Genomic DNA, 72,089 nt, shown 5'->3' with positions numbered 1-72,089 from the left:
TAAAGGTAAGCAACCTTTCTTTATTTGCTTATCTAGAATTTTGAATGATCCGTTCTTTTATGAATTGAAACGATAGTTTCAGTAAATGTTTTCAACTCTCTAAAAAAGTTTAATGCACTTTTCCTATGCAATGTCTCATTCATCAAATTGGAGAAGGAAACTTCGCTTCTTCGAAACTTCAAACATCGTATTCGCTGTTTACTATCAACACGAGAAATCCAAATGAAACCCTGACACGGAATATTCAGATAAGTAACATTCTGTTCTCTATACAATATCTTATTCTCTATCATTAAACTGCCATTAAATTTCATTATTTATTATTTTCATAAGATAGTAACATTATACAATAGTTAGTAATAGCAGCAAGTCATGCGGTTCTTTTCTTTGTAACTATTCCGTAGAGACGCCACATTCCTTATCAGTAGTCCGTTCTTATCAGCTTTTCACACCCATGAAAGATCTGTTGCTGAGAAAAGAGGCTATTAAGCGAATAAAATTATCTGGAAAATTGAGAGTGATTAGTTTGTAAATAAGTCCTCGATGCCATACCCTGTCAAAAGCTTTCGCGATATCGAGAAATATAGCACCTGTCGGAAGCGGCGGACCAGAATCGAAGAAAGCGGATCATAAAGGTAAGCAACCTTTCTTTATTTGCTTATCTAGAATTTTAAATGATCTGTTTTTTTCTGAATTGTAACGATAGTTTCAGTAAATGTTTTCAACTCTCTAAAAAAGTTTAATGCACTTTTCCTATGCAATGTCTCATTCATCAAATTGGAGAAGGAAACTTCGCTTCTTCGAAACTTCAAACATCGTATTCGCTGTTTACTATCAACACGAGAAATCCAAAAGAAACCCTGACACGGAATATTCAGGTAAGTAACATTCTGTTCTCTATACAATATCTTATTCTCTATCACTAAAGTGCCATTAAATTTCTTTATTTATTATTTTCATAAGATTGTAACATTATACAGTAGTTAGTAATAGCAGCAAGTCATGTGGTTCTTTTCTTCGTAACTATTCCGTAGAGACGCCACATTCCTTATCAGTAGTCCGTTCTTATCAGCTATTCACACCCATGAAAGATCTGTTGCTGTGAAAAGAGGCTATTAAGCGAATAAAATTATCTGGAAAATTGAGAGTGAATAGTTTGTAAATAAGTCCTCGATGCCATACCCTGTCAAAAGCTTTCGCGATATCGAGAAATATAGCACCGGTCGGAAGCGGCGGACCAGAATCGAAGAAAGCGGATCATAAAGGTAAGCAACCTTTCTTTATTTGCTTATCTAGAATTTTGAATGATCTGTTCTTTTCTGAATTGAAACGATAGTTTCAGTAAATGTTTTCAACTCTCTAAAAAAGTTTAATGCACTTTTCCTATGCAATGTCTCATTCATCAAATTGGAGAAGGAAACTTCGCTTCTTCGAAACTTCAAACATCGTATTCGCTGTTTACTATCAACACGAGAAATCCAAAAGAAACCCTGACACGGAATATTCAGATAAGTAACATTCTGTTCTCTATACAATATCTTATTCTCTATCACTAAAGTGCCATTAAATTTCTTTATTTATTATTTTCATAAGATAGTAACATTATACAATAGTTAGTAATAGCAGCAAGTCATGTGGTTTTTTTCTTCGTAACTATTCCGTAGAGACGCCACATTCCTTATCAGTAGTCCGTTCTTATCAGCTTTTCACACCCATGAAAGATCTGTTGCTGTGAGAAGAGGCTATTAAGCGAATAAAATTATCTGGAAAATTGAGAGTGATTAGTTTGTAAATAAGTCCTCGATGCCATACCCTGTCAAAAGCTTTCGCGATATCGAGAAATATAGCACCGGTCGGAAGCGGCGGACCAGAATCGAAGAAAGCGGATCATAAAGGTAAGCAACCTTTCTTTATTTGCTTATCTAGAATTTTGAATGATCTGTTCTTTTCTGAATTGAAACGATAGTTTCAGTAAATGTTTTCAACTCTCTAAAAAAGTTTAATGCACTTTTCCTATGCAATGTCTCATTCATCAAATTGGAGAAGGAAACTTCGCTTCTTCGAAACTTCAAACATCGTATTCGCTGTTTACTATCAACACGAGAAATCCAAAAGAAACCCTGACACGGAATATTCAGATAAGTAACATTCTGTTCTCTATACAATATCTTATTCTCTATCACTAAAGTGCTATTAAATTTCTTTATTTATTATTTTCATAAGATAGTAACATTATACAATAGTTAGTAATAGCAGCAAGTCATGTGGTTCTTTTCTTCGTAACTATTCCGTAGAGACGCCACATTCCTTATCAGTAGTCCGTTCTTATCAGCTTTTCACACCCATGAAAGATCTGTTGCTGTGAGAAGAGGCTATTAAGCGAATAAAATTATCTGGAAAATTGAGAGTGAATAGTTTGTAAATAAGTCCTCGATGCCATACCCTGTCAAAAGCTTTCGCGATATCGAGAAATATAGCACCGGTCGGAAGCGGCGGACCAGAATCGAAGAAAGCGGATCATAAAGGTAAGCAACCTTTCTTTATTTGCTTATCTAGAATTTTGAATGATCTGTTTTTTTCTGAATTGAAACGATAGTTTCAGTAAATGTTTTCAACTCTCTAAAAAAGTTTAATGCACTTTTCCTATGCAATGTCTCATTCATCAAATTGGAGAAGGAAACTTCGCTTCTTCGAAACTTCAAACATCGTATTCGCAGTTTACTATCAACACGAGAAATCCAAAAGAAACCCTGACACGGAATATTCAGATAAGTAACATTCTGTTCTCTATACAATATCTTATTCTCTATCACTAAAGTGCCATTAAATTTCTTTATTTATTATTTTCATAAGATTGTAACATTATACAATAGTTAGTAATAGCAGCAAGTCATGTGGTTCTTTTCTTCGTAACTATTCCGTAGAGACGCCACATTCCTTATCAGTAGTCCGTTCTTATCAGCTATTCACACCCATGAAATATCTCTTGCTGTGAAAAGAGGCTATTAAGCGAATAAAATTATCTGGAAAATTGAGAGTGAATAGTTTGTAAATAAGTCCTCGATGCCATACCCTGTCAAAAGCTTTCGCGATATCGAGAAATATAGCACCGGTCGGAAGCGGCGGACCAGAATCGAAGAAAGCGGATCATAAAGGTAAGCAACCTTTCTTTATTTGCTTATCTAGAATTTTGAATGATCTGTTCTTTTGTGAATTGAAACGATAGTTTCAGTAAATGTTTTCAACTCTCTAAAAAAGTTTAATGCACTTTTCCTATGCAATGTCTCATTCATCAAATTGGAGAAGGAAACTTCGCTTCTTCGAAACTTCAAACATCGTATTCGCTGTTTACTATCAACACGAGAATTCCAAAAGAAACCCTGACACGGAATATTCAGATAAGTAACATTCTGTTCTCTATACAATATCTTATTCTCTATCACTAAAGTGCCATTAAATTTCTTTATTTATTATTTTCATAAGATTGTAACATTATACAATAGTTAGTAATAGCAGCAAGTCATGTGGTTCTTTTCTTCGTAACTATTCCGTAGAGACGCCACATTCCTTATCAGTAGTCCGTTCTTATCAGCTATTCACACCCATGAAAGATCTGTTGCTGTGAAAAGAGGCTATTAAGCGAATAAAATTATCTGGAAAATTGAGAGTGAATAGTTTGTAAATAAGTCCTCGATGCCATACCCTGTCAAAAGCTTTCGCGATATCGAGAAATATAGCACCGGTCGGAAGCGGCGGACCAGAATCGAAGAAAGCGGATCATAAAGGTAAGCAACCTTTCTTTATTTGCTTATCTAGAATTTTGAATGATCTGTTCTTTTCTGAATTGAAACGATAGTTTCAGTAAATGTTTTCAACTCTCTAAAAAAGTTTAATGCACTTTTCCTATGCAATGTCTCATTCATCAAATTGGAGAAGGAAACTTCGCTTCTTCGAAACTTCAAACATCGTATTCGCTGTTTACTATCAACACGAGAAATCCAAAAGAAACCCTGACACGGAATATTCAGATAAGTAACATTCTGTTCTCTATACAATATCTTATTCTCTATCACTAAAGTGCCATTAAATTTCTTTATTTATTATTTTCATAAGATAGTAACATTATACAATAGTTAGTAATAGCAGCAAGTCATGTGGTTCTTTTCTTCGTAACTATTCCGTAGAGACGCCACATTCCTTATCAGTAGTCCGTTCTTATCAGCTATTCACACCCATGAAATATCTCTTGCTGTGAAAAGAGGCTATTAAGCGAATAAAATTATCTGGAAAATTGAGAGTGATTAGTTTGTAAATAAGTCCTCGATGCCATACCCTGTCAAAAGCTTTCGCGATATCGAGAAATATAGCACCGGTCGGAAGCGGCGGACCAGAATCGAAGAAAGCGGATCATAAAGGTAAGCAACCTTTCTTTATTTGCTTATCTAGAATTTTGAATGATCTGTTTTTTTCTGAATTGAAACGATAGTTTCAGTAAATGTTTTCAACTCTCTAAAAAAGTTTAATGCACTTTTCCTATGCAATGTCTCATTCATCAAATTGGAGAAGGAAACTTCGCTTCTTCGAAACTTCAAACATCGTATTCGCTGTTTACTATCAACACGAGAATTCCAAAAGAAACCCTGACACGGAATATTCAGATAAGTAACATTCTGTTCTCTATACAATATCTTATTCTCTATCACTAAAGTGCCATTAAATTTCTTTATTTATTATTTTCATAAGATTGTAACATTATACAATAGTTAGTAATAGCAGCAAGTCATGTGGTTCTTTTCTTCGTAACTATTCCGTAGAGACGCCACATTCCTTATCAGTAGTCCGTTCTTATCAGCTATTCACACCCATGAAAGATCTGTTGCTGTGAAAAGAGGCTATTAAGCGAATAAAATTATCTGGAAAATTGAGAGTGAATAGTTTGTAAATAAGTCCTCGATGCCATACCCTGTCAAAAGCTTTCGCGATATCGAGAAATATAGCACCGGTCGGAAGCGGCGGACCAGAATCGAAGAAAGCGGATCATAAAGGTAAGCAACCTTTCTTTATTTGCTTATCTAGAATTTTGAATGATCTGTTCTTTTCTGAATTGAAACGATAGTTTCAGTAAATGTTTTCAACTCTCTAAAAAAGTTTAATGCACTTTTCCTATGCAATGTCTCATTCATCAAATTGGAGAAGGAAACTTCGCTTCTTCGAAACTTCAAACATCGTATTCGCTATTTACTATCAACACGAGAAATCCAAAAGAAACCCTGACACGGAATATTCAGATAAGTAACATTCTGTTCTCTATACAATATCTTATTCTCTATCACTAAAGTGCCATTAAATTTCTTTATTTATTATTTTCATAAGATAGTAACATTATACAATAGTTAGTAATAGCAGCAAGTCATGTGGTTCTTTTCTTCGTAACTATTCCGTAGAGACGCCACATTCCTTATCAGTAGTCCGTTCTTATCAGCTTTTGACACCCATGAAAGATCTGTTGCTGAGAAAAGAGGCTATTAAGCGAATAAAATTATCTGGGAAATTGAGAGTGATTAGTTTGTAAATAAGTCCTCGATGCCATACCCTGTCAAAAGCTTTCGCGATATCGAGAAATATAGCACCGGTCGGAAGCGGCGGACCAGAATCGAAGAAAGCGGATCATAAAGGTAAGCAACCTTTCTTTATTTGCTTATCTAGAATTTTGAATGATCTGTTTTTTTCTGAATTGAAACGATAGTTTCAGTAAATGTTTTCAACTCTCTAAAAAAGTTTAATGCACTTTTCCTATGCAATGTCTCATTCATCAAATTGGAGAAGGAAACTTCGCTTCTTCGAAACTTCAAACATCGTATTCGCTGTTTACTATCAACACGAGAAATCCAAAAGAAACCCTGACACGGAATATTCAGGTAAGTAACATTCTGTTCTCTATACAATATCTTATTCTCTATCACTAAAGTGCCATTAAATTTCTTTATTTATTATTTTCATAAGATTGTAACATTATACAATAGTTAGTAATAGCAGCAGGTCATGTGGTTCTTTTCTTCGTAACTATTCCGTAGAGACGCCACATTCCTTATCAGTAGTCCGTTCTTATCAGCTATTCACACCCATGAAAGATCTGTTGCTGTGAAAAGAGGCTATTAAGCGAATAAAATTATCTGGAAAATTGAGAGTGAATAGTTTGTAAATAAGTCCTCGATGCCATACCCTGTCAAAAGCTTTCGCGATATCGAGAAATATAGCACCGGTCGGAAGCGGCGGACCAGAATCGAAGAAAGCGGATCATAAAGGTAAGCAACCTTTCTTTATTTGCTTATCTAGAATTTTGAATGATCTGTTCTTTTCTGAATTGAAACGATAGTTTCAGTAAATGTTTTCAACTCTCTAAAAAAGTTTAATGCACTTTTCCTATGCAATGTCTCATTCATCAAATTGGAGAAGGAAACTTCGCTTCTTCGAAACTTCAAACATCGTATTCGCTGTTTACTATCAACACGAGAAATCCAAAAGAAACCCTGACACGGAATATTCAGATAAGTAACATTCTGTTCTCTATACAATATCTTATTCTCTATCACTAAAGTGCCATTAAATTTCTTTATTTATTATTTTCATAAGATAGTAACATTATACAATAGTTAGTAATAGCAGCAAGTCATGTGGTTCTTTTCTTCGTAACTATTCCGTAGAGACGCCACATTCCTTATCAGTAGTCCGTTCTTATCAGCTTTTCACACCCATGAAAGATCTGTTGCTGTGAGAAGAGGCTATTAAGCGAATAAAATTATCTGGAAAATTGAGAGTGATTAGTTTGTAAATAAGTCCTCGATGCCATACCCTGTCAAAAGCTTTCGCGATATCGAGAAATATAGCACCGGTCGGAAGCGGCGGACCAGAATCGAAGAAAGCGGATCATAAAGGTAAGCAACCTTTCTTTATTTGCTTATCTAGAATTTTGAATGATCTGTTCTTTTCTGAATTGAAACGATAGTTTCAGTAAATGTTTTCAACTCTCTAAAAAAGTTTAATGCACTTTTCCTATGCAATGTCTCATTCATCAAATTGGAGAAGGAAACTTCGCTTCTTCGAAACTTCAAACATCGTATTCGCTGTTTACTATCAACACGAGAAATCCAAAAGAAACCCTGACACGGAATATTCAGATAAGTAACATTCTGTTCTCTATACAATATCTTATTCTCTATCACTAAAGTGCTATTAAATTTCTTTATTTATTATTTTCATAAGATAGTAACTTTATACAATAGTTAGTAATAGCAGCAAGTCATGTGGTTCTTTTCTTCGTAACTATTCCGTAGAGACGCCACATTCCTTATCAGTAGTCCGTTCTTATCTGCTTTTCACACCCATGAAAGATCTGTTGCTGTGAGAAGAGGCTATTAAGCGAATAAAATTATCTGGAAAATTGAGAGTGAATAGTTTGTAAATAAGTCCTCGATGCCATACCCTGTCAAAAGCTTTCGCGATATCGAGAAATATAGCACCGGTCGGAAGCGGCGGACCAGAATCGAAGAAAGCGGATCATAAAGGTAAGCAACCTTTCTTTATTTGCTTATCTAGAATTTTGAATGATCTGTTTTTTTCTGAATTGAAACGATAGTTTCAGTAAATGTTTTCAACTCTCTAAAAAAGTTTAATGCACTTTTCCTATGCAATGTCTCATTCATCAAATTGGAGAAGGAAACTTCGCTTCTTCGAAACTTCAAACATCGTATTCGCTGTTTACTATCAACACGAGAATTCCAAAAGAAACCCTGACACGGAATATTCAGATAAGTAACATTCTGTTCTCTATACAATATCTTATTCTCTATCACTAAAGTGCCATTAAATTTCTTTATTTATTATTTTCATAAGATTGTAACATTATACAATAGTTAGTAATAGCAGCAAGTCATGTGGTTCTTTTCTTCGTAACTATTCCGTAGAGACGCCACATTCCTTATCAGTAGTCCGTTCTTATCAGCTATTCACACCCATGAAAGATCTGTTGCTGTGAAAAGAGGCTATGAAGCGAATAAAATTATCTGGAAAATTGAGAGTGAATAGTTTGTAAATAAGTCCTCGATGCCATACCCTGTCAAAAGCTTTCGCGATATCGAGAAATATAGCACCGGTCGGAAGCGGCGGACCAGAATCGAAGAAAGCGGATCATAAAGGTAAGCAACCTTTCTTTATTTGCTTATCTAGAATTTTGAATGATCTGTTCTTTTCTGAATTGAAACGATAGTTTCAGTAAATGTTTTCAACTCTCTAAAAAAGTTTAATGCACTTTTCCTATGCAATGTCTCATTCATCAAATTGGAGAAGGAAACTTCGCTTCTTCGAAACTTCAAACATCGTATTCGCTGTTTACTATCAACACGAGAAATCCAAAAGAAACCCTGACACGGAATATTCAGATAAGTAACATTCTGTTCTCTATACAATATCTTATTCTCTATCACTAAAGTGCCATTAAATTTCTTTATTTATTATTTTCATAAGATAGTAACATTATACAATAGTTAGTAATAGCAGCAAGTCATGTGGTTCTTTTCTTCGTAACTATTCCGTAGAGACGCCACATTCCTTATCAGTAGTCCGTTCTTATCAGCTTTTGACACCCATGAAAGATCTGTTGCTGAGAAAAGAGGCTATTAAGCGAATAAAATTATCTGGAAAATTGAGAGTGATTAGTTTGTAAATAAGTCCTCGATGCCATACCCTGTCAAAAGCTTTCGCGATATCGAGAAATATAGCACCGGTCGGAAGCGGCGGACCAGAATCGAAGAAAGCGGATCATAAAGGTAAGCAACCTTTCTTTATTTGCTTATCTAGAATTTTGAATGATCTGTTCTTTTCTGAATTGAAACGATAGTTTCAGTAAATGTTTTCAACTCTCTAAAAAAGTTTAATGCACTTTTCCTATGCAATGTCTCATTCATCAAATTGGAGAAGGAAACTTCGCTTCTTCGAAACTTCAAACATCGTATTCGCTATTTACTATCAACACGAGAAATCCAAAAGAAACCCTGACACGGAATATTCAGATAAGTAACATTCTGTTCTCTATACAATATCTTATTCTCTATCACTAAAGTGCCATTAAATTTCTTTATTTATTATTTTCATAAGATAGTAACATTATACAATAGTTAGTAATAGCAGCAAGTCATGTGGTTCTTTTCTTCGTAACTATTCCGTAGAGACGCCACATTCCTTATCAGTAGTCCGTTCTTATCAGCTTTTGACACCCATGAAAGATCTGTTGCTGAAAAAAGAGGCTATTAAGCGAATAAAATTATCTGGGAAATTGAGAGTGATTAGTTTGTAAATAAGTCCTCGATGCCATACCCTGTCAAAAGCTTTCGCGATATCGAGAAATATAGCACCGGTCGGAAGCGGCGGACCAGAATCGAAGAAAGCGGATCATAAAGGTAAGCAACCTTTCTTTATTTGCTTATCTAGAATTTTGAATGATCTGTTTTTTTCTGAATTGAAACGATAGTTTCAGTAAATGTTTTCAACTCTCTAAAAAAGTTTAATGCACTTTTCCTATGCAATGTCTCATTCATCAAATTGGAGAAGGAAACTTCGCTTCTTCGAAACTTCAAACATCGTATTCGCTGTTTACTATCAACACGAGAAATCCAAAAGAAACCCTGACACGGAATATTCAGGTAAGTAACATTCTGTTCTCTATACAATATCTTATTCTCTATCACTAAAGTGCCATTAAATTTCTTTATTTATTATTTTCATAAGATTGTAACATTATACAATAGTTAGTAATAGCAGCAGGTCATGTGGTTCTTTTCTTCGTAACTATTCCGTAGAGACGCCACATTCCTTATCAGTAGTCCGTTCTTATCAGCTATTCACACCCATGAAAGATCTGTTGCTGTGAAAAGAGGCTATTAAGCGAATAAAATTATCTGGAAAATTGAGAGTGAATAGTTTGTAAATAAGTCCTCGATGCCATACCCTGTCAAAAGCTTTCGCGATATCGAGAAATATAGCACCGGTCAGAAGCGGCGGACCAGAATCGAAGAAAGCGGATCATAAAGTTAAGCAACCTTTCTTTATTTGCTTATCTAGAATTTTGAATGATCTGTTCTTTTCTGAATTGAAACGATAGTTTCAGTAAATGTTTTCAACTCTCTAAAAAAGTTTAATGCACTTTTCCTATGCAATGTCTCATTCATCAAATTGGAGAAGGAAACTTCGCTTCTTCGAAACTTCAAACATCGTATTCGCTGTTTACTATCAACACGAGAAATCCAAAAGAAACCCTGACACGGAATATTCAGATAAGTAACATTCTGTTCTCTATACAATATCTTATTCTCTATCACTAAAGTGCCATTAAATTTCTTTATTTATTATTTTCATAAGATAGTAACATTATACAATAGTTAGTAATAGCAGCAAGTCATGTGGTTCTTTTCTTCGTAACTATTCCGTAGAGACGCCACATTCCTTATCAGTAGTCCGTTCTTATCAGCTTTTCACACCCATGAAAGATCTGTTGCTGTGAGAAGAGGCTATTAAGCGAATAAAATTATCTGGAAAATTGAGAGTGATTAGTTTGTAAATAAGTCCTCGATGCCATACCCTGTCAAAAGCTTTCGCGATATCGAGAAATATAGCACCGGTCGGAAGCGGCGGACCAGAATCGAAGAAAGCGGATCATAATGGTAAGCAACCTTTCTTTATTTGCTTATCTAGAATTTTGAATGATCTGTTCTTTTCTGAATTGAAACGATAGTTTCAGTAAATGTTTTCAACTCTCTAAAAAAGTTTAATGCACTTTTCCTATGCAATGTCTCATTCATCAAATTGGAGAAGGAAACTTCGCTTCTTCGAAACTTCAAACATCGTATTCGCTGTTTACTATCAACACGAGAAATCCAAAAGAAACCCTGACACGGAATATTCAGATAAGTAACATTCTGTTCTCTATACAATATCTTATTCTCTATCACTAATGTGCTATTAAATTTCTTTATTTATTATTTTCATAAGATAGTAACTTTATACAATAGTTAGTAATAGCAGCAAGTCATGTGGTTCTTTTCTTCGTAACTATTCCGTAGAGACGCCACATTCCTTATCAGTAGTCCGTTCTTATCAGCTTTTCACACCCATGAAAGATCTGTTGCTGTGAGAAGAGGCTATTAAGCGAATAAAATTATCTGGAAAATTGAGAGTGAATAGTTTGTAAATAAGTCCTCGATGCCATACCCTGTCAAAAGCTTTCGCGATATCGAGAAATATAGCACCGGTCGGAAGCGGCGGACCAGAATCGAAGAAAGCGGATCATAAAGGTAAGCAACCTTTCTTTATTTGCTTATCTAGAATTTTGAATGATCTGTTTTTTTCTGAATTGAAACGATAGTTTCAGTAAATGTTTTCAACTCTCTAAAAAAGTTTAATGCACTTTTCCTATGCAATGTCTCATTCATCAAATTGGAGAAGGAAACTTCGCTTCTTCGAAACTTCAAACATCGTATTCGCTGTTTACTATCAACACGAGAATTCCAAAAGAAACCCTGACACGGAATATTCAGATAAGTAACATTCTGTTCTCTATACAATATCTTATTCTCTATCACTAAAGTGCCATTAAATTTCTTTATTTATTATTTTCATAAGATTGTAACATTATACAATAGTTAGTAATAGCAGCAAGTCATGTGGTTCTTTTCTTCGTAACTATTCCGTAGAGACGCCACATTCCTTATCAGTAGTCCGTTCTTATCAGCTATTCACACCCATGAAAGATCTGTTGCTGTGAAAAGAGGCTATTAAGCGAATAAAATTATCTGGAAAATTGAGAGTGAATAGTTTGTAAATAAGTCCTCGATGCCATACCCTGTCAAAAGCTTTCGCGATATCGAGAAATATAGCACCGGTCGGAAGCGGCGGACCAGAATCGAAGAAAGCGGATCATAAAGGTAAGCAACCTTTCTTTATTTGCTTATCTAGAATTTTGAATGATCTGTTCTTTTCTGAATTGAAACGATAGTTTCAGTAAATGTTTTCAACTCTCTAAAAAAGTTTAATGCACTTTTCCTATGCAATGTCTCATTCATCAAATTGGAGAAGGAAACTTCGCTTCTTCGAAACTTCAAACATCGTATTCGCTGTTTACTATCAACACGAGAAATCCAAAAGAAACCCTGACACGGAATATTCAGATAAGTAACATTCTGTTCTCTATACAATATCTTATTCTCTATCACTAAAGTGCCATTAAATTTCTTTATTTATTATTTTCATAAGATAGTAACATTATACAATAGTTAGTAATAGCAGCAAGTCATGTGGTTCTTTTCTTCGTAACTATTCCGTAGAGACGCCACATTCCTTATCAGTAGTCCGTTCTTATCAGCTTTTGACACCCATGAAAGATCTGTTGCTGAGAAAAGAGGCTATTAAGCGAATAAAATTATCTGGAAAATTGAGAGTGATTAGTTTGTAAATAAGTCCTCGATGCCATACCCTGTCAAAAGCTTTCGCGATATCGAGAAATATAGCACCGGTCGGAAGCGGCGGACCAGAATCGAAGAAAGCGGATCATAAAGGTAAGCAACCTTTCTTTATTTGCTTATCTAGAATTTTGAATGATCTGTTTTTTTCTGAATTGAAACGATAGTTTCAGTAAATGTTTTCAACTCTCTAAAAAAGTTTAATGCACTTTTCCTATGCAATGTCTCATTCATCAAATTGGAGAAGGAAACTTCGCTTCTTCGAAACTTCAAACATCGTATTCGCTGTTTACTATCAACACGAGAAATCCAAAAGAAACCCTGACACGGAATATTCAGATAAGTAACATTCTGTTCTCTATACAATATCTTATTCTCTATCACTAAAGTGCCATTAAATTTCTTTATTTATTATTTTCATAAGATTGTAACATTATACAATAGTTAGTAATAGCAGCAAGTCATGTGGTTCTTTTCTTCGTAACTATTCCGTAGAGACGCCACATTCCTTATCAGTAGTCCGTTCTTATCAGCTTTTCACACCCATGAAAGATCTGTTGCTGAGAAAAGAGGCTATTAAGCGAATAAAATTATCTGGAAAATTGAGAGTGATTAGTTTGTAAATAAGTCCTCGATGCCATACCCTGTCAAAAGCTTTCGCGATATCGAGAAATATAGCACCGGTCGGAAGCGGCGGACCAGAATCGAAGAAAGCGGATCGTAAAGGTAAGCAACCTTTCTTTATTTGCTTATCTAGAATTTTGAATGATCTGTTTTTTTCTGAATTGAAACGATAGTTTCAGTAAATGTTTTCAACTCTCTAAAAAAGTTTAATGCACTTTTCCTATGCAATGTCTCATTCATCAAATTGGAGAAGGAAACTTCGCTTCTTCGAAACTTCAAACATCGTATTCGCTGTTTACTATCAACACGAGAAATCCAAAAGAAACCCTGACACGGAATATTCAGATAAGTAACATTCTGTTCTCTATACAATATCTTATTCTCTATCACTAAAGTGCCATTAAATTTCTTTATTTATTATTTTCATAAGATTGTAACATTATACAATAGTTAGTAATAGCAGCAAGTCATGTGGTTCTTTTCTTCGTAACTATTCCGTAGAGACGCCACATTCCTTATCAGTAGTCCGTTCTTATCAGCTATTCACACCCATGAAAAATCTGTTGCTGTGAAAAGAGGCTATTAAGCGAATAAAATTATCTGGAAAATTGAGAGTGAATAGTTTGTAAATAAGTCCTCGATGCCATACCCTGTCAAAAGCTTTCGCGATATCGAGAAATATAGCACCGGTCGGAAGCGGCGGACCAGAATCGAAGAAAGCGGATCATAAAGGTAAGCAACCTTTCTTTATTTGCTTATCTAGAATTTTGAATGATCTGTTTTTTTCTGAATTGAAACGATAGTTTCAGTAAATGTTTTCAACTCTCTAAAAAAGTTTAATGCACTTTTCCTATGCAATGTCTCATTCATCAAATTGGAGAAGGAAACTTCGCTTCTTCGAAACTTCAAACATCGTATTCGCTGTTTACTATCAACACGAGAAATCCAAAAGAAACCCTGACACGGAATATTCAGGTAAGTAACATTCTGTTCTCTATACAATATCTTATTCTCTATCACTAAAGTGCCATTAAATTTCTTTATTTATTATTTTCATAAGATTGTAACATTATACAATAGTTAGTAATAGCAGCAGGTCATGTGGTTCTTTTCTTCGTAACTATTCCGTAGAGACGCCACATTCCTTATCAGTAGTCCGTTCTTATCAGCTATTCACACCCATGAAAGATCTGTTGCTGTGAAAAGAGGCTATTAAGCGAATAAAATTATCTGGAAAATTGAGAGTGAATAGTTTGTAAATAAGTCCTCGATGCCATACCCTGTCAAAAGCTTTCGCGATATCGAGAAATATAGCACCGGTCGGAAGCGGCGGACCAGAATCGAAGAAAGCGGATCATAATGGTAAGCAACCTTTCTTTATTTGCTTATCTAGAATTTTGAATGATCTGTTCTTTTCTGAATTGAAACGATAGTTTCAGTAAATGTTTTCAACTCTCTAAAAAAGTTTAATGCACTTTTCCTATGCAATGTCTCATTCATCAAATTGGAGAAGGAAACTTCGCTTCTTCGAAACTTCAAACATCGTATTCGCTGTTTACTATCAACACGAGAAATCCAAAAGAAACCCTGACACGGAATATTCAGATAAGTAACATTCTGTTCTCTATACAATATCTTATTCTCTATCACTAAAGTGCTATTAAATTTCTTTATTTATTATTTTCATAAGATAGTAACTTTATACAATAGTTAGTAATAGCAGCAAGTCATGTGGTTCTTTTCTTCGTAACTATTCCGTAGAGACGCCACATTCCTTATCAGTAGTCCGTTCTTATCAGCTTTTCACACCCATGAAAGATCTGTTGCTGTGAGAAGAGGCTATTAAGCGAATAAAATTATCTGGAAAATTGAGAGTGAATAGTTTGTAAATAAGTCCTCGATGCCATACCCTGTCAAAAGCTTTCGCGATATCGAGAAATATAGCACCGGTCGGAAGCGGCGGACCAGAATCGAAGAAAGCGGATCATAAAGGTAAGCAACCTTTCTTTATTTGCTTATCTAGAATTTTGAATGATCTGTTTTTTTCTGAATTGAAACGATAGTTTCAGTAAATGTTTTCAACTCTCTAAAAAAGTTTAATGCACTTTTCCTATGCAATGTCTCATTCATCAAATTGGAGAAGGAAACTTCGCTTCTTCGAAACTTCAAACATCGTATTCGCTGTTTACTATCAACACGAGAATTCCAAAAGAAACCCTGACACGGAATATTCAGATAAGTAACATTCTGTTCTCTATACAATATCTTATTCTCTATCACTAAAGTGCCATTAAATTTCTTTATTTATTATTTTCATAAGATTGTAACATTATACAATAGTTAGTAATAGCAGCAAGTCATGTGGTTCTTTTCTTCGTAACTATTCCGTAGAGACGCCACATTCCTTATCAGTAGTCCGTTCTTATCAGCTATTCACACCCATGAAAGATCTGTTGCTGTGAAAAGAGGCTATTAAGCGAATAAAATTATCTGGAAAATTGAGAGTGAATAGTTTGTAAATAAGTCCTCGATGCCATACCCTGTCAAAAGCTTTCGCGATATCGAGAAATATAGCACCGGTCGGAAGCGGCGGACCAGAATCGAAGAAAGCGGATCATAAAGGTAAGCAACCTTTCTTTATTTGCTTATCTAGAATTTTGAATGATCTGTTCTTTTCTGAATTGAAACGATAGTTTCAGTAAATGTTTTCAACTCTCTAAAAAAGTTTAATGCACTTTTCCTATGCAATGTCTCATTCATCAAATTGGAGAAGGAAACTTCGCTTCTTCGAAACTTCAAACATCGTATTCGCTGTTTACTATCAACACGAGAAATCCAAAAGAAACCCTGACACGGAATATTCAGATAAGTAACATTCTGTTCTCTATACAATATCTTATTCTCTATCACTAAAGTGCCATTAAATTTCTTTATTTATTATTTTCATAAGATAGTAACATTATACAATAGTTAGTAATAGCAGCAAGTCATGTGGTTCTTTTCTTCGTAACTATTCCGTAGAGACGCCACATTCCTTATCAGTAGTCCGTTCTTATCAGCTTTTGACACCCATGAAAGATCTGTTGCTGAGAAAAGAGGCTATTAAGCGAATAAAATTATCTGGAAAATTGAGAGTGATTAGTTTGTAAATAAGTCCTCGATGCCATACCCTGTCAAAAGCTTTCGCGATATCGAGAAATATAGCACCGGTCGGAAGCGGCGGACCAGAATCGAAGAAAGCGGATCATAAAGGTAAGCAACCTTTCTTTATTTGCTTATCTAGAATTTTGAATGATCTGTTTTTTTCTGAATTGAAACGATAGTTTCAGTAAATGTTTTCAACTCTCTAAAAAAGTTTAATGCACTTTTCCTATGCAATGTCTCATTCATCAAATTGGAGAAGGAAACTTCGCTTCTTCGAAACTTCAAACATCGTATTCGCTGTTTACTATCAACACGAGAAATCCAAAAGAAACCCTGACACGGAATATTCAGATAAGTAACATTCTGTTCTCTATACAATATCTTATTCTCTATCACTAAAGTACCATTAAATTTCTTTATTTATTATTTTCATAAGATTGTAACATTATACAATAGTTAGTAATAGCAGCAAGTCATGTGGTTCTTTTCTTCGTAACTATTCCGTAGAGACGCCACATTCCTTATCAGTAGTCCGTTCTTATCAGCTTTTCACACCCATGAAAGATCTGTTGCTGAGAAAAGAGGCTATTAAGCGAATAAAATTATCTGGAAAATTGAGAGTGATTAGTTTGTAAATAAGTCCTCGATGCCATACCCTGTCAAAAGCTTTCGCGATATCGAGAAATATAGCACCGGTCGGAAGCGGCGGACCAGAATCGAAGAAAGCGGATCGTAAAGGTAAGCAACCTTTCTTTATTTGCTTATCTAGAATTTTGAATGATCTGTTTTTTTCTGAATTGAAACGATAGTTTCAGTAAATGTTTTCAACTCTCTAAAAAAGTTTAATGCACTTTTCCTATGCAATGTCTCATTCATCAAATTGGAGAAGGAAACTTCGCTTCTTCGAAACTTCAAACATCGTATTCGCTGTTTACTATCAACACGAGAAATCCAAAAGAAACCCTGACACGGAATATTCAGATAAGTAACATTCTGTTCTCTATACAATATCTTATTCTCTATCACTAAAGTGCCATTAAATTTCTTTATTTATTATTTTCATAAGATTGTAACATTATACAATAGTTAGTAATAGCAGCAAGTCATGTGGTTCTTTTCTTCGTAACTATTCCGTAGAGACGCCACATTCCTTATCAGTAGTCCGTTCTTATCAGCTATTCACACCCATGAAAGATCTGTTGCTGTGAAAAGAGGCTATTAAGCGAATAAAATTATCTGGAAAATTGAGAGTGAATAGTTTGTAAATAAGTCCTCGATGCCATACCCTGTCAAAAGCTTTCGCGATATCGAGAAATATAGCACCGGTCGGAAGCGGCGGACCAGAATCGAAGAAAGCGGATCATAAAGGTAAGCAACCTTTCTTTATTTGCTTATCTAGAATTTTGAATGATCTGTTTTTTTCTGAATTGAAACGATAGTTTCAGTAAATGTTTTCAACTCTCTAAAAAAGTTTAATGCACTTTTCCTATGCAATGTCTCATTCATCAAATTGGAGAAGGAAACTTCGCTTCTTCGAAACTTCAAACATCGTATTCGCTGTTTACTATCAACACGAGAAATCCAAAAGAAACCCTGACACGGAATATTCAGGTAAGTAACATTCTGTTCTCTATACAATATCTTATTCTCTATCACTAAAGTGCCATTAAATTTCTTTATTTATTATTTTCATAAGATTGTAACATTATACAATAGTTAGTAATAGCAGCAGGTCATGTGGTTCTTTTCTTCGTAACTATTCCGTAGAGACGCCAAATTCCTTATCAGTAGTCCGTTCTTATCAGCTATTCACACCCATGAAAGATCTGTTGCTGTGAAAAGAGGCTATTAAGCGAATAAAATTATCTGGAAAATTGAGAGTGAATAGTTTGTAAATAAGTCCTCGATGCCATACCCTGTCAAAAGCTTTCGCGATATCGAGAAATATAGCACCGGTCGGAAGCGGCGGACCAGAATCGAAGAAAGCGGATCATAAAGGTAAGCAACCTTTCTTTATTTGCTTATCTAGAATTTTGAATGATCTGTTCTTTTCTGAATTGAAACGATAGTTTCAGTAAATGTTTTCAACTCTCTAAAAAAGTTTAATGCACTTTTCCTATGCAATGTCTCATTCATCAAATTGGAGAAGGAAACTTCGCTTCTTCGAAACTTCAAACATCGTATTCGCTGTTTACTATCAACACGAGAAATCCAAAAGAAACCCTGACACGGAATATTCAGATAAGTAACATTCTGTTCTCTATACAATATCTTATTCTCTATCACTAAAGTGCCATTAAATTTCTTTATTTATTATTTTCATAAGATAGTAACATTATACAATAGTTAGTAATAGCAGCAAGTCATGTGGTTCTTTTCTTCGTAACTATTCCGTAGAGACGCCACATTCCTTATCAGTAGTCCGTTCTTATCAGCTTTTCACACCCATGAAAGATCTGTTGCTGTGAGAAGAGGCTATTAAGCGAATAAAATTATCTGGAAAATTGAGAGTGATTAGTTTGTAAATAAGTCCTCGATGCCATACCCTGTCAAAAGCTTTCGCGATATCGAGAAATATAGCACCGGTCGGAAGCGGCGGACCAGAATCGAAGAAAGCGGATCATAAAGGTAAGCAACCTTTCTTTATTTGCTTATCTAGAATTTTGAATGATCTGTTCTTTTCTGAATTGAAACGATAGTTTCAGTAAATGTTTTCAACTCTCTAAAAAAGTTTAATGCACTTTTCCTATGCAATGTCTCATTCATCAAATTGGAGAAGGAAACTTCGCTTCTTCGAAACTTCAAACATCGTATTCGCTGTTTACTATCAACACGAGAAATCCAAAAGAAACCCTGACACGGAATATTCAGATAAGTAACATTCTGTTCTCTATACAATATCTTATTCTCTATCACTAAAGTGCTATTAAATTTCTTTATTTATTATTTTCATAAGATAGTAACTTTATACAATAGTTAGTAATAGCAGCAAGTCATGTGGTTCTTTTCTTCGTAACTATTCCGTAGAGACGCCACATTCCTTATCAGTAGTCCGTTCTTATCAGCTTTTCACACCCATGAAAGATCTGTTGCTGTGAGAAGAGGCTATTAAGCGAATAAAATTATCTGGAAAATTGAGAGTGAATAGTTTGTAAATAAGTCCTCGATGCCATACCCTGTCAAAAGCTTTCGCGATATCGAGAAATATAGCACCGGTCGGAAGCGGCGGACCAGAATCGAAGAAAGCGGATCATAAAGGTAAGCAACCTTTCTTTATTTGCTTATCTAGAATTTTGAATGATCTGTTTTTTTCTGAATTGAAACGATAGTTTCAGTAAATGTTTTCAACTCTCTAAAAAAGTTTAATGCACTTTTCCTATGCAATGTCTCATTCATCAAATTGGAGAAGGAAACTTCGCTTCTTCGAAACTTCAAACATCGTATTCGCTGTTTACTATCAACACGAGAATTCCAAAAGAAACCCTGACACGGAATATTCAGATAAGTAACATTCTGTTCTCTATACAATATCTTATTCTCTATCACTAAAGTGCCATTAAATTTCTTTATTTATTATTTTCATAAGATTGTAACATTATACAATAGTTAGTAATAGCAGCAAGTCATGTGGTTCTTTTCTTCGTAACTATTCCGTAGAGACGCCACATTCCTTATCAGTAGTCCGTTCTTATCAGCTATTCACACCCATGAAAGATCTGTTGCTGTGAAAAGAGGCTATTAAGCGAATAAAATTATCTGGAAAATTGAGAGTGAATAGTTTGTAAATAAGTCCTCGATGCCATACCCTGTCAAAAGCTTTCGCGATATCGAGAAATATAGCACCGGTCGGAAGCGGCGGACCAGAATCGAAGAAAGCGGATCATAAAGGTAAGCAACCTTTCTTTATTTGCTTATCTAGAATTTTGAATGATCTGTTCTTTTCTGAATTGAAACGATAGTTTCAGTAAATGTTTTCAACTCTCTAAAAAAGTTTAATGCACTTTTCCTATGCAATGTCTCATTCATCAAATTGGAGAAGGAAACTTCGCTTCTTCGAAACTTCAAACATCGTATTCGCTGTTTACTATCAACACGAGAAATCCAAAAGAAACCCTGACACGGAATATTCAGATAAGTAACATTCTGTTCTCTATACAATATCTTATTCTCTATCACTAAAGTGCCATTAAATTTCTTTATTTATTATTTTCATAAGATAGTAACATTATACAATAGTTAGTAATAGCAGCAAGTCATGTGGTTCTTTTCTTCGTAACTATTCCGTAGAGACGCCACATTCCTTATCAGTAGTCCGTTCTTATCAGCTTTTGACACCCATGAAAGATCTGTTGCTGAGAAAAGAGGCTATTAAGCGAATAAAATTATCTGGAAAATTGAGAGTGATTAGTTTGTAAATAAGTCCTCGATGCCATACCCTGTCAAAAGCTTTCGCGATATCGAGAAATATAGCACCGGTCGGAAGCGGCGGACCAGAATCGAAGAAAGCGGATCATAAAGGTAAGCAACCTTTCTTTATTTGCTTATCTAGAATTTTGAATGATCTGTTTTTTTCTGAATTGAAACGATAGTTTCAGTAAATGTTTTCAACTCTCTAAAAAAGTTTAATGCACTTTTCCTATGCAATGTCTCATTCATCAAATTGGAGAAGGAAACTTCGCTTCTTCGAAACTTCAAACATCGTATTCGCTGTTTACTATCAACACGAGAAATCCAAAAGAAACCCTGACACGGAATATTCAGATAAGTAACATTCTGTTCTCTATACAATATCTTATTCTCTATCACTAAAGTGCCATTAAATTTCTTTATTTATTATTTTCATAAGATTGTAACATTATACAATAGTTAGTAATAGCAGCAAGTCATGTGGTTCTTTTCTTCGTAACTATTCCGTAGAGACGCCACATTCCTTATCAGTAGTCCGTTCTTATCAGCTTTTCACACCCATGAAAGATCTGTTGCTGAGAAAAGAGGCTATTAAGCGAATAAAATTATCTGGAAAATTGAGAGTGATTAGTTTGTAAATAAGTCCTCGATGCCATACCCTGTCAAAAGCTTTCGCGATATCGAGAAATATAGCACCGGTCGGAAGCGGCGGACCAGAATCGAAGAAAGCGGATCGTAAAGGTAAGCAACCTTTCTTTATTTGCTTATCTAGAATTTTGAATGATCTGTTTTTTTCTGAATTGAAACGATAGTTTCAGTAAATGTTTTCAACTCTCTAAAAAAGTTTAATGCACTTTTCCTATGCAATGTCTCATTCATCAAATTGGAGAAGGAAACTTCGCTTCTTCGAAACTTCAAACATCGTATTCGCTGTTTACTATCAACACGAGAAATCCAAAAGAAACCCTGACACGGAATATTCAGATAAGTAACATTCTGTTCTCTATACAATATCTTATTCTCTATCACTAAAGTGCCATTAAATTTCTTTATTTATTATTTTCATAAGATTGTAACATTATACAATAGTTAGTAATAGCAGCAAGTCATGTGGTTCTTTTCTTCGTAACTATTCCGTAGAGACGCCACATTCCTTATCAGTAGTCCGTTCTTATCAGCTATTCACACCCATGAAAGATCTGTTGCTGTGAAAAGAGGCTATTAAGCGAATAAAATTATCTGGAAAATTGAGAGTGAATAGTTTGTAAATAAGTCCTCGATGCCATACCCTGTCAAAAGCTTTCGCGATATCGAGAAATATAGCACCGGTCGGAAGCGGCGGACCAGAATCGAAGAAAGCGGATCATAAAGGTAAGCAACCTTTCTTTATTTGCTTATCTAGAATTTTGAATGATCTGTTCTTTTGTGAATTGAAACGATAGTTTCAGTAAATGTTTTCAACTCTCTAAAAAAGTTTAATGCACTTTTCCTATGCAATGTCTCATTCATCAAATTGGAGAAGGAAACTTCGCTTCTTCGAAACTTCAAACATCGTATTCGCTGTTTACTATCAACACGAGAAATCCAAAAGAAACCCTGACACGGAATATTCAGATAGGTAACATTCTGTTCTCTATACAATATCTTATTCTCTATCATTAAAGTGCCATTAAATTTCTTTATTTATTATTTTAATAAGATAGTAACATTATACAATAGTTAGTAATAGCAGCAAGTCATGTGGTTCTTTTCTTCGTAACTATTCCGTAGAGACGCCACATTCCTTATCAGTAGTCCGTTCTTATCAGCTTTTCACACCCATGAAAGATCTGTTGCTGAGAAAAGAGGCTATTAAGCGAATAAAATTATCTGGAAAATTGAGAGTGATTAGTTTGTAAATAAGTCCTCGATGCCATACCCTGTCAAAAGCTTTCGCGATATCGAGAAATATAGCACCGGTCGGAAGCGGCGGACCAGAATCGAAGAAAGCGGATCATAAAGGTAAGCAACCTTTCTTTATTTGCTTATCTAGAATTTTGAATGATCTGTTTTTTTCTGAATTGAAACGATAGTTTCAGTAAATGTTTTCAACTCTCTAAAAAAGTTTAATGCACTTTTCCTATGCAATGTCTCATTCATCAAATTGGAGAAGGAAACTTCGCTTCTTCGAAACTTCAAACATCGTATTCGCTGTTTACTATCAACACGAGAAATCCAAAAGAAACCCTGACACGGAATATTCAGATAAGTAACATTCTGTTCTCTATACAATATCTTATTCTCTATCACTAAAGTGCCATTAAATTTCTTTATTTATTATTCTCATAAGATTGTAACATTATACAATAGTTAGTAATAGCAGCAAGTCATGTGGTTCTTTTCTTCGTAACTATTCCGTAGAGACGCCACATTCCTTATCAGTAGTCCGTTCTTATCAGCTATTCACACCCATGAAAGATCTGTTGCTGTGAAAAGAGGCTATTAAGCGAATAAAATTATCTGGAAAATTGAGAGTGAATAGTTTGTAAATAAGTCCTCGATGCCATACCCTGTCAAAAGCTTTCGCGATATCGAGAAATATAGCACCGGTCGGAAGCGGCGGACCAGAATCGAAGAAAGCGGATCATAAAGGTAAGCAACCTTTCTTTATTTGCTTATCTAGAATTTTGAATGATCTGTTCTTTTGTGAATTGAAACGATAGTTTCAGTAAATGTTTTCAACTCTCTAAAAAAGTTTAATGCACTTTTCCTATGCAATGTCTCATTCATCAAATTGGAGAAGGAAACTTCGCTTCTTCGAAACTTCAAACATCGTATTCGCTGTTTACTATCAACACGAGAATTCCAAAAGAAACCCTGACACGGAATATTCAGATAAGTAACATTCTGTTCTCTATACAATATCTTATTCTCTATCACTAAAGTGCCATTAAATTTCTTTATTTATTATTTTCATAAGATTGTAACATTATACAATAGTTAGTAATAGCAGCAAGTCATGTGGTTCTTTTCTTCGTAACTATTCCGTAGAGACGCCACATTCCTTATCAGTAGTCCGTTCTTATCAGCTATTCACACCCATGAAAGATCTGTTGCTGTGAAAAGAGGCTATTAAGCGAATAAAATTATCTGGAAAATTGAGAGTGAATAGTTTGTAAATAAGTCATCGATGCCATACCCTGTCAAAAGCTTTCGCGATATCGAGAAATATAGCACCGGTCGGAAGCGGCGGACCAGAATCGAAGAAAGCGGATCATAAAGGTAAGCAACCTTTCTTTATTTGCTTATCTAGAATTTTGAATGATCTGTTCTTTTCTGAATTGAAACGATAGTTTCAGTAAATGTTTTCAACTCTCTAAAAAAGTTTAATGCACTTTTCCTATGCAATGTCTCATTCATCAAATTGGAGAAGGAAACTTCGCTTCTTCGAAACTTCAAACATCGTATTCGCTGTTTACTATCAACACGAGAAATCCAAAAGAAACCCTGACACGGAATATTCAGATAAGTAACATTCTGTTCTCTATACAATATCTTATTCTCTATCACTAAAGTGCCATTAAATTTCTTTATTTATTATTTTCATAAGATAGTAACATTATACAATAGTTAGTAATAGCAGCAAGTCATGTGGTTCTTTTCTTCGTAACTATTCCGTAGAGACGCCACATTCCTTATCAGTAGTCCGTTCTTATCAGCTTTTGACACCCATGAAAGATCTGTTGCTGAGAAAAGAGGCTATTAAGCGAATAAAATTATCTGGAAAATTGAGAGTGATTAGTTTGTAAATAAGTCCTCGATGCCATACCCTGTCAAAAGCTTTCGCGATATCGAGAAATATAGCACCGGTCGGAAGCGGCGGACCAGAATCGAAGAAAGCGGATCATAAAGGTAAGCAACCTTTCTTTATTTGCTTATCTAGAATTTTGAATGATCTGTTTTTTTCTGAATTGAAACGATAGTTTCAGTAAATGTTTTCAACTCTCTAAAAAAGTTTAATGCACTTTTCCTATGCAATGTCTCATTCATCAAATTAGAGAAGGAAACTTCGCTTCTTCGAAACTTCAAACATCGTATTCGCTGTTTACTATCAACACGAGAAATCCAAAAGAAACCCTGACACGGAATATTCAGATAAGTAACATTCTGTTCTCTATACAATATCTTATTCTCTATCACTAAAGTACCATTAAATTTCTTTATTTATTATTTTCATTAGATTGTAACATTATACAATAGTTAGTAATAGCAGCAAGTCATGTGGTTCTTTTCTTCGTAACTATTCCGTAGAGACGCCACATTCCTTATCAGTAGTCCGTTCTTATCAGCTTTTCACACCCATGAAAGATCTGTTGCTGAGAAAAGAGGCTATTAAGCGAATAAAATTATCTGGAAAATTGAGAGTGATTAGTTTGTAAATAAGTCCTCGATGCCATACCCTGTCAAAAGCTTTCGCGATATCGAGAAATATAGCACCGGTCGGAAGCGGCGGACCAGAATCGAAGAAAGCGGATCATAAAGGTAAGCAACCTTTCTTTATTTGCTTATCTAGAATTTTGAATGATCTGTTTTTTTCTGAATTGAAACGATAGTTTCAGTAAATGTTTTCAACTCTCTAAAAAAGTTTAATGCACTTTTCCTATGCAATGTCTCATTCATCAAATTGGAGAAGGAAACTTCGCTTCTTCGAAACTTCAAACATCGTATTCGCTGTTTACTATCAACACGAGAAATCCAAAAGAAACCCTGACACGGAATATTCAGATAAGTAACATTCTGTTCTCTATACAATATCTTATTCTCTATCACTAAAGTGCCATTAAATTTCTTTATTTATTATTCTCATAAGATTGTAACATTATACAATAGTTAGTAATAGCAGCAAGTCATGTGGTTCTTTTCTTCGTAACTATTCCGTAGAGACGCCACATTCCTTATCAGTAGTCCGTTCTTATCAGCTATTCACACCCATGAAAGATCTGTTGCTGTGAAAAGAGGCTATTAAGCGAATAAAATTATCTGGAAAATTGAGAGTGAATAGTTTGTAAATAAGTCCTCGATGCCATACCCTGTCAAAAGCTTTCGCGATATCGAGAAATATAGCACCGGTCGGAAGCGGCGGACCAGAATCGAAGAAAGCGGATCATAAAGGTAAGCAACCTTTCTTTATTTGCTTATCTAGAATTTTGAATGATCTGTTCTTTTGTGAATTGAAACGATAGTTTCAGTAAATGTTTTCAACTCTCTAAAAAAGTTTAATGCACTTTTCCTATGCAATGTCTCATTCATCAAATTGGAGAAGGAAACTTCGCTTCTTCGAAACTTCAAACATCGTATTCGCTGTTTACTATCAACACGAGAATTCCAAAAGAAACCCTGACACGGAATATTCAGATAAGTAACATTCTGTTCTCTATACAATATCTTATTCTCTATCACTAAAGTGCCATTAAATTTCTTTATTTATTATTTTCATAAGATTGTAACATTATACAATAGTTAGTAATAGCAGCAAGTCATGTGGTTCTTTTCTTCGTAACTATTCCGTAGAGACGCCACATTCCTTATCAGTAGTCCGTTCTTATCAGCTATTCACACCCATGAAAGATCTGTTGCTGTGAAAAGAGGCTATTAAGCGAATAAAATTATCTGGAAAATTGAGAGTGAATAGTTTGTAAATAAGTCATCGATGCCATACCCTGTCAAAAGCTTTCGCGATATCGAGAAATATAGCACCGGTCGGAAGCGGCGGACCAGAATCGAAGAAAGCGGATCATAAAGGTAAGCAACCTTTCTTTATTTGCTTATCTAGAATTTTGAATGATCTGTTCTTTTCTGAATTGAAACGATAGTTTCAGTAAATGTTTTCAACTCTCTAAAAAAGTTTAATGCACTTTTCCTATGCAATGTCTCATTCATCAAATTGGAGAAGGAAACTTCGCTTCTTCGAAACTTCAAACATCGTATTCGCTGTTTACTATCAACACGAGAAATCCAAAAGAAACCCTGACACGGAATATTCAGATAAGTAACATTCTGTTCTCTATACAATATCTTATTCTCTATCACTAAAGTGCCATTAAATTTCTTTATTTATTATTTTCATAAGATAGTAACATTATACAATAGTTAGTAATAGCAGCAAGTCATGTGGTTCTTTTCTTCGTAACTATTCCGTAGAGACGCCACATTCCTTATCAGTAGTCCGTTCTTATCAGCTTTTGACACCCATGAAAGATCTGTTGCTGAGAAAAGAGGCTATTAAGCGAATAAAATTATCTGGAAAATTGAGAGTGATTAGTTTGTAAATAAGTCCTCGATGCCATACCCTGTCAAAAGCTTTCGCGATATCGAGAAATATAGCACCGGTCGGAAGCGGCGGACCAGAATCGAAGAAAGCGGATCATAAAGGTAAGCAACCTTTCTTTATTTGCTTATCTAGAATTTTGAATGATCTGTTTTTTTCTGAATTGAAACGATAGTTTCAGTAAATGTTTTCAACTCTCTAAAAAAGTTTAATGCACTTTTCCTATGCAATGTCTCATTCATCAAATTAGAGAAGGAAACTTCGCTTCTTCGAAACTTCAAACATCGTATTCGCTGTTTACTATCAACACGAGAAATCCAAAAGAAACCCTGACACGGAATATTCAGATAAGTAACATTCTGTTCTCTATACAATATCTTATTCTCTATCACTAAAGTACCATTAAATTTCTTTATTTATTATTTTCATTAGATTGTAACATTATACAATAGTTAGTAATAGCAGCAAGTCATGTGGTTCTTTTCTTCGTAACTATTCCGTAGAGACGCCACATTCCTTATCAGTAGTCCGTTCTTATCAGCTTTTCACACCCATGAAAGATCTGTTGCTGAGAAAAGAGGCTATTAAGCGAATAAAATTATCTGGAAAATTGAGAGTGATTAGTTTGTAAATAAGTCCTCGATGCCATACCCTGTCAAAAGCTTTCGCGATATCGAGAAATATAGCACCGGTCGGAAGCGGCGGACCAGAATCGAAGAAAGCGGATCATAAAGGTAAGCAACCTTTCTTTATTTGCTTATCTAGAATTTTGAATGATCTGTTTTTTTCTGAATTGAAACGATAGTTTCAGTAAATGTTTTCAACTCTCTAAAAAAGTTTAATGCACTTTTCCTATGCAATGTCTCATTCATCAAATTGGAGAAGGAAACTTCGCTTCTTCGAAACTTCAAACATCGTATTCGCTGTTTACTATCAACACGAGAAATCCAAAAGAAACCCTGACACGGAATATTCAGATAAGTAACATTCTGTTCTCTATACAATATCTTATTCTCTATCACTAAAGTGCCATTAAATTTCTTTATTTATTATTTTCATAAGATTGTAACATTATACAATAGTTAGTAATAGCAGCAAGTCATATGGTTCTTTTCTTCGTAACTATTCCGTAGAGACGCCACATTCCTTATCAGTAGTCCGTTCTTATCAGCTATTCACACCCATGAAAGATCTGTTGCTGTGAAAAGAGGCTATTAAGCGAATAAAATTATCTGGAAAATTGAGAGTGAATAGTTTGTAAATAAGTCCTCGATGCCATACCCTGTCAAAAGCTTTCGCGATATCGAGAAATATAGCACCGGTCGGAAGCGGCGGACCAGAATCGAAGAAAGCGGATTATAAAGGTAAGCAACCTTTCTTTATTTGCTTATCTAGAATTTTGAATGATCTGTTCTTTTGTGAATTGAAACGATAGTTTCAGTAAATGTTTTCAACTCTCTAAAAAAGTTTAATGCACTTTTCCTATGCAATGTCTCATTCATCAAATTGGAGAAGGAAACTTCGCTTCTTCGAAACTTCAAACATCGTATTCGCTGTTTACTATCAACACGAGAAATCCAAAGGAAAGCCTGACACGGAATATTCAGATAGGTAACATTCTGTTCTCTATACAATATCTTATTCTCTATCATTAAAGTGCCATTAAATTTCTTTATTTATTATTTTCATAAGATAGTAACATTATACAATAGTTAGTAATAGCAGCAAGTCATGTGGTTCTTTTCTTCGTAACTATTCCGTAGAGACGCCACATTCCTTATCAGTAGTCCGTTCTTATCAGCTTTTCACACCCATGAAAGATCTGTTGCTGAGAAAAGAGGCTATTAAGCGAATAAAATTATCTGGAAAATTGAGAGTGATTAGTTTGTAAATAAGTCCTCGATGCCATACCCTGTCAAAAGCTTTCGCGATATCGAGAAATATAGCACCGGTCGGAAGCGGCGGACCAGAATCGAAGAAAGCGGATCATAAAGGTAAGCAACCTTTCTTTATTTGCTTATCTAGAATTTTGAATGATCTGTTTTTTTCTGAATTGAAACGATAGTTTCAGTAAATGTTTTCAACTCTCTAAAAAAGTTTAATGCACTTTTCCTATGCAAAGTCTCATTCATCAAATTGGAGAAGGAAACTTCGCTTCTTCGAAACTTCAAACATCGTATTCGCTGTTTACTATCAACACGAGAAATCCAAAAGAAACCCTGACACGGAATATTCAGATAAGTAACATTCTGTTCTCTATACAATATCTTATTCTCTATCACTAAAGTGCCATTAAATTTCTTTATTTATTATTTTCATAAGATTGTAACATTATACAATAGTTAGTAATAGCAGCAAGTCATGTGGTTCTTTTCTTCGTAACTATTCCGTAGAGACGCCACATTCCTTATCAGTAGTCCGTTCTTATCAGCTATTCACACCCATGAAAGATCTGTTGCTGTGAAAAGAGGCTATTAAGCGAATAAAATTATCTGGAAAATTGAGAGTGAATAGTTTGTAAATAAGTCCTCGATGCCATACCCTGTCAAAAGCTTTCGCGATATCGAGAAATATAGCACCGGTCGGAAGCGGCAGACCAGAATCGAAGAAAGCGGATCATAAAGGTAAGCAACCTTTCTTTATTTGCTTATCTAGAATTTTGAATGATCTGTTCTTTTGTGAATTGAAACGATAGTTTCAGTAAATGTTTTCAACTCTCTAAAAAAGTTTAATGCACTTTTCCTATGCAATGTCTCATTCATCAAATTGGAGAAGGAAACTTCGCTTCTTCGAAACTTCAAACATCGTATTCGCTGTTTACTATCAACACGAGAAATCCAAAAGAAACCCTGACACGGAATATTCAGATAAGTAACATTCTGTTCTCTATACAATATCTTATTCTCTATCACTAAAGTGCCATTAAATTTCTTTATTTATTATTTTCATAAGATTGTAACATTATACAATAGTTAGTAATAGCAGCAAGTCATGTGGTTCTTTTCTTCGTAACTATTCCGTAGAGACGCCACATTCCTTATCAGTAGTCCGTTCTTATCAGCTTTTCACACCCATGAAAGATCTGTTGCTGAGAAAAGAGGCTATTAAGCGAATAAAATTATCTGGAAAATTGAGAGTGATTAGTTTGTAAATAAGTCCTCGATGCCATACCCTGTCAAAAGCTTTCGCGATATCGAGAAATATAGCACCGGTCGGAAGCGGCGGACCAGAATCGAAGAAAGCGGATCGTAAAGGTAAACAACCTTTCTTTATTTGCTTATCTAGAATTTTGAATGATCTGTTTTTTTCTGAATTGAAACGATAGTTTCAGTAAATGTTTTCAACTCTCTAAAAAAGTTTAATGCACTTTTCCTATGCAATGTCTCATTCATCAAATTGGAGAAGGAAACTTCGCTTCTTCGAAACTTCAAACATCGTATTCGCTGTTTACTATCAACACGAGAAATCCAAAAGAAACCCTGACACGGAATATTCAGATAAGTAACATTCTGTTCTCTATACAATATCTTATTCTCTATCACTAAAGTGCCATTAAATTTCTTTATTTATTATTTTCATAAGATTGTAACATTATACAATAGTTAGTAATAGCAGCAAGTCATGTGGTTCTTTTCTTCGTAACTATTCCGTAGAGACGCCACATTCCTTATCAGTAGTCCGTTCTTATCAGCTATTCACACCCATGAAAGATCTGTTGCTGTGAAAAGAGGCTATTAAGCGAATAAAATTATCTGGAAAATTGAGAGTGAATAGTTTGTAAATAAGTCCTCGATGCCATACCCTGTCAAAAGCTTTCGCGATATCGAGAAATATAGCACCGGTCGGAAGCGGCGGACCAGAATCGAAGAAAGCGGATCATAAAGGTAAGCAACCTTTCTTTATTTGCTTATCTAGAATTTTGAATGATCTGTTCTTTTGTGAATTGAAACGATAGTTTCAGTAAATGTTTTCAACTCTCTAAAAAAGTTTAATGCACTTTTCCTATGCAATGTCTCATTCATCAAATTGGAGAAGGAAACTTCGCTTCTTCGAAACTTCAAACATCGTATTCGCTGTTTACTATCAACACGAGAAATCCAAAAGAAACCCTGACACGGAATATTCAGATAGGTAACATTCTGTTCTCTATACAATATCTTATTCTCTATCATTAAAGTGCCATTAAATTTCTTTATTTATTATTTTAATAAGATAGTAACATTATACAATAGTTAGTAATAGCAGCAAGTCATGTGGTTCTTTTCTTCGTAACTATTCCGTAGAGACGCCACATTCCTTATCAGTAGTCCGTTCTTATCAGCTTTTCACACCCATGAAAGATCTGTTGCTGAGAAAAGAGGCTATTAAGCGAATAAAATTATCTGGAAAATTGAGAGTGAGTAGTTTGTAAATAAGTCCTCGATGCCATACCCTGTCAAAAGCTTTCGCGATATCGAGAAATATAGCACCGGTCGGAAGCGGCGGACCAGAATCGAAGAAAGCGGATCATAAAGGTAAGCAACCTTTCTTTATTTGCTTATCTAGAATTTTGAATGATCTGTTTTTTTCTGAATTGAAACGATAGTTTCAGTAAATGTTTTCAACTCTCTAAAAAAGTTTAATGCACTTTTCCTATGCAATGTCTCATTCATCAAATTGGAGAAGGAAACTTCGCTTCTTCGAAACTTCAAACATCGTATTCGCTGTTTACTATCAACACGAGAAATCCAAAAGAAACCCTGACACGGAATATTCAGATAAGTAACATTCTGTTCTCTATACAATATCTTATTCTCTATCACTAAAGTGCCATTAAATTTCTTTATTTATTATTTTCATAAGATTGTAACATTATACAATAGTTAGTAATAGCAGCAAGTCATGTGGTTCTTTTCTTCGTAACTATTCCGTAGAGACGCCACATTCCTTATCAGTAGTCCGTTCTTATCAGCTATTCACACCCATGAAAGATCTGTTGCTGTGAAAAGAGGCTATTAAGCGAATAAAATTATCTGGAAAATTGAGAGTGATTAGTTTGTAAATAAGTCCTCGATGCCATACCCTGTCAAAAGCTTTCGCGATATCGAGAAATATAGCACCGGTCGGAAGCGGCGGACCAGAATCGAAGAAAGCGGATCATAAAGGTAAGCAACCTTTCTTTATTTGCTTATCTAGAATTTTGAATGATCTGTTCTTTTGTGAATTGAAACGATAGTTTCAGTAAATGTTTTCAACTCTCTAAAAAAGTTTAATGCACTTTTCCTATGCAATGTCTCATTCATCAAATTGGAGAAGGAAACTTCGCTTCTTCGAAACTTCAAACATCGTATTCGCTGTTTACTATCAACACGAGAATTCCAAAAGAAACCCTGACACGGAATATTCAGATAAGTAACATTCTGTTCTCTATACAATATCTTATTCTCTATCACTAAAGTGCCATTAAATTTCTTTATTTATTATTTTCATAAGATTGTAACATTATACAATAGTTAGTAATAGCAGCAAGTCATGTGGTTCTTTTCTTCGTAACTATTCCGTAGAGACGCCACATTCCTTATCAGTAGTCCGTTCTTATCAGCTATTCACACCCATGAAAGATCTGTTGCTGTGAAAAGAGGCTATTAAGCGAATAAAATTATCTGGAAAATTGAGAGTGAATAGTTTGTAAATAAGTCCTCGATGCCATACCCTGTCAAAAGCTTTCGCGATATCGAGAAATATAGCACCGGTCGGAAGCGGCGGACCAGAATCGAAGAAAGCGGATCATAAAGGTAAGCAACCTTTCTTTATTTGCTTATCTAGAATTTTGAATGATCTGTTCTTTTCTGAATTGAAACGATAGTTTCAGTAAATGTTTTCAACTCTCTAAAAAAGTTTAATGCACTTTTCCTATGCAATGTCTCATTCATCAAATTGGAGAAGGAAACTTCGCTTCTTCGAAACTTCAAACATCGTATTCGCTGTTTACTATCAACACGAGAAATCCAAAAGAAACCCTGACACGGAATATTCAGATAAGTAACATTCTGTTCTCTATACAATATCTTATTCTCTATCACTAAAGTGCCATTAAATTTCTTTATTTATTATTTTCATAAGATAGTAACATTATACAATAGTTAGTAATAGCAGCAAGTCATGTGGTTCTTTTCTTCGTAACTATTCCGTAGAGACGCCACATTCCTTATCAGTAGTCCGTTCTTATCAGCTTTTGACACCCATGAAAGATCTGTTGCTGAGAAAAGAGGCTATTAAGCGAATAAAATTATCTGGAAAATTGAGAGTGATTAGTTTGTAAATAAGTCCTCGATGCCATACCCTGTCAAAAGCTTTCGCGATATCGAGAAATATAGCACCGGTCGGAAGCGGCGGACCAGAATCGAAGAAAGCGGATCATAAAGGTAAGCAACCTTTCTTTATTTGCTTATCTAGAATTTTGAATGATCTGTTCTTTTCTGAATTGAAACGATAGTTTCAGTAAATGTTTTCAACTCTCTAAAAAAGTTTAATGCACTTTTCCTATGCAATGTCTCATTCATCAAATTGGAGAAGGAAACTTCGCTTCTTCGAAACTTCAAACATCGTATTCGCTGTTTACTATCAACACGAGAAATCCAAAAGAAACCCTGACACGGAATATTCAGATAAGTAACATTCTGTTCTCTATACAATATCTTATTCTCTATCACTAAAGTGCCATTAAATTTCTTTATTTATTATTTTCATAAGATAGTAACATTATACAATAGTTAGTAATAGCAGCAAGTCATGTGGTTCTTTTCTTCGTAACTATTCCGTAGAGACGCCACATTCCTTATCAGTAGTCCGTTCTTATCAGCTTTTGACACCCATGAAAGATCTGTTGCTGAGAAAAGAGGCTATTAAGCGAATAAAATTATCTGGAAAATTGAGAGTGATTAGTTTGTAAATAAGTCCTCGATGCCATACCCTGTCAAAAGCTTTCGCGATATCGAGAAATATAGCACCGGTCGGAAGCGGCGGACCAGAATCGAAGAAAGCGGATCATAAAGGTAAGCAACCTTTCTTTATTTGCTTATCTAGAATTTTGAATGATCTGTTTTTTTCTGAATTGAAACGATAGTTTCAGTAAATGTTTTCAACTCTCTAAAAAAGTTTAATGCACTTTTCCTATGCAATGTCTCATTCATCAAATTGGAGAAGGAAACTTCGCTTCTTCGAAACTTCAAACATCGTATTCGCTGTTTACTATCAACACGAGAAATCCAAAAGAAACCCTGACACGGAATATTCAGATAAGTAACATTCTGTTCTCTATACAATATCTTATTCTCTATCACTAAAGTACCATTAAATTTCTTTATTTATTATTTTCATTAGATTGTAACATTATACAATAGTTAGTAATAGCAGCAAGTCATGTGGTTCTTTTCTTCGTAACTATTCCGTAGAGACGCCACATTCCTTATCAGTAGTCCGTTCTTATCAGCTTTTCACACCCATGAAAGATCTGTTGCTGAGAAAAGAGGCTATTAAGCGAATAAAATTATCTGGAAAATTGAGAGTGATTAGTTTGTAAATAAGTCCTCGATGCCATACCCTGTCAAAAGCTTTCGCGATATCGAGAAATATAGCACCGGTCGGAAGCGGCGGACCAGAATCGAAGAAAGCGGATCATAAAGGTAAGCAACCTTTCTTTATTTGCTTATCTAGAATTTTGAATGATCTGTTTTTTTCTGAATTGAAACGATAGTTTCAGTAAATGTTTTCAACTCTCTAAAAAAGTTTAATGCATTTTTCCTATGCAATGTCTCATTCATCAAATTGGAGAAGGAAACTTCGCTTCTTCGAAACTTCAAACATCGTATTCGCTGTTTACTATCAACACGAGAAATCCAAAAGAAACCCTGACACGGAATATTCAGATAAGTAACATTCTGTTCTCTATACAATATCTTATTCTCTATCACTAAAGTGCCATTAAATTTCTTTATTTATTATTTTCATAAGATTGTAACATTATACAATAGTTAGTAATAGCAGCAAGTCATGTGGTTCTTTTCTTCGTAACTATTCCGTAGAGACGCCACATTCCTTATCAGTAGTCCGTTCTTATCAGCTATTCACACCCATGAAAGATCTGTTGCTGTGAAAAGAGGCTATTAAGCGAATAAAATTATCTGGAAAATTGAGAGTGAATAGTTTGTAAATAAGTCCTCGATGCCATACCCTGTCAAAAGCTTTCGCGATATCGAGAAATATAGCACCGGTCGGAAGCGGCGGACCAGAATCGAAGAAAGCGGATTATAAAGGTAAGCAACCTTTCTTTATTTGCTTATCTAGAATTTTGAATGATCTGTTCTTTTGTGAATTGAAACGATAGTTTCAGTAAATGTTTTCAACTCTCTAAAAAAGTTTAATGCACTTTTCCTATGCAATGTCTCATTCATCAAATTGGAGAAGGAAACTTCGCTTCTTCGAAACTTCAAACATCGTATTCGCTGTTTACTATCAACACGAGAAATCCAAAGGAAAGCCTGACACGGAATATTCAGATAGGTAACATTCTGTTCTCTATACAATATCTTATTCTCTATCATTAAAGTGCCATTAAATTTCTTTATTTATTATTTTCATAAGATAGTAACATTATACAATAGTTAGTAATAGCAGCAAGTCATGTGGTTCTTTTCTTCGTAACTATTCCGTAGAGACGCCACATTCCTTATCAGTAGTCCGTTCTTATCAGCTTTTCACACCCATGAAAGATCTGTTGCTGAGAAAAGAGGCTATTAAGCGAATAAAATTATCTGGAAAATTGAGAGTGATTAGTTTGTAAATAAGTCCTCGATGCCATACCCTGTCAAAAGCTTTCGCGATATCGAGAAATATAGCACCGGTCGGAAGCGGCGGACCAGAATCGAAGAAAGCGGATCATAAAGGTAAGCAACCTTTCTTTATTTGCTTATCTAGAATTTTGAATGATCTGTTTTTTTCTGAATTGAAACGATAGTTTCAGTAAATGTTTTCAACTCTCTAAAAAAGTTTAATGCACTTTTCCTATGCAAAGTCTCATTCATCAAATTGGAGAAGGAAACTTCGCTTCTTCGAAACTTCAAACATCGTATTCGCTGTTTACTATCAACACGAGAAATCCAAAAGAAACCCTGACACGGAATATTCAGATAAGTAACATTCTGTTCTCTATACAATATCTTATTCTCTATCACTAAAGTGCCATTAAATTTCTTTATTTATTATTTTCATAAGATTGTAACATTATACAATAGTTAGTAATAGCAGCAAGTCATGTGGTTCTTTTCTTCGTAACTATTCCGTAGAGACGCCACATTCCTTATCAGTAGTCCGTTCTTATCAGCTATTCACACCCATGAAAGATCTGTTGCTGTGAAAAGAGGCTATTAAGCGAATAAAATTATCTGGAAAATTGAGAGTGAATAGTTTGTAAATAAGTCCTCGATGCCATACCCTGTCAAAAGCTTTCGCGATATCGAGAAATATAGCACCGGTCGGAAGCGGCAGACCAGAATCGAAGAAAGCGGATCATAAAGGTAAGCAACCTTTCTTTATTTGCTTATCTAGAATTTTGAATGATCTGTTCTTTTGTGAATTGAAACGATAGTTTCAGTAAATGTTTTCAACTCTCTAAAAAAGTTTAATGCACTTTTCCTATGCAATGTCTCATTCATCAAATTGGAGAAGGAAACTTCGCTTCTTCGAAACTTCAAACATCGTATTCGCTGTTTACTATCAACACGAGAAATCCAAAAGAAACCCTGACACGGAATATTCAGATAAGTAACATTCTGTTCTCTATACAATATCTTATTCTCTATCATTAAAGTGCCATTAAATTTCTTTATTTATTATTTTCATAAGATAGTAACATTATACAATAGTTAGTAATAGCAGCAAGTCATGTGGTTCTTTTCTTCGTAACTATTCCGTAGAGACGCCACATTCCTTATCAGTAGTCCGTTCTTATCAGCTTTTCACACCCATGAAAGACCTGTTGCTGAGAAAAGAGGCTATTAAGCGAATAAAATTATCTGGAAAATTGAGAGTGATTAGTTTGTAAATAAGTCCTCGATGCCGTACCCTGTCAAAAGCTTTCGCGATATCGAGAAATATAGCACCGGTCGGAAGCGGCGGACCAGAATCGAAGAAAGCGGATCATAAAGGTAAGCAACCTTTCTTTATTTGCTTATCTAGAATTTTGAATGATCTGTTTTTTTCTGAATTGGAACGATAGTTTCAGTAAATGTTTTCAACTCTCTAAAAAGTTTAATGCACTTTTCCTATGCAATGTCTCATTCATCAAATTGGAGAAGGAAACTTCGCTTCTTCGAAACTTCAAACATCGTATTCGCTGTTTACTATCAACACGAGAAATCCAAAGGAAACCCTGACACGGAATATTCAGATAAGTAACATTCTGTTCTCTATACAATATCTTATTCTCTATCATTAAAGTGCCATTAAATTTCTTTATTTATTATTTTCATAAGATAGTAACATTATACAATAGTTAGTAATAGCAGCAAGTCATGTGGTTCTTTTCTTCGTAACTATTCCGTAGAGACGCCATATTCCTTATCAGTAGTCCGTTCTTATCAGCTTTTCACACCCATGAAAGATCTGTTGCTGAGAAAAGAGGCTATTAAGCGAATAAAATTATCTGGAAAATTGAGAGTGATTAGTTTGTAAATAAGTCCTCGATGCCATACCCTGTCAAAAGCTTTCGCGATATCGAGAAATATAGCACCGGTCGGAAGCGGCGGACCAGAATCGAAGAAAGCGGATCATAAAGGTAAGCAACCTTTCTTTATTTGCTTATCTAGAATTTTGAATGATCTGTTTTTTTCTGAATTGAAACGATAGTTTCAGTAAATGTTTTCAACTCTCTAAAAAAGTTTAATGCACTTTTCCTATGCAAAGTCTCATTCATCAAATTGGAGAAGGAAACTTCGCTTCTTCGAAACTTCAAACATCGTATTCGCTGTTTACTATCAACACGAGAAATCCAAAAGAAACCCTGACACGGAATATTCAGATAAGTAACATTCTGTTCTCTATACAATATCTTATTCTCTATCACTAAAGTGCCATTAAATTTCTTTATTTATTATTTTCATAAGATTGTAACATTATACAATAGTTAGTAATAGCAGCAAGTCATGTGGTTCTTTTCTTCGTAACTATTCCGTAGAGACGCCACATTCCTTATCAGTAGTCCGTTCTTATCAGCTATTCACACCCATGAAAGATCTGTTGCTGTGAAAAGAGGCTATTAAGCGAATAAAATTATCTGGAAAATTGAGAGTGAATAGTTTGTAAATAAGTCCTCGATGCCATACCCTGTCAAAAGCTTTCGCGATATCGAGAAATATAGCACCGGTCGGAAGCGGCGGACCAGAATCGAAGAAAGCGGATCATAAAGGTAAGCAACCTTTCTTTATTTGCTTATCTAGAATTTTGAATGATCTGTTCTTTTGTGAATTGAAACGATAGTTTCAGTAAATGTTTTCAACTCTCTAAAAAAGTTTAATGCACTTTTCCTATGCAATGTCTCATTCATCAAATTGGAGAAGGAAACTTCGCTTCTTCGAAACTTCAAAAATCGTATTCGCTGTTTACTATCAACACGAGAAATCCAAAAGAAACCCTGACACGGAATATTCAGATAAGTAACATTCTGTTCTCTATACAATATCTTATTCTCTATCATTAAAGTGCCATTAAATTTCTTTATTTATTATTTTCATAAGATAGTAACATTATACAATAGTTAGTAATAGCAGCAAGTCATGTGGTTCTTTTCTTCGTAACTATTCCGTAGAGACGCCACATTCCTTATCAGTAGTCCGTTCTTATCAGCTTTTCACACCCATGAAAGATCTGTTGCTGAGAAAAGAGGCTATTAAGCGAATAAAATTATCTGGAAAATTGAGAGTGATTAGTTTGTAAATAAGTCCTCGATGCCATACCCTGTCAAAAGCTTTCGCGATATCGAGAAATATAGCACCGGTCGGAAGCGGCGGACCAGAATCGAAGAAAGCGGATCATAAAGGTAAGCAACCTTTCTTTATTTGCTTATCTAGAATTTTGAATGATCTGTTTTTTTCTGAATTGAAACGATAGTTTCAGTAAATGTTTTCAACTCTCTAAAAAAGTTTAATGCACTTTTCCTATGCAATGTCTCATTCATCAAATTGGAGAAGGAAACTTCGCTTCTTCGAAACTTCAAACATCGTATTCGCTGTTTACTATCAACACGAGAAATCCAAAAGAAACCCTGACACGGAATATTCAGATAAGTAACATTCTGTTCTCTATACAATATCTTATTCTCTATCACTAAAGTGCCATTAAATTTCTTTATTTATTATTTTCATAAGATTGTAACATTATACAATAGTTAGTAATAGCAGCAAGTCATGTGGTTCTTTTCTTCGTAACTATTCCGTAGAGACGCCACATTCCTTATCAGTAGTCCGTTCTTATCAGCTATTCACACCCATGAAAGATGTGTTGCTGTGAAAAGAGGCTATTAAGCGAATAAAATTATCTGGAAAATTGAGAGTGAATAGTTTGTAAATAAGTCCTCGATGCCATACCCTGTCAAAAGCTTTCGCGATATCGAGAAATATAGCACCGGTCGGAAGCGGCAGACCAGAATCGAAGAAAGCGGATCATAAAGGTAAGCAACCTTTCTTTATTTGCTTATCTAGAATTTTGAATGATCTGTTCTTTTGTGAATTGAAACGATAGTTTCAGTAAATGTTTTCAACTCTCTAAAAAAGTTTAATGCACTTTTCCTATGCAATGTCTCATTCATCAAATTGGAGAAGGAAACTTCGCTTCTTCGAAACTTCAAACATCGTATTCGCTGTTTACTATCAACACGAGAAATCCAAAAGAAACCCTGACACGGAATATTCAGATAAGTAACATTCTGTTCTCTATACAATATCTTATTCTCTATCATTAAAGTGCCATTAAATTTCTTTATTTATAATTTTCATAAGATAGTAACATTATACAATAGTTAGTAATAGCAGCAAGTCATGTGGTTCTTTTCTTCGTAACTATTCCGTAGAGACGCCACATTCCTTATCAGTAGTCCGTTCTTATCAGCTTTTCACACCCATGAAAGATCTGTTGCTGAGAAAAGAGGCTATTAAGCGAATAAAATTATCTGGAAAATTGAGAGTGATTAGTTTGTAAATAAGTCCTCGATGCCATACCCTGTCAAAAGCTTTCGCGATATCGAGAAATATAGCACCGGTCGGAAGCGGCGGACCAGAATCGAAGAAAGCGGATCATAAAGGTAAGCAACCTTTCTTTATTTGCTTATCTAGAATTTTGAATGATCTGTTTTATTCTGAATTGAAACGATAGTTTCAGTAAATGTTTTCAACTCTCTAAAAAAGTTTAATGCACTTTTCCTATGCAATGTCTCATTCATCAAATTGGAGAAGGAAACTTCGCTTCTTCGAAACTTCAAACATCGTATTCGCTGTTTACTATCAACACGAGAAATCCAAAAGAAACCCTGACACGGAATATTCAGATAAGTAACATTCTGTTCTCTATACAATATCTTATTCTCTATCACTAAAGTGCCATTAAATTTCTTTATTTATTATTTTCATAAGATTGTAACATTATACAATAGTTAGTAATAGCAGCAAGTCATGTGGTTCTTTTCTTCGTAACTATTCCGTAGAGACGCCACATTCCTTATCAGTAGTCCGTTCTTATCAGCTTTTCACACCCATGAAAGATATGTTGCTGAGAAAAGAGGCTATTAAGCGAATAAAATTATCTGGAAAATTGAGAGTGATTAGTTTGTAAATAAGTCCTCGATCCCATACCCTGTCAAAAGCTTTCGCGATATCGAGAAATATAGCACCGGTCGGAAGCGGCGGACCAGAATCGAAGAAAGCGGATCATAAAGGTAAGCAACCTTTCTTTATTTGCTTATCTAGAATTTTGAATGATCTGTTTTTTTCTGAATTGAAACGATAGTTTCAGTAAATGTTTTCAACTCTCTAAAAAAGTTTAATGCACTTTTCCTATGCAATGTCTCATTCATCAAATTGGAGAAGGAAACTTCGCTTCTTCGAAACTTCAAACATCGTATTCGCTGTTTACTATCAACACGAGAAATCCAAAAGAAACCCTGACACGGAATATTCAGATAAGTAACATTCTGTTCTCTATACAATATCTTATTCTCTATCACTAAAGTGCCATTAAATTTCTTTATTTATTATTTTCATAAGATTGTAACATTATACAATAGTTAGTAATAGCAGCAAGTCATGTGGTTCTTTTCTTCGTAACTATTCCGTAGAGACGCCACATTCCTTATCAGTAGTCCGTTCTTATCAGCTATTCACACCCATGAAAGATCTGTTGCTGTGAAAAGAGGCTATTAAGCGAATAAAATTATCTGGAAAATTGAGAGTGAATAGTTTGTAAATAAGTCCTCGATGCCATACCCTGTCAAAAGCTTTCGCGATATCGAGAAATATAGCACCGGTCGGAAGCGGCGGACCAGAATCGAAGAAAGCGGATCATAAAGGTAAGCAACCTTTCTTTATTTGCTTATCTAGAATTTTGAATGATCTGTTCTTTTGTGAATTGAAACGATAGTTTCATTAAATGTTTTCAACTCTCTAAGAAAGTTTAATGCACTTTTCCTATGCAATGTCTCATTCATCAAATTGGAGAAGGAAACTTCGCTTCTTCGAAACTTCAAACATCGTATTCGCTGTTTACTATCAACACGAGAAATCCAAAAGAAACCCTGACACGGAATATTCAGATAAGTAACATTCTGTTCTCTATACAATATCTTATTCTCTATCACTAAAGTGCCATTAAATTTCTTTATTTATTATTTTCATAAGATTGTAACATTATACAATAGTTAGTAATAGCAGCAAGTCATGTGGTTCTTTTCTTCGTAACTATTCCGTAGAGACGCCACATTCCTTATCAGTAGTCCGTTCTTATCAGCTATTCACACCCATGAAAGATCTGTTGCTGTGAAAAGAGGCTATTAAGCGAATAAAATTATCTGGAAAATTGAGAGTGAATAGTTTGTAAATAAGTCCTCGATGCCATACCCTGTCAAAAGCTTTCGCGATATCGAGAAATATAGCACCGGTCGGAAGCGGCGGACCAGAATCGCAGAAAGCGGATCATAAAGGTAAGCAACCTTTCTTTATTTGCTTATCTAGAATTTTGAATGATCTGTTCTTTTGTGAATTGAAACGATAGTTTCAGTAAATGTTTTCAACTCTCTAAAAAAGTTTAATGCACTTTTCCTATGCAATGTCTCATTCATCAAATTGGAGAAGGAAACTTCGCTTCTTCGAAACTTCAAAAATCGTATTCGCTGTTTACTATCAACACGAGAAATCCAAAAGAAACCCTGACACGGAATATTCAGATAAGTAACATTCTGTTCTCTATACAATATCTTATTCTCTATCATTAAAGTGCCATTAAATTTCTTTATTTATTATTTTCATAAGATAGTAACATTATACAATAGTTAGTAATAGCAGCAAGTCATGTGGTTCTTTTCTTCGTAACTATTCCGTAGAGACGCCACATTCCTTATCAGTAGTCCGTTCTTATCAGCTTTTCACACCCATGAAAGATCTGTTGCTGAGAAAAGAGGCTATTAAGCGAATAAAATTATCTGGAAAATTGAGAGTGATTAGTTTGTAAATAAGTCCTCGATGCCATACCCTGTCAAAAGCTTTCGCGATATCGAGAAATATAGCACCGGTCGGAAGCGGCGGACCAGAATCGAAGAAAGCGGATCATAAAGGTAAGCAACCTTTCTTTATTTGCTTATCTAGAATTTTGAATGATCTGTTTTTTTCTGAATTGAAACGATAGTTTCAGTAAATGTTTTCAACTCTCTAAAAAAGTTTAATGCACTTTTCCTATGCAATGTCTCATTCATCAAATTGGAGAAGGAAACTTCGCTTCTTCGAAACTTCAAACATCGTATTCGCTGTTTACTATCAACACGAGAAATCCAAAAGAAACCCTGACACGGAATATTCAGATAAGTAACATTCTGTTCTCTATACAATATCTTATTCTCTATCACTAAAGTGCCATTAAATTTCTTTATTTATTATTTTCATAAGATTGTAACATTATACAATAGTTAGTAATAGCAGCAAGTCATGTGGTTCTTTTCTTCGTAACTATTCCGTAGAGACGCCACATTCCTTATCAGTAGTCCGTTCTTATCAGCTATTCACACCCATGAAAGATGTGTTGCTGTGAAAAGAGGCTATTAAGCGAATAAAATTATCTGGAAAATTGAGAGTGAATAGTTTGTAAATAAGTCCTCAATGCCATACCCTGTCAAAAGCTTTCGCGATATCGAGAAATATAGCACCGGTCGGAAGCGGCGGACCAGAATCGAAGAAAGCGGATCATAAAGGTAAGCAACCTTTCTTTATTTGCTTATCTAGAATTTTGAATGATCTGTTCTTTTGTGAATTGAAACGATAGTTTCAGTAAATGTTTTCAACTCTCTAAAAAAGTTTAATGCACTTTTCCTATGCAATGTCTCATTCATCAAATTGGAGAAGGAAACTTCGCTTCTTCGAAACTTCAAACATCGTATTCGCTGTTTACTATCAACACGAGAAATCCAAAAGAAACCCTGACACGGAATATTCAGATAAGAAACATTCTGTTCTCTATACAATATCTTATTCTCTATCATTAAAGTGCCATTAAATTTCTTTATTTATTATTTTCATAAGATAGTAACATTATACAATAGTTAGTAATAGCAGCAAGTCATGTGGTTCTTTTCTTCGTAACTATTCCGTAGAGACGCCACATTCCTTATCAGTAGTCCGTTCTTATCAGCTTTTCACACCCATGAAAGATCTGTTGCTGAGAAAAGAGGCTATTAAGCGAATAAAATTATCTGGAAAATTGAGAGTGATTAGTTTGTAAATAAGTCCTCGATGCCATACCCTGTCAAAAGCTTTCGCGATATCGAGAAATATAGCACCGGTCGGAAGCGGCGGACCAGAATCGAAGAAAGCGGATCATAAAGGTAAGCAACCTTTCTTTATTTGCTTATCTAGAATTTTGAATGATCTGTTTTTTTCTGAATTGAAACGATAGTTTCAGTAAATGTTTTCAACTCTCTAAAAAAGTTTAATGCACTTTTCCTATGCAATGTCTCATTCATCAAATTGGAGAAGGAAACTTCGCTTCTTCGAAACTTCAAACATCGTATTCGCTGTTTACTATCAACACGAGAAATCCAAAAGAAACCCTGACACGGAATATTCAGATAAGTAACATTCTGTTCTCTATACAATATCTTATTCTCTATCACTAAAGTGCCATTAAATTTCTTTATTTATTATTTTCATAAGATTGTAACATTATACAATGGTTAGTAATAGCAGCAAGTCATGTGGTTCTTTTCTTCGTAACTATTCCGTAGAGACGCCACATTCCTTATCAGTAGTCCGTTCTTATCAGCTATTCACACCCATGAAAGATGTGTTGCTGTGAAAAGAGGCTATTAAGCGAATAAAATTATCTGGAAAATTGAGAGTGAATAGTTTGTAAATAAGTCCTCAATGCCATACCCTGTCAAAAGCTTTCGCGATATCGAGAAATATAGCACCGGTCGGAAGCGGCGGACCAGAATCGAAGAAAGCGGATCATAAAGGTAAGCAACCTTTCTTTATTTGCTTATCTAGAATTTTGAATGATCTGTTCTTTTGTGAATTGAAACGATAGTTTCAGTAAATGTTTTCAACTCTCTAAAAAAGTTTAATGCACTTTTCCTATGCAATGTCTCATTCATCAAATTGGAGAAGGAAACTTCGCTTCTTCGAAACTTCAAACATCGTATTCGCTGTTTACTATCAACACGAGAAATCCAAAAGAAACCCTGACACGGAATATTCAGATAAGTAACATTCTGTTCTCTATACAATATCTTATTCTCTATCATTAAAGTGCCATTAAATTTCTTTATTTATTATTTTCATAAGATAGTAACATTATACAATAGTTAGTAATAGCAGCAAGTCATGTGGTTCTTTTCTTCGTAACTATTCCGTAGAGACGCCACATTCCTTATCAGTAGTCCGTTCTTATCAGCTTTTCACACCCATGAAAGATCTGTTGCTGAGAAAAGAGGCTATTAAGCGAATAAAATTATCTGGAAAATTGAGAGTGATTAGTTTGTAAATAAGTCCTCGATGCCATACCCTGTCAAAAGCTTTCGCGATATCGAGAAATATAGCACCGGTCGGAAGCGGCGGACCAGAATCGAAGAAAGCGGATCATAAAGGTAAGCAACCTTTCTTTATTTGCTTATCTAGAATTTTGAATGATCTGTTTTATTCTGAATTGAAACGATAGTTTCAGTAAATGTTTTCAACTCTCTAAAAAAGTTTAATGCACTTTTCCTATGCAATGTCTCATTCATCAAATTGGAGAAGGAAACTTCGCTTCTTCGAAACTTCAAACATCGTATTCGCTGTTTACTATCAACACGAGAAATCCAAAAGAAACCCTGACACGGAATATTCAGATAAGTAACATTCTGTTCTCTATACAATATCTTATTCTCTATCACTAAAGTGCCATTAAATTTCTTTATTTATTATTTTCATAAGATTGTAACATTATACAATAGTTAGTAATAGCAGCAAGTCATGTGGTTCTTTTCTTCGTAACTATTCCGTAGAGACGCCACATTCCTTATCAGTAGTCCGTTCTTATCAGCTATTCACACCCATGAAAGATCTGTTGCTGTGAAAAGAGGCTATTAAGCGAATAAAATTATCTGGAAAATTGAGAGTGAATAGTTTGTAAATAAGTCCTCGATGCCATACCCTGTCAAAAGCTTTCGCGATATCGAGAAATATAGCACCGGTCGGAAGCGGCGGACCAGAATCGAAGAAAGCGGATCATAAAGGTAAGCAATCTTTCTTTATTTGCTTATCTAGAATTTTGAATGATCTGTTCTTTTGTGAATTGAAACGATAGTTTCAGTAAATGTTTTCAACTCTCTAAAAAAGTTTAATGCACTTTTCCTATGCAATGTCTCATTCATCAAATTGGAGAAGGAAACTTCGCTTCTTCGAAACTTCAAACATCGTATTCGCTGTTTACTATCAACACGAGAAATCCAAAAGAAACCCTGACACGGAATATTCAGATAAGTAACATTCTGTTCTCTATACAATATCTTATTCTCTATCATTAAAGTGCCATTAAATTTCTTTATTTATTATTTTCATAAGATAGTAACATTATACAATAGTTAGTAAAAGCAGCAAGTCATGTGGTTCTTTTCTTCGTAACTATTCCGTAGAGACGCCACATTCCTTATCAGTAGTCCGTTCTTATCAGCTTTTCACACCCATGAAAGATCTGTTGCTGAGAAAAGAGGCTATTAAGCGAATAAAATTATCTAGAAAATTGAGAGTGATTAGTTTGTAAATAAGTCCTCGATCCCATACCCTGTCAAAAGCTTTCGCGATATCGAGAAATATAGCACCGGTCGGAAGCGGCGGACCAGAATCGAAGAAAGCGGATCATAAAGGTAAGCAACCTTTCTTTATTTGCTTATCTACAATTTTGAATGATCTGTTTTTTTCTGAATTGAAACGATAGTTTCAGTAAATGTTTTCAACTCTCTAAAAAAGTTTAATGCACTTTTCCTATGCAATGTCTCATTCATCAAATTGGAGAAGGAAACTTCGCTTCTTCGAAACTTCAAACATCGTATTCGCTGTTTACTATCAACACGAGAAATCCAAAAGAAACCCTGACACGGAATATTCAGATAAGTAACATTCTGTTCTCTATACAATATCTTATTCTCTATCACTAAAGTGCCATTAAATTTCTTTATTTATTATTTTCATAAGATTGTAACATTATACAATAGTTAGTAATAGCAGCAAGTCATGTGGTTCTTTTCTTCGTAACTATTCCGTAGAGACGCCACATTCCTTATCAGTAGTCCGTTCTTATCAGCTATTCACACCCATGAAAGATCTGTTGCTGTGAAAAGAGGCTATTAAGCGAATAAAATTATCTGGAAAATTGAGAGTGAATAGTTTGTAAATAAGTCCTCGATGCCATACCCTGTCAAAAGCTTTCGCGATATCGAGAAATATAGCACCGGTCGGAAGCGGCGGACCAGAATCGAAGAAAGCGGATCATAAAGGTAAGCAACCTTTCTTTATTTGCTTATCTAGAATTTTGAATGATCTGTTCTTTTGTGAATTGAAACGATAGTTTCAGTAAATGTTTTCAACTCTCTAAAAAAGTTTAATGCACTTTTCCTATGCAATGTCTCATTCATCAAATTGGAGAAGGAAACTTCGCTTCTTCGAAACTTCAAACATCGTATTCGCTGTTTACTATCAACACGAGAAATCCAAAAGAAACCCTGACACGGAATATTCAGATAAGTAACATTCTGTTCTCTATACAATATCTTATTCTCTATCACTAAAGTGCCATTAAATTTCTTTATTTATTATTTTCATAAGATTGTAACATTATACAATAGTTAGTAATAGCAGCAAGTCATGTGGTTCTTTTCTTCGTAACTATTCCGTAGAGACGCCACATTCCTTATCAGTAGTCCGTTCTTATCAGCTATTCACACCCATGAAAGATGTGTTGCTGTGAAAAGAGGCTATTAAGCGAATAAAATTATCTGGAAAATTGAGAGTGAATAGTTTGTAAATAAGTCCTCAATGCCATACCCTGTCAAAAGCTTTCGCGATATCGAGAAATATAGCACCGGTCGGAAGCGGCGGACCAGAATCGAAGAAAGCGGATCATAAAGGTAAGCAACCTTTCTTTATTTGCTTATCTAGAATTTTGAATGATCTGTTCTTTTGTGAATTGAAACGATAGTTTCAGTAAATGTTTTCAACTCTCTAAAAAAGTTTAATGCACTTTTCCTATGCAATGTCTCATTCATCAAATTGGAGAAGGAAACTTCGCTTCTTCGAAACTTCAAACATCGTATTCGCTGTTTACTATCAACACGAGAAATCCAAAAGAAACCCTGACACGGAATATTCAGATAAGTAACATTCTGTTCTCTATACAATATCTTATTCTCTATCATTAAAGTGCCATTAAATTTCTTTATTTATTATTTTCATAAGATAGTAACATTATACAATAGTTAGTAATAGCAGCAAGTCATGTGGTTCTTTTCTTCGTAACTATTCCGTAGAGACGCCACATTCCTTATCAGTAGTCCGTTCTTATCAGCTTTTCACACCCATGAAAGATCTGTTGCTGAGAAAAGAGGCTATTAAGCGAATAAAATTATCTGGAAAATTGAGAGTGATTAGTTTGTAAATAAGTCCTCGATGCCATACCCTGTCAAAAGCTTTCGCGATATCGAGAAATATAGCACCGGTCGGAAGCGGCGGACCAGAATCGAAGAAAGCGGATCATAAAGGTAAGCAACCTTTCTTTATTTCCTTATCTAGAATTTTGAATGATCTGTTTTTTTCTGAATTGAAACGATAGTTTCAGTAAATGTTTTCAACTCTCTAAAAAAGTTTAATGCACTTTTCCTATGCAATGTCTCATTCATCAAATTGGAGAAGGAAACTTCGCTTCTTCGAAACTTCAAACATCGTATTCGCTGTTTACTATCAACACGAGAAATCCAAAAGAAACCCTGACACGGAATATTCAGATAAGTAACATTCTGTTCTCTATACAATATCTTATTCTCTATCACTAAAGTGCCATTAAATTTCTTTATTTATTATTTTCATAAGATTGTAACATTATACAATGGTTAGTAATAGCAGCAAGTCATGTGGTTCTTTTCTTCGTAACTATTCCGTAGAGACGCCACATTCCTTATCAGTAGTCCGTTCTTATCAGCTATTCACACCCATGAAAGATGTGTTGCTGTGAAAAGAGGCTATTAAGCGAATAAAATTATCTGGAAAATTGAGAGTGAATAGTTTGTAAATAAGTCCTCAATGCCATACCCTGTCAAAAGCTTTCGCGATATCGAGAAATATAGCACCGGTCGGAAGCGGCGGACCAGAATCGAAGAAAGCGGATCATAATGGTAAGCAACCTTTCTTTATTTGCTTATCTAGAATTTTGAATGATCTGTTCTTTTGTGAATTGAAACGATAGTTTCAGTAAATGTTTTCAACTCTCTAAAAAAGTTTAATGCACTTTTCCTATGCAATGTCTCATTCATCAAATTGGAGAAGGAAACTTCGCTTCTTCGAAACTTCAAACATCGTATTCGCTGTTTACTATCAACACGAGAAATCCAAAAGAAACCCTGACACGGAATATTCAGATAAGTAACATTCTGTTCTCTATACAATATCTTATTCTCTATCATTAAAGTGCCATTAAATTTCTTTATTTATTATTTTCATAAGATAGTAACATTATACAATAGTTAGTAATAGCAGCAAGTCATGTGGTTCTTTTCTTCGTAACTATTCCGTAGAGACGCCACATTCCTTATCAGTAGTCCGTTCTTATCAGCTTTTCACACCCATGAAAGATCTGTTGCTGAGAAAAGAGGCTATTAAGCGAATAAAATTATCTGGAAAATTGAGAGTGATTAGTTTGTAAATAAGTCCTCGATGCCATACCCTGTCAAAAGCTTTCGCGATATCGAGAAATATAGCACCGGTCGGAAGCGGCGGACCAGAATCGAAGAAAGCGGATCATAAAGGTAAGCAACCTTTCTTTATTTGCTTATCTAGAATTTTGAATGATCTGTTTTATTCTGAATTGAAACGATAGTTTCAGTAAATGTTTTCAACTCTCTAAAAAAGTTTAATGCACTTTTCCTATGCAATGTCTCATTCATCAAATTGGAGAAGGAAACTTCGCTTCTTCGAAACTTCAAACATCGTATTCGCTGTTTACTATCAACACGAGAAATCCAAAAGAAACCCTGACACGGAATATTCAGATAAGTAACATTCTGTTCTCTATACAATATCTTATTCTCTATCACTAAAGTGCCATTAAATTTCTTTATTTATTATTTTCATAAGATTGTAACATTATACAATAGTTAGTAATAGCAGCAAGTCATGTGGTTCTTTTCTTCGTAACTATTCCGTAGAGACGCCACATTCCTTATCAGTAGTCCGTTCTTATCAGCTATTCACACCCATGAAAGATCTGTTGCTGTGAAAAGAGGCTATTAAGCGAATAAAATTATCTGGAAAATTGAGAGTGAATAGTTTGTAAATAAGTCCTCGATGCCATACCCTGTCAAAAGCTTTCGCGATATCGAGAAATATAGCACCGGTCGGAAGCGGCGGACCAGAATCGAAGAAAGCGGATCATAAAGGTACGCAATCTTTCTTTATTTGCTTATCTAGAATTTTGAATGATCTGTTCTTTTGTGAATTGAAACGATAGTTTCAGTAAATGTTTTCAACTCTCTAAAAAAGTTTAATGCACTTTTCCTATGCAATGTCTCATTCATCAAATTGGAGAAGGAAACTTCGCTTCTTCGAAACTTCAAACATCGTATTCGCTGTTTACTATCAACACGAGAAATCCAAAAGAAACCCTGACACGGAATATTCAGATAAGTAACATTCTGTTCTCTATACAATATCTTATTCTCTATCATTAAAGTGCCATTAAATTTCTTTATTTATTATTTTCATAAGATAGTAACATTATACAATAGTTAGTAATAGCAGCAAGTCATGTGGTTCTTTTCTTCGTAACTATTCCGTAGAGACGCCACATTCCTTATCAGTAGTCCGTTCTTATCAGCTTTTCACACCCATGAAAGATCTGTTGCTGAGAAAAGAGGCTATTAAGCGAATAAAATTATCTGGAAAATTGAGAGTGATTAGTTTGTAAATAAGTCCTCGATCCCATACCCTGTCAAAAGCTTTCGCGATATCGAGAAATATAGCACCGGTCGGAAGCGGCGGACCAGAATCGAAGAAAGCGGATCATAAAGGTAAGCAACCTTTCTTTATTTGCTTATCTACAATTTTGAATGATCTGTTTTTTTCTGAATTGAAACGATAGTTTCAGTAAATGTTTTCAACTCTCTAAAAAAGTTTAATGCACTTTTCCTATGCAATGTCTCATTCATCAAATTGGAGAAGGAAACTTCGCTTCTTCGAAACTTCAAACATCGTATTCGCTGTTTACTATCAACACGAGAAATCCAAAAGAAACCCTGACACGGAATATTCAGATAAGTAACATTCTGTTCTCTATACAATATCTTATTCTCTATCACTAAAGTGCCATTAAATTTCTTTATTTATTATTTTCATAAGATTGTAACATTATACAATAGTTAGTAATAGCAGCAAGTCATGTGGTTCTTTTCTTCGTAACTATTCCGTAGAGACGCCACATTCCTTATCAGTAGTCCGTTCTTATCAGCTATTCACACCCATGAAAGATCTGTTGCTGTGAAAAGAGGCTATTAAGCGAATAAAATTATCTGGAAAATTGAGAGTGAATAGTTTGTAAATAAGTCCTCGATGCCATACCCTGTCAAAAGCTTTCGCGATATCGAGAAATATAGCACCGGTCGGAAGCGGCGGACCAGAATCGAAGAAAGCGGATCATAAAGGTAAGCAATCTTTCTTTATTTGCTTATCTAGAATTTTGAATGATCTGTTCTTTTGTGAATTGAAACGATAGTTTCAGTAAATGTTTTCAACTCTCTAAAAAAGTTTAATGCACTTTTCCTATGCAATGTCTCATTCATCAAATTGGAGAAGGAAACTTCGCTTCTTCGAAACTTCAAACATCGTATTCGCTGTTTACTATCAACACGAGAAATCCAAAAGAAACCCTGACACGGAATATTCAGATAAGTAACATTCTGTTCTCTATACAATATCTTATTCTCTATCATTAAAGTGCCATTAAATTTCTTTATTTATTATTTTCATAAGATAGTAACATTATACAATAGTTAGTAATAGCAGCAAGTCATGTGGTTCTTTTCTTCGTAACTATTCCGTAGAGACGCCACATTCCTTATCAGTAGTCCGTTCTTATCAGCTTTTCACACCCATGAAAGATCTGTTGCTGAGAAAAGAGGCTATTAAGCGAATAAAATTATCTAGAAAATTGAGAGTGATTAGTTTGTAAATAAGTCCTCGATCCCATACCCTGTCAAAAGCTTTCGCGATATCGAGAAATATAGCACCGGTCGGAAGCGGCGGACCAGAATCGAAGAAAGCGGATCATAAAGGTAAGCAACCTTTCTTTATTTGCTTATCTACAATTTTGAATGATCTGTTTTTTTCTGAATTGAAACGATAGTTTCAGTAAATGTTTTCAACTCTCTAAAAAAGTTTAATGCACTTTTCCTATGCAATGTCTCATTCATCAAATTGGAGAAGGAAACTTCGCTTCTTCGAAACTTCAAACATCGTATTCGCTGTTTACTATCAACACGAGAAATCCAAAAGAAACCCTGACACGGAATATTCAGATAAGTAACATTCTGTTCTCTATACAATATCTTATTCTCTATCACTAAAGTGCCATTAAATTTCTTTATTTATTATTTTCATAAGATTGTAACATTATACAATAGTTAGTAATAGCAGCAAGTCATGTGGTTCTTTTCTTCGTAACTATTCCGTAGAGACGCCACATTCCTTATCAGTAGTCCGTTCTTATCAGCTATTCACACCCATGAAAGATCTGTTGCTGTGAAAAGAGGCTATTAAGCGAATAAAATTATCTGGAAAATTGAGAGTGAATAGTTTGTAAATAAGTCCTCGATGCCATACCCTGTCAAAAGCTTTCGCGATATCGAGAAATATAGCACCGGTCGGAAGCGGCGGACCAGAATCGAAGAAAGCGGATCATAAAGGTAAGCAACCTTTCTTTATTTGCTTATCTAGAATTTTGAATGATCTGTTCTTTTGTGAATTGAAACGATAGTTTCAGTAAATGTTTTCAACTCTCTAAAAAAGTTTAATGCACTTTTCCTATGCAATGTCTCATTCATCAAATTGGAGAAGGAAACTTCGCTTCTTCGAAACTTCAAACATCGTATTCGCTGTTTACTATCAACACGAGAAATCCAAAAGAAACCCTGACACGGAATATTCAGATAAGTAACATTCTGTTCTCTATACAATATCTTATTCTCTATCACTAAAGTGCCATTAAATTTCTTTATTTATTATTTTCATAAGATTGTAACATTATACAATAGTTAGTAATAGCAGCAAGTCATGTGGTTCTTTTCTTCGTAACTATTCCGTAGAGACGCCACATTCCTTATCAGTAGTCCGTTCTTATCAGCTATTCACACCCATGAAAGATGTGTTGCTGTGAAAAGAGGCTATTAAGCGAATAAAATTATCTGGAAAATTGAGAGTGAATAGTTTGTAAATAAGTCCTCAATGCCATACCCTGTCAAAAGCTTTCGCGATATCGAGAAATATAGCACCGGTCGGAAGCGGCGGACCAGAATCGAAGAAAGCGGATCATAAAGGTAAGCAACCTTTCTTTATTTGCTTATCTAGAATTTTGAATGATCTGTTCTTTTGTGAATTGAAACGATAGTTTCAGTAAATGTTTTCAACTCTCTAAAAAAGTTTAATGCACTTTTCCTATGCAATGTCTCATTCATCAAATTGGAGAAGGAAACTTCGCTTCTTCGAAACTTCAAACATCGTATTCGCTGTTTACTATCAACACGAGAAATCCAAAAGAAACCCTGACACGGAATATTCAGATAAGTAACATTCTGTTCTCTATACAATATCTTATTCTCTATCATTAAAGTGCCATTAAATTTCTTTATTTATTATTTTCATAAGATAGTAACATTATACAATAGTTAGTAATAGCAGCAAGTCATGTGGTTCTTTTCTTCGTAACTATTCCGTAGAGACGCCACATTCCTTATCAGTAGTCCGTTCTTATCAGCTTTTCACACCCATGAAAGATCTGTTGCTGAGAAAAGAGGCTATTAAGCGAATAAAATTATCTGGAAAATTGAGAGTGATTAGTTTGTAAATAAGTCCTCGATGCCATACCCTGTCAAAAGCTTTCGCGATATCGAGAAATATAGCACCGGTCGGAAGCGGCGGACCAGAATCGAAGAAAGCGGATCATAAAGGTAAGCAACCTTTCTTTATTTCCTTATCTAGAATTTTGAATGATCTGTTTTTTTCTGAATTGAAACGATAGTTTCAGTAAATGTTTTCAACTCTCTAAAAAAGTTTAATGCACTTTTCCTATGCAATGTCTCATTCATCAAATTGGAGAAGGAAACTTCGCTTCTTCGAAACTTCAAACATCGTATTCGCTGTTTACTATCAACACGAGAAATCCAAAAGAAACCCTGACACGGAATATTCAGATAAGTAACATTCTGTTCTCTATACAATATCTTATTCTCTATCACTAAAGTGCCATTAAATTTCTTTATTTATTATTTTCATAAGATTGTAACATTATACAATGGTTAGTAATAGCAGCAAGTCATGTGGTTCTTTTCTTCGTAACTATTCCGTAGAGACGCCACATTCCTTATCAGTAGTCCGTTCTTATCAGCTATTCACACCCATGAAAGATCTGTTGCTGAGAAAAGAGGCTATTAAGCGAATAAAATTATCTGGAAAATTGAGAGTGATTAGTTTGTAAATAAGTCCTCGATGCCATACCCTGTCAAAAGCTTTCGCGATATCGAGAAATATAGCACCGGTCGGAAGCGGCGGACCAGAATCGAAGAAAGCGGATCATAAAGGTAAGCAACCTTTCTTTATTTCCTTATCTAGAATTTTGAATGATCTGTTTTTTTCTGAATTGAAACGATAGTTTCAGTAAATGTTTTCAACTCTCTAAAAAAGTTTAATGCACTTTTCCTATGCAATGTCTCATTCATCAAATTGGAGAAGGAAACTTCGCTTCTTCGAAACTTCAAACATCGTATTCGCTGTTTACTATCAACACGAGAAATCCAAAAGAAACCCTGACACGGAATATTCAGATAAGTAACATTCTGTTCTCTATACAATATCTTATTCTCTATCACTAAAGTGCCATTAAATTTCTTTATTTATTATTTTCATAAGATTGTAACATTATACAATGGTTAGTAATAGCAGCAAGTCATGTGGTTCTTTTCTTCGTAACTATTCCGTAGAGACGCCACATTCCTTATCAGTAGTCCGTTCTTATCAGCTATTCACACCCATGAAAGATGTGTTGCTGTGAAAAGAGGCTATTAAGCGAATAAAATTATCTGGAAAATTGAGAGTGATTAGTTTGTAAATAAGTCCTCGATGCCATACCCTGTCAAAAGCTTTCGCGATATCGAGAAATATAGCACCGGTCGGAAGCGGCGGACCAGAATCGAAGAAAGCGGATCATAAAGGTAAGCAACCTTTCTTTATTTGCTTATCTAGAATTTTGAATGATCTGTTTTATTCTGAATTGAAACGATAGTTTCAGTAAATGTTTTCAACTCTCTAAAAAAGTTTAATGCACTTTTCCTATGCAATGTCTCATTCATCAAATTGGAGAAGGAAACTTCGCTTCTTCGAAACTTCAAACATCGTATTCGCTGTTTACTATCAACACGAGAAATCCAAAAGAAACCCTGACACGGAATATTCAGATAAGTAACATTCTGTTCTCTATACAATATCTTATTCTCTATCACTAAAGTGCCATTAAATTTCTTTATTTATTATTTTCATAAGATTGTAACATTATACAATAGTTAGTAATAGCAGCAAGTCATGTGGTTCTTTTCTTCGTAACTATTCCGTAGAGACGCCACATTCCTTATCAGTAGTCCGTTCTTATCAGCTATTCACACCCATGAAAGATCTGTTGCTGTGAAAAGAGGCTATTAAGCGAATAAAATTATCTGGAAAATTGAGAGTGAATAGTTTGTAAATAAGTCCTCGATGCCATACCCTGTCAAAAGCTTTCGCGATATCGAGAAATATAGCACCGGTCGGAAGCGGCGGACCAGAATCGAAGAAAGCGGATCATAAAGGTAAGCAATCTTTCTTTATTTGCTTATCTAGAATTTTGAATGATCTGTTCTTTTGTGAATTGAAACGATAGTTTCAGTAAATGTTTTCAACTCTCTAAAAAAGTTTAATGCACTTTTCCTATGCAATGTCTCATTCATCAAATTGGAGAAGGAAACTTCGCTTCTTCGAAACTTCAAACATCGTATTCGCTGTTTACTATCAACACGAGAAATCCAAAAGAAACCCTGACACGGAATATTCAGATAAGTAACATTCTGTTCTCTATACAATATCTTATTCTCTATCATTAAAGTGCCATTAAATTTCTTTATTTATTATTTTCATAAGATAGTAACATTATACAATAGTTAGTAATAGCAGCAAGTCATGTGGTTCTTTTCTTCGTAACTATTCCGTAGAGACGCCACATTCCTTATCAGTAGTCCGTTCTTATCAGCTTTTCACACCCATGAAAGATCTGTTGCTGAGAAAAGAGGCTATTAAGCGAATAAAATTATCTGGAAAATTGAGAGTGATTAGTTTGTAAATAAGTCCTCGATCCCATACCCTGTCAAAAGCTTTCGCGATATCGAGAAATATAGCACCGGTCGGAAGCGGCGGACCAGAATCGAAGAAAGCGGATCATAAAGGTAAGCAACCTTTCTTTATTTGCTTATCTACAATTTTGAATGATCTGTTTTTTTCTGAATTGAAACGATAGTTTCAGTAAATGTTTTCAACTCTCTAAAAAAGTTTAATGCACTTTTCCTATGCAATGTCTCATTCATCAAATTGGAGAAGGAAACTTCGCTTCTTCGAAACTTCAAACATCGTATTCGCTGTTTACTATCAACACGAGAAATCCAAAAGAAACCCTGACACGGAATATTCAGATAAGTAACATTCTGTTCTCTATACAATATCTTATTCTCTATCACTAAAGTGCCATTAAATTTCTTTATTTATTATTTTCATAAGATTGTAACATTATACAATAGTTAGTAATAGCAGCAAGTCATGTGGTTCTTTTCTTCGTAACTATTCCGTAGAGACGCCACATTCCTTATCAGTAGTCCGTTCTTATCAGCTATTCACACCCATGAAAGATCTGTTGCTGTGAAAAGAGGCTATTAAGCGAATAAAATTATCTGGAAAATTGAGAGTGAATAGTTTGTAAATAAGTCCTCGATGCCATACCCTGTCAAAAGCTTTCGCGATATCGAGAAATATAGCACCGGTCGGAAGCGGCGGACCAGAATCGAAGAAAGCGGATCATAAAGGTAAGCAACCTTTCTTTATTTGCTTATCTAGAATTTTGAATGATCTGTTCTTTTGTGAATTGAAACGATAGTTTCAGTAAATGTTTTCAACTCTCTAAAAAAGTTTAATGCACTTTTCCTATGCAATGTCTCATTCATCAAATTGGAGAAGGAAACTTCGCTTCTTCGAAACTTCAAACATCGTATTCGCTGTTTACTATCAACACGAGAAATCCAAAAGAAACCCTGACACGGAATATTCAGATAAGTAACATTCTGTTCTCTATACAATATCTTATTCTCTATCACTAAAGTGCCATTAAATTTCTTTATTTATTATTTTCATAAGATTGTAACATTATACAATAGTTAGTAATAGCAGCAAGTCATGTGGTTCTTTTCTTCGTAACTATTCCGTAGAGACGCCACATTCCTTATCAGTAGTCCGTTCTTATCAGCTATTCACACCCATGAAAGATCTGTTGCTGTGAAAAGAGGCTATTAAGCGAATAAAATTATCTGGAAAATTGAGAGTGAATAGTTTGTAAATAAGTCCTCGATGCCATACCCTGTCAAAAGCTTTCGCGATATCGAGAAATATAGCACCGGTCGGAAGCGGCGGACCAGAATCGCAGAAAGCGGATCATAAAGGTAAGCAACCTTTCTTTATTTGCTTATCTAGAATTTTGAATGATCTGTTCTTTTGTGAATTGAAACGATAGTTTCAGTAAATGTTTTCAACTCTCTAAAAAAGTTTAATGCACTTTTCCTATGCAATGTCTCATTCATCAAATTGGAGAAGGAAACTTCGCTTCTTCGAAACTTCAAACATCGTATTCGCTGTTTACTATCAACACGAGAAATCCAAAAGAAACCCTGACACGGAATATTCAGATAAGTAACATTCTGTTCTCTATACAATATCTTATTCTCTATCACTAAAGTGCCATTAAATTTCTTTATTTATTATTTTCATAAGATTGTAACATTATACAATAGTTAGTAATAGCAGCAAGTCATGTGGTTCTTTTCTTCGTAACTATTCCGTAGAGACGCCACATTCCTTATCAGTAGTCCGTTCTTATCAGCTATTCACACCCATGAAAGATGTGTTGCTGTGAAAAGAGGCTATTAAGCGAATAAAATTATCTGGAAAATTGAGAGTGAATAGTTTGTAAATAAGTCCTCAATGCCATACCCTGTCAAAAGCTTTCGCGATATCGAGAAATATAGCACCGGTCGGAAGCGGCGGACCAGAATCGAAGAAAGCGGATCATAAAGGTAAGCAACCTTTATTTATTTGCTTATCTAGAATTTTGAATGATCTGTTCTTTTGTGAATTGAAACGATAGTTTCAGTAAATGTTTTCAACTCTCTAAAAAAGTTTAATGCACTTTTCCTATGCAATGTCTCATTCATCAAATTGGAGAAGGAAACTTCGCTTCTTCGAAACTTCAAACATCGTATTCGCTGTTTACTATCAACACGAGAAATCCAAAAGAAACCCTGACACGGAATATTCAGATAAGTAACATTCTGTTCTCTATACAATATCTTATTCTCTATCACTAAAGTGCCATTAAATTTCTTTATTTATTATTTTCATAAGATAGTAACATTATACAATAGTTAGTAATAGCAGCAAGTCATGTGGTTCTTTTCTTCGTAACTATTCCGTAGAGACGCCACATTCCTTATCAGTAGTCCGTTCTTATCAGCTTTTCACACCCATGAAAGATCTGTTGCTGAGAAAAGAGGCTATTAAGCGAATAAAATTATCTGGAAAATTGAGAGTGATTAGTTTGTAAATAAGTCCTCGATGCCATACCCTGTCAAAAGCTTTCGCGATATCGAGAAATATAGCACCGGTCGGAAGCGGCGGACCAGAATCGAAGAAAGCGGATCATAAAGGTAAGCAACCTTTCTTTATTTGCTTATCTAGAATTTTGAATGATCTGTTTTATTCTGAATTGAAACGATAGTTTCAGTAAATGTTTTCAACTCTCTAAAAAAGTTTAATGCACTTTTCCTATGCAATGTCTCATTCATCAAATTGGAGAAGGAAACTTCGCTTCTTCGAAACTTCAAACATCGTATTCGCTGTTTACTATCAACACGAGAAATCCAAAAGAAACCCTGACACGGAATATTCAGATAAGTAACATTCTGTTCTCTATACAATATCTTATTCTCTATCACTAAAGTGCCATTAAATTTCTTTATTTATTATTTTCATAAGATTGTAACATTATACAATAGTTAGTAATAGCAGCAAGTCATGTGGTTCTTTTCTTCGTAACTATTCCGTAGAGACGCCACATTCCTTATCAGTAGTCCGTTCTTATCAGCTATTCACACCCATGAAAGATCTGTTGCTGTGAAAAGAGGCTATTAAGCGAATAAAATTATCTGGAAAATTGAGAGTGAATAGTTTGTAAATAAGTCCTCGATGCCATACCCTGTCAAAAGCTTTCGCGATATCGAGAAATATAGCACCGGTCGGAAGCGGCGGACCAGAATCGAAGAAAGCGGATCATAAAGGTAAGCAACCTTTCTTTATTTGCTTATCTAGAATTTTGAATGATCTGTTCTTTTGTGAATTGAAACGATAGTTTCAGTAAATGTTTTCAACTCTCTAAAAAAGTTTAATGCACTTTTCCTATGCAATGTCTCATTCATCAAATTGGAGAAGGAAACTTCGCTTCTTCGAAACTTCAAACATCGTATTCGCTGTTTACTATCAACACGAGAAATCCAAAAGAAACCCTGACACGGAATATTCAGATAAGTAACATTCTGTTCTCTATACAATATCTTATTCTCTATCACTAAAGTGCCATTAAATTTCTTTATTTATTATTTTCATAAGATTGTAACATTATACAATAGTTAGTAATAGCAGCAAGTCATGTGGTTCTTTTCTTCTTAACTATTCCGTAGAGACGCCACATTCCTTATCAGTAGTCCGTTCTTATCAGCTATTCACACCCATGAAAGATCTGTTGCTGTGAAAAGAGGCTATTAAGCGAATAAAATTATCTGGAAAATTGAGAGTGAATAGTTTGTAAATAAGTCCTCGATGCCATACCCTGTCAAAAGCTTTCGCGATATCGAGAAATATAGCACCGGTCGGAAGCGGCGGACCAGAATCGAAGAAAGCGGATCATAAAGGTAAGCAACCTTTCTTTATTTGCTTATCTAGAATTTTGAATGATCTGTTCTTTTGTGAATTGAAACGATAGTTTCAGTAAATATTTTCAACTCTCTAAAAAAGTTTAATGCACTTTTCCTATGCAATGTCTCATTCATCAAATTGGAGAAGGAAACTTCGCTTCTTCGAAACTTCAAACATCGTATTCGCTGTTTACTATCAACACGAGAAATCTAAAAGAAACCCTGACACGGAATATTCAGATAAGTAACATTCTGTTCTCTATACAATATCTTATTCTCTATCATTAAAGTGCCATTAAATTTCTTTATTTATTATTTTCATAAGATAGTAACATTATACAATAGTTAGTAATAGCAGCAAGTCATGTGGTTCTTTTCTTCGTAACTATTCCGTAGAGACGCCACATTCCTTATCAGTAGTCCGTTCTTATCAGCTTTTCACACCCATGAAAGATCTGTTGCTGAGAAAAGAGGCTATTAAGCGAATAAAATTATCTGGAAAATTGAGAGTGATTAGTTTGTAAATAATTCCTCGATGCCATACCCTGTCAAAAGCTTTCGCGATATCGAGAAATATAGCACCGGTCGGAAGCGGCGGACCAGAATCGAAGAAAGCGGATCATAAAGGTAAGCAACCTTTCTTTATTTGCTTATCTAGAATTTTGAATGATCTGTTTTTTTCTGAATTGAAACGATAGTTTCAGTAAATGTTTTCAACTCTCTAAAAAAGTTTAATGCACTTTTCCTATGCAATGTCTCATTCATCAAATTGGAGAAGGAAACTTCGCTTCTTCGAAACTTCAAACATCGTATTCGCTGTTTACTATCAACACGAGAAATCCAAAAGAAACCCTGACACGGAATATTCAGATAAGTAACATTCTGTTCTCTATACAATATCTTATTCTCTATCACTAAAGTGCCATTAAATTTCTTTATTTATTATTTTCATAAGATTGTAACATTATACAATAGTTAGTAATAGCAGCAAGTCATGTGGTTCTTTTCTTCGTAACTATTCCGTAGAGACGCCACATTCCTTATCAGTAGTCCGTTCTTATCAGCTTTTCACACCCATGAAAGACCTGTTGCTGAGAAAAGAGGCTATTAAGCGAATAAAATTATCTGGAAAATTGAGAGTGATTAGTTTGTAAATAAGTCCTCGATGCCATACCCTGTCAAAAGCTTTCGCGATATCGAGAAATATAGCACCGGTCGGAAGCGGCGGACCAGAATCGAAGAAAGCGGATCATAAAGGTAAGCAACCTTTCTTTATTTGCTTATCTAGAATTTTGAATGATCTGTTTTTTTCTGAATTGAAACGATAGTTTCAGTAAATGTTTTCAACTCTCTAAAAAAGTTTAATGCACTTTTCCTATGCAATGTCTCATTCATCAAATTGGAGAAGGAAACTTCGCTTCTTCGAAACTTCAAACATCGTATTCGCTGTTTACTATCAACACGAGAAATCCAAAGGAAACCCTGACACGGAATATTCAGATAAGTAACATTCTGTTCTCTATACAATATCTTATTCTCTATCACTAAAGTGCCATTAAATTTCTTTATTTATTATTTTCATAAGATAGTAACATTATACAATAGTTAGTAATAGCAGCAAGTCATGTGGTTCTTTTCTTCGTAACTATTCCGTAGAGACGCCACATTCCTTATCAGTAGTCCGTTCTTATCAGCTATTCACACCCATGAAAGATCTGTTGCTGTGAAAAGAGGCTATTAAGCGAATAAAATTATCTGGAAAATTGAGAGTGAATAGTTTGTAAATAAGTCCTCGATGCCATACCCTGTCAAAAGCTTTCGCGATATCGAGAAATATAGCACCGGTCGGAAGCGGCGGACCAGATTCGAAGAAAGCGGATCATAAAGGTAAGCAACCTTTCTTTATTTGCTTATCTAGAATTTTGAATGATCTGTTCTTTTGTGAATTGAAACGATAGTTTCAGTAAATGTTTTCAACTCTCTAAAAAAGTTTAATGCACTTTTCCTATGCAATGTCTCATTCATCAAATTGGAGAAGGAAACTTCGCTTCTTCGAAACTTCAAACATCGTATTCGCTGTTTACTATCAACACGAGAAATCCAAAAGAAACCCTGACACGGAATATTCAGATAGGTAACATTCTGTTCTCTATACAATATCTTATTCTCTATCATTAAAGTGCCATTAAATTTCTTTATTTATTATTTTCATAAGATAGTAACATTATACAATAGTTAGTAATAGCAGCAAGTCATGTGGTTCTTTTCTTCGTAACTATTCCGTAGAGACGCCACATTCCTTATCAGTAGTCCGTTCTTATCAGCTTTTCACACCCATGAAAGATCTGTTGCTGAGAAAAGAGGCTATTAAGCGAATAAAATTATCTGGAAAATTGAGAGTGATTAGTTTGTAAATAAGTCCTCGATGCCATACCCTGTCAAAAGCTTTCGCGATATCGAGAAATATAGCACCGGTCGGAAGCGGCGGACCAGAATCGAAGAAAGCGGATCATAAAGGTAAGCAACCTTTCTTTATTTGCTTATCTAGAATTTTGAATGATCTGTTTTTTTCTGAATTGAAACGATAGTTTCAGTAAATGTTTTCAACTCTCTAAAAAAGTTTAATGCACTTTTCCTATGCAATGTCTCATTCATCAAATTGGAGAAGGAAACTTCGCTTCTTCGAAACTTCAAACATCGTATTCGCTGTTTACTATCAACACGAGAAATCCAAAGGAAACCCTGACACGGAATATTCAGATAAGTAACATTCTGTTCTCTATACAATATCTTATTCTCTATCACTAAAGTGCCATTAAATTTCTTTATTTATTATTTTCATAAGATTGTAACATTATACAATAGTTAGTAATAGCAGCAAGTCATGTGGTTCTTTTCTTCGTAACTATTCCGTAGAGACGCCACATTCCTTATCAGTAGTCCGTTCTTATCAGCTATTCACACCCATGAAAGATCTGTTGCTGTGAAAAGAGGCTATTAAGCGAATAAAATTATCTGGAAAATTGAGAGTGAATAGTTTGTAAATAAGTCCTCGATGCCATACCCTGTCAAAAGCTTTCGCGATATCGAGAAATATAGCACCGGTCGGAAGCGGCGGACCAGAATCGAAGAAAGCGGATCATAAAGGTAAGCAACCTTTCTTTATTTGCTTATCTAGAATTTTGAATGATCTGTTCTTTTGTGAATTGAAACGATAGTTTCAGTAAATGTTTTCAACTGTCTAAAAAAGTTTAATGCACTTTTCCTATGCAATGTCTCATTCATCAAATTGGAGAAGGAAACTTCGCTTCTTCGAAACTTCAAACATCGTATTCGCTGTTTACTATCAACACGAGAAATCCAAAAGAAACCCTGACACGGAATATTCAGATAAGTAACATTCTGTTCTCTATACAATATCTTATTCTCTATCATTAAAGTGCCATTAAATTTCTTTATTTATTATTTTCATAAGATTGTAACATTATACAATAGTTAGTAATAGCAGCAAGTCATGTGGTTCTTTTCTTCGTAACTATTCCGTAGAGACGCCACATTCCTTATCAGTAGTCCGTTCTTATCAGCTATTCACACCCATGAAAGATCTGTTGCTGTGAAAAGAGGCTATTAAGCGAATAAAATTATCTGGAAAATTGAGAGTGAATAGTTTGTAAATAAGTCCTCGATGCCATACCCTGTCAAAAGCTTTCGCGATATCGAGAAATATAGCACCGGTCGGAAGCGGCGGACCAGAATCGAAGAAAGCGGATCATAAAGGTAAGCAACCTTTCTTTATTTGCTTATCTAGAATTTTGAATGATCTGTTCTTTTGTGAATTGAAACGATAGTTTCAGTAAATGTTTTCAACTCTCTAAAAAAGTTTAATGCACTTTTCCTATGCAATGTCTCATTCATCAAATTGGAGAAGGAAACTTCGCTTCTTCGAAACTTCAAACATCGTATTCGCTGTTTACTATCAACACGAGAAATCCAAAAGAAACCCTGACACGGAATATTCAGATAAGTAACATTCTGTTCTCTATACAATATCTTATTCTCTATCACTAAAGTGCCATTAAATTTCTTTATTTATTATTTTCATAAGATTGTAACATTATACAATAGTTAGTAATAGCAGCAAGTCATGTGGTTCTTTTCTTCTTAACTATTCCGTAGAGACGCCACATTCCTTATCAGTAGTCCGTTCTTATCAGCTATTCACACCCATGAAAGATCTGTTGCTGTGAAAAGAGGCTATTAAGCGAATAAAATTATCTGGAAAATTGAGAGTGAATAGTTTGTAAATAAGTCCTCGATGCCATACCCTGTCAAAAGCTTTCGCGATATCGAGAAATATAGCACCGGTCGGAAGCGGCGGACCAGAATCGAAGAAAGCGGATCATAAAGGTAAGCAACCTTTCTTTATTTGCTTATCTAGAATTTTGAATGATCTGTTCTTTTGTGAATTGAAACGATAGTTTCAGTAAATGTTTTCAACTCTCTAAAAAAGTTTAATGCACTTTTCCCATGCAATGTCTCATTCATCAAATTGGAGAAGGAAACTTCGCTTCTTCGAAACTTCAAACATCGTATTCGCTGTTTACTATCAACACGAGAAATCCAAAGGAAACCCTGACACGGAATATTCAGATAAGTAACATTCTGTTCTCTATACAATATCTTATTCTCTATCACTAAAGTGCCATTAAATTTCTTTATTTATTATTTTCATAAGATAGTAACATTATACAATAGTTAGTAATAGCAGCAAGTCATGTGGTTCTTTTCTTCGTAACTATTCCGTAGAGACGCCACCTTATCAGTAGTCCGCTCTTATCAGCTATTCACACCCATGAAAGATCTGTTGCTGTGAAAAGAGGCTATTAAGCGAATAAAATTATCTGGAAAATTGAGAGTGAATAGTTTGTAAATAAGTCCTCGATGCCATACCCTGTCAAAAGCTTTCGCGATATCGAGAAATATAGCACCGGTCGGAAGCGGCGGACCAGAATCGAAGAAAGCGGATCATAAAGGTAAGCAACCTTTCTTTATTTGCTTATCTAGAATTTTGAATGATCTGTTCTTTTGTGAATTGAAACGATAGTTTCAGTAAATGTTTTCAACTCTCTAAAAAAGTTTAATGCACTTTTCCTATGCAATGTCTCATTCATCAAATTGGAGAAGGAAACTTCGCTTCTTCGAAACTTCAAACATCGTATTCGCTGTTTACTATCAACACGAGAAATCCAAAAGAAACCCTGACACGGAATATTCAGATAAGTAACATTCTGTTCTCTATACAATATCTTATTCTCTATCACTAAAGTGCCATTAAATTTCTTTATTTATTATTTTCATAAGATTGTAACATTATACAATAGTTAGTAATAGCAGCAAGTCATGTGGTTCTTTTCTTCGTAACTATTCCGTAGAGACGCCACATTCCTTATCAGTAGTCCGTTCTTATCAGCTATTCACACCCATGAAAGATGTGTTGCTGTGAAAAGAGGCTATTAAGCGAATAAAATTATCTGGAAAATTGAGAGTGAATAGTTTGTAAATAAGTCCTCAATGCCATACCCTGTCAAAAGCTTTCGCGATATCGAGAAATATAGCACCGGTCGGAAGCGGCGGACCAGAATCGAAGAAAGCGGATCATAAAGGTAAGCAACCTTTCTTTATTTGCTTATCTAGAATTTTGAATGATCTGTTCTTTTGTGAATTGAAACGATAGTTTCAGTAAATGTTTTCAACTCTCTAAAAAAGTTTAATGCACTTTTCCTATGCAATGTCTCATTCATCAAATTGGAGAAGGAAACTTCGCTTCTTCGAAACTTCAAACATCGTATTCGCTGTTTACTATCAACACGAGAAATCCAAAAGAAACCCTGACACGGAATATTCAGATAAGTAACATTCTGTTCTCTATACAATATCTTATTCTCTATCATTAAAGTGCCATTAAATTTCTTTATTTATTATTTTCATAAGATAGTAACATTATACAATAGTTAGTAATAGCAGCAAGTCATGTGGTTCTTTTCTTCGTAACTATTCCGTAGAGACGCCACATTCCTTATCAGTAGTCCGTTCTTATCAGCTATTCACACCCATGAAAGATCTGTTGCTGTGAAAAGAGGCTATTAAGCGAATAAAATTATCTGGAAAATTGAGAGTGAATAGTTTGTAAATAAGTCCTCGATGCCATAACCTGTCAAAAGCTTTCGCGATATCGAGAAATATAGCACCGGTCGGAAGCGGCGGACCAGAATCGAAGAAAGCGGATCATAAAGGTAAGCAACCTTTCTTTATTTGCTTATCTAGAATTTTGAATGATCTGTTCTTTTGTGAATTGAAACGATACTTTCAGTAAATGTTTTCAACTGTCTAAAAAAGTTTAATGCACTTTTCCTATGCAATGTCTCATTCATCAAATTGGAGAAGGAAACTTCGCTTCTTCGAAACTTCAAACATCGTATTCGCTGTTTACTATCAACACGAGAAATCCAAAAGAAACCCTGACACGGAATATTCAGATAAGTAACATTCTGTTCTCTATACAATATCTTATTCTCTATCACTAAAGTGCCATTAAATTTCTTTATTTATTATTTTCATAAGATTGTAACATTATACAATAGTTAGTAATAGCAGCAAGTCATGTGGTTCTTTTCTTCGTAACTATTCCGTAGAGACGCCACATTCCTTATCAGTAGTCCGTTCTTATCAGCTTTTCACACCCATGAAAGATCTGTTGCTGAGAAAAGAGGCTATTAAGCGAATAAAATTATCTGGAAAATTGAGAGTGATTAGTTTGTAAATAAGTCCTCGATGCCATACCCTGTCAAAAGCTTTCGCGATATCGAGAAATATAGCACCGGTCGGAAGCGGCGGACCAGAATCGAAGAAAGCGGATCATAAAGGTAAGCAACCTTTCTTTATTTGCTTATCTAGAATTTTGAATGATCTGTTCTTTTGTGAATTGAAACGATAGTTTCAGTAAATGTTTTCAACTGTCTAAAAAAGTTTAATGCACTTTTCCTATGCAATGTCTCATTCATCAAATTGGAGAAGGAAACTTCGCTTCTTCGAAACTTCAAACATCGTATTCGCTGTTTACTATCAACACGAGAAATCCAAAGGAAACCCTGACACGGAATATTCAGATAAGTAACATTCTGTTCTCTATACAATATCTTATTCTCTATCACTAAAGTGCCATTAAATTTCTTTATTTATTATTTTCATAAGATAGTAACATTATACAATAGTTAGTAATAGCAGCAAGTCATGTGGTTCTTTTCTTCGTAACTATTCCGTAGAGACGCCACATTCCTTATCAGTAGTCCGTTCTTATCAGCTTTTCACACCCATGAAAGATCTGTTGCTGAGAAAAGAGGCTATTAAGCGAATAAAATTATCTGGAAAATTGAGAGTGATTAGTTTGTAAATAAGTCCTCGATGCCATACCCTGTCAAAAGCTTTCGCGATATCGAGAAATATAGCACCGGTCGGAAGCGGCGGACCAGAATCGAAGAAAGCGGATCATAAAGGTAAGCAACCTTTCTTTATTTGCTTATCTAGAATTTTGAATGATCTGTTCTTTTGTGAATTGAAACGATAGTTTCAGTAAATGTTTTCAACTCTCTAAAAAAGTTTAATGCACTTTTCCTATGCAATGTCTCATTCATCAAATTGGAGAAGGAAACTTCGCTTCTTCGAAACTTCAAACATCGTATTCGCTGTTTACTATCAACACGAGAAATCCAAAGGAAACCCTGACACGGAATATTCAGATAAGTAACATTCTGTTCTCTATACAATATCTTATTCTCTATCACTAAAGTGCCATTAAATTTCTTTATTTATTATTTTCATAAGATTGTAACATTATACAATAGTTAGTAATAGCAGCAAGTCATGTGGTTCTTTTCTTCGTAACTATTCCGTAGAGACGCCACATTCCTTATCAGTAGTCCGTTCTTATCAGCTATTCACACCCATGAAAGATCTGTTGCTGTGAAAAGAGGCTATTAAGCGAATAAAATTATCTGGAAAATTGAGAGTGAATAGTTTGTAAATAAGTCCTCGATGCCATAACCTGTCAAAAGCTTTCGCGATATCGAGAAATATAGCACCGGTCGGAAGCGGCGGACCAGAATCGAAGAAAGCGGATCATAAAGGTAAGCAACCTTTCTTTATTTGCTTATCTAGAATTTTGAATGATCTGTTCTTTTGTGAATTGAAACGATAGTTTCAGTAAATGTTTTCAACTGTCTAAAAAAGTTTAATGCACTTTTCCTATGCAATGTCTCATTCATCAAATTGGAGAAGGAAACTTCGCTTCTTCGAAACTTCAAACATCGTATTCGCTGTTTACTATCAACACGAGAAATCCAAAAGAAACCCTGACACGGAATATTCAGATAAGTAACATTCTGTTCTCTATACAATATCTTATTCTCTATCATTAAAGTGCCATTAAATTTCTTTATTTATTATTTTCATAAGATAGTAACATTATACAATAGTTAGTAATAGCAGCAAGTCATGTGGTTCTTTTCTTCGTAACTATTCCGTAGAGACGCCACATTCCTTATCAGTAGTCCGTTCTTATCAGCTTTTCACACCCATGAAAGATCTGTTGCTGAGAAAAGAGGCTATTAAGCGAATAAAATTATCTGGAAAATTGAGAGTGATTAGTTTGTAAATAAGTCCTCGATGCCATACCCTGTCAAAAGCTTTCGCGATATCGAGAAATATAGCACCGGTCGGAAGCGGCGGACCAGAATCGAAGAAAGCGGATCATAAAGGTAAGCAACCTTTCTTTATTTGCTTATCTAGAATTTTGAATGATCTGTTTTTTTCTGAATTGAAACGATAGTTTCAGTAAATGTTTTCAACTCTCTAAAAAAGTTTAATGCACTTTTCCTATGCAATGTCTCATTCATCAAATTGGAGAAGGAAACTTCGCTTCTTCGAAACTTCAAACATCGTATTCGCTGTTTACTATCAACACGAGAAATCCAAAGGAAACCCTGACACGGAATATTCAGATAAGTAACATTCTGTTCTCTATACAATATCTTATTCTCTATCACTAAAGTGCCATTAAATTTCTTTATTTATTATTTTCATAAGATAGTAACATTATACAATAGTTAGTAATAGCAGCAAGTCATGTGGTTCTTTTCTTCGTAACTATTCCGTAGAGACGCCACATTCCTTATCAGTAGTCCGTTCTTATCAGCTATTCACACCCATGAAAGATCTGTTGCTGTCAAAAGAGGCTATTAAGCGAATAAAATTATCTGGAAAATTGAGAGTGAATAGTTTGTAAATAAGTCCTCGATGCCATACCCTGTCAAAAGCTTTCGCGATATCGAGAAATATAGCACCGGTCGGAAGCGGCGGACCAGAATCGAAGAAAGCGGATCATAAAGGTAAGCAACCTTTCTTTATTTGCTTATCTAGAATTTTGAATGATCTGTTCTTTTGTGAATTGAAACGATAGTTTCAGTAAATGTTTTCAACTCTCTAAAAAAGTTTAATGCACTTTTCCTATGCAATGTCTCATTCATCAAATTGGAGAAGGAAACTTCGCTTCTTCGAAACTTCAAACATCGTATTCGCTGTTTACTATCAACACGAGAAATCCAAAAGAAACCCTGACACGGAATATTCAGATAAGTAACATTCTGTTCTCTATACAATATATTATTCTCTATCATTAAAGTGCCATTAAATTTCTTTATTTATTATTTTCATAAGATAGTAACATTATACAATAGTTAGTAATAGCAGCAAGTCATGTGGTTCTTTTCTTCGTAACTATTCCGTAGAGACGCCACATTCCTTATCAGTAGTCCGTTCTTATCAGCTTTTCACACCCATGAAAGACCTGTTGCTGAGAAAAGAGGCTATTAAGCGAATAAAATTATCTGGAAAATTGAGAGTGATTAGTTTGTAAATAAGTCCTCGATGCCATACCCTGTCAAAAGCTTTCGCGATATCGAGAAATATAGCACCGGTCGGAAGCGGCGGACCAGAATCGAAGAAAGCGGATCATAAAGGTAAGCAACCTTTCTTTATTTGCTTATCTAGAATTTTGAATGATCTGGTCTTTTGTGAATTGAAACGATAGTTTCAGTAAATGTTTTCAACTCTCTAAAAAAGTTTAATGCACTTTTCCTATGCAATGTCTCATTCATCAAATTGGAGAAGGAAACTTCGCTTCTTCGAAACTTCAAACATCGTATTCGCTGTTTACTATCAACACGAGAAATCCAAAAGAAACCCTGACACGGAATATTCAGATAAGTAACATTCTGTTCTCTATACAATATCTTATTCTCTATCATTAAAGTGCCATTAAATTTCTTTATTTATTATTTTCATAAGATAGTAACATTATACAATAGTTAGTAATAGCAGCAAGTCATGTGGTTCTTTTCTTCGTAACTATTCCGTAGAGACGCCACATTCCTTATCAGTAGTCCGTTCTTATCAGCTTTTCACACCCATGAAAGATCTGTTGCTGAGAAAAGAGGCTATTAAGCGAATAAAATTATCTGGAAAATTGAGAGTGATTAGTTTGTAAATAAGTCCTCGATGCCATACCCTGTCAAAAGCTTTCGCGATATCGAGAAATATAGCACCGGTCGGAAGCGGCGGACCAGAATCGAAGAAAGCGGATCATAAAGGTAAGCAACCTTTCTTTATTTGCTTATCTAGAATTTTGAATGATCTGTTTTATTCTGAATTGAAACGATAGTTTCAGTAAATGTTTTCAACTCTCTAAAAAAGTTTAATGCACTTTTCCTATGCAATGTCTCATTCATCAAATTGGAGAAGGAAACTTCGCTTCTTCGAAACTTCAAACATCGTATTCGCTGTTTACTATCAACACGAGAAATCCAAAAGAAACCCTGACACGGAATATTCAGATAAGTAACATTCTGTTCTCTATACAATATCTTATTCTCTATCACTAAAGTGCCATTAAATTTCTTTATTTATTATTTTCATAAGATTGTAACATTATACAATAGTTAGTAATAGCAGCAAGTCATGTGGTTCTTTTCTTCGTAACTATTCCGTAGAGACGCCACATTCCTTATCAGTAGTCCGTTCTTATCAGCTATCCACACCCATGAAAGATCTGTTGCTGTGAAAAGAGGCTATTAAGCGAATAAAATTATCTGGAAAATTGTATAGTTTGTAAATAAGTCCTCGATGCCATACCCTGTCAAAAGCTTTCGCGATATCGAGAAATATAGCACCGGTCGGAAGCGGCGGACCAGAATCGAAGAAAGCGGATCATAAAGGTAAGCAACCTTTCTTTATTTGCTTATCTAGAATTTTGAATGATCTGTTCTTTTGTGAATTGAAACGATAGTTTCAGTAAATGTTTTCAACTCTCTAAAAAAGTTTAATGCACTTTTCCTATGCAATGTCTCATTCATCAAATTGGAGAAGGAAACTTCGCTTCTTCGAAACTTCTCATTCATCAAATTGGAGAAGGAAACTTCGCTTCTTCGAAACTTCAAACATCGTATTCGCTGTTTACTATCAACACGAGAAATCCAAAAGAAACCCTGAC

The sequence above is a fragment of the Stegodyphus dumicola genome, chromosome 11 (assembly GCF_044657685.1).
Source record: "Stegodyphus dumicola isolate Sdum_Otavi_A_Nest chromosome 11, ASM4465768v1".
In the NCBI taxonomy this organism is placed as follows: domain Eukaryota; kingdom Metazoa; phylum Arthropoda; class Arachnida; order Araneae; family Eresidae; genus Stegodyphus; species Stegodyphus dumicola.
This window is presented reverse-complemented; position numbering follows the sequence as displayed.